Below are 71291 nucleotides of genomic sequence, written 5' to 3' on the forward strand. Positions count from 1 at the left end.
TATGCAAAGAAATGAATTTCACTGTGCTGAAATGTATATGTGATCAATGAAGACTCATTATCATATTAAACCATAATGAACTTTCCTTTACTTTTACACTATCCATTGTTACCCAGATGAGGTTGGGTTCCCTTCTGAGTCGGGTTCCTCTCAAGGTTTCTTCCTCTTAACATCTTAGGGAGTTTTTCCTTGCCACCGTCGCACCGGCTTGCTCAATTGGGATAAATTCACACATTTCAAATCTGTATCCAAATTTATATGTTTCTGTAAAGCTGCTTTGAGACAATGTCCGAAAGTAAAAATGTAAAAAGCCCTATACAAATAAAATTGAATTGTATAAAATTTCATTTGTCTTCCTCCGCCACTGAGGTCTCAGTCTCTTCTAGTTCTTGTAACCTTTGTCTAGTTAGCTCCAATAATTCCTTCTGATCTTCTATGAGTGGTTTATCTGTTGTTTGATTTCTTTATATAAATTTCATACTTTGTATTTGTGTGTGACCCGCATTGTGGATTTCCTCAGTGGCCTCACATGCCCTTTTGGCTAGCATGGTGGAATTCTTTCCTTCAGTTTTACTTTGTGTTCCTTAACTTCCTTCTCTTTAGCATCCTCATGTTATTTCTTTTCCTGCTGTTTCCTTGCCTGTTCTTTCCTTTTCCTATCCATCTTTCCTTCTAGTTCAAACCACCCCACTATTTCCTCCTTCTTCACTAGCCTGGTCTTGGCTTTCTTTCCTTTTTTCTTCTCATTTCAGCAAGCTAACCTCTGCTTCATCTTTTCACACATCTGTTCATTAAATGATTCCTCTGTTGGCCACTGAAACTTTCCAGCTGTCCTGTCATGCCATTTTTTGCAACAATGCCTTATATACGTTGAATATTTTTTATGTTTCTTTATTATTATCTCAATTGGAGACTCCATACTCTGTAAATCTAGTCTACTTCCGTGGTTACTCCTAGGCTACTTATTATGTGCTTTATCACCAAAATATATAAATTGGGTACTTTTCTGAGGCTGTACCTTGTGACGCACACCCCATTTGCCGATAACCTGATTGCTAGCTGATCAACTCCTGGCAATACTCCAGCATCAGAGCTCAACCCTGAGGTCCAAGTCAAGTCTCAAGTTCCTGATGTCACGTCCAAACCTGCTGATCCAGTTGACCAAGTTCCGCTAATATCTAAGCCTAACAACCAAGTTCTGCTCACGCCCGAGTCTACTGATACGGCCGACCAAGTTCTGCTCACGCCCGAGTCTACTGATACGGCCGACCACGTTCTGCTCACGCCCAAGTCTAACGACCCGGTCGCCCAGGTTCAGCCCACGCCCAAGTCTACCGACCCGGTCGCCCAGGTTCAGCCCACGCCCGAGTCTACCGACCCGGTTGCCCAAGTTCTGCTCACGCCCGAGTCTGCTGACACGCACAGCCAAGTTCTGCTCACGCCCGAGTCTGCTGACACGGACAGCCAAGTTCTGCTCACGCCCGAGTCTGCTGACACGGACAACCAAGCTCTGCTCACGTCCGTGTCTGCTGACACGGACAACCAAGCTCTGCTCACATCCCAGTCTGCTGACATAACCAGCCAAGTTCAGCTTGCAGGCTCCGCTGAGTATGTCGCTCCGCCTTCCTGCTCAGCCGAGGACGTCGCTCCACCTTCCAGTTCAGCTGGGGACCTCGCTCCGCCGTCCTGCTCCGCCGAAGACCTCGCTCAGCCTGTCTGCCCGGCTGGGGTCGTCGCTCTGCCTTCATGCTCCGCCGAGGACTTCACCCAGCCTGTCTGCCCGGCTGGGGTCGTTACTCTGCCTCCCTGTTCAGCCAGGGACGTCACTCCGCTTCCCTGCGGAATCCAAGAACACCGTGCGGTTTCCTGGCTCTGCTTGGGACATTCAGCACAGGGGGCCGGGGCCGCCAATGAAATGTCATGACTCATGGCACTCGGGGAGGAGTGCCTTTGGTCGGGGGGGGTTCTGTCATGATTTCCCTTTGAAGCAGCATACTCTAAGTGCAAATGCGCGAGCACCTGCTTTTCCATTGTTGACAGTAGTGACATCTGGACACGTGTGTGTTTTTTTTTTTTTTTTTTTTTTTTAATGTTTCTGTCATGTCTCCTTCTTGTTCTGTCATGGGCTGGGATTTCACGTATGTCTGTATTGCCCTCAGCTGCTAGCAGTTTAGACTCTGATCATGTCCACATATATACCGCATGCCTCCCAGCACACAACGTGGAAGATTATCGTAGAATTAGATTAGTTCGTATAGTAGTCATAGTTCATGTTTCTCGTTTTGTTTATTGACCCTGTTTTCCGTGACCACAACCTTGATTCATCTTTAACCCTGTGTATGCCTGTTTGCTGATCGCCTGACCTTCGCCTGTTTTGTATTACGTTTATGGATCACGTTTTGGATTTGTCTGCCTGTCTCTCTCTTAAAATAAACACTGTTCATACTGCACTTGCATCCGTCCTATCTCCGCTCTGTCACGATAGGTGACACTCAGAGCATGGCTTGAACCAGCGACGACCGGTATGGGAAGTGGACGCACTAAAGAAAACTCTGAAGTGTACAACCAGTAGCACACTGTAGATCACTAATGTGTCTCTTGAGGCCATGGGCATGATGTACTAGCTAGCCTCCCTTACTGTTCAATTATATTATTCAATTACTGTCACTATAACATTACCACTATAATAAAACAGTGGTCAAATATCAGAGCCTTAGCTTTGAAATAACATTGTCAATCAAGATGAGGTCATTTATTTAACTGTTCAATGTAATGTAATGTCATGTTCACTTCACTTTTAGAAATCAGTTTGCTTGCTCAAAGAATGTGACTCGACTGCAACATAACAGGCTTGTCTCATCAGCACTGACTGAGTAACACACAGCAGTAAGGACATATGCAGAGTAGAATGGAACTGAGTGGTGCATGGAACATAAGCATATGTGGGTTGGCTCTAGGGGTATGAGCCTTGTGTAGGATTTGAGAGGTGAAGGGTTCGAACTATGGATGAGCCAAGCTATTATGTTGAATAGTCTACCTCTGGGTGGAAAGTACTAATGAAATCCTGGCTGCCTGGTTCTTGCAAGGCTGCTTAGTTCATGAGATGTTCAAACACCAGATGAGCACAATCATTCCTGTATACTTGCCTTCTGTGACCAATTGGCATTTTGCATTTTCAGGAACTCCCCCTGGTTTAGGTTCAGGTTTAGTCTCCCTATTGTTTAGCAGCTTGGGGGGCCAACTTCAGCGATGAGAACTTGTAAACTATCTGTGTCACCACAGCTTTGTAATGAAACCAGTGTTCACCCATGTCACATTGATCTCTGAATACAAAAGCAAAAATAACTGTAGCAGGCATCTATACCAATAAATGTGTGTATTATTGTATTACAATTAATGTGAGTGATGGATTAAGCATGGAACCATATTGGAAAGGAAAGTAGAACTTTCCAGGATGTCTAGTCTTGTCTATGTTATGACGGTTGTGCAAGTGGAAATGAGCAAAAATAAAAGTACCTTGAGGTAAACAAGCCTGATAAGCAATTTGTCATGATGGTCTATGAGTATGATTCTAATTTCTAATTTTGGGTCAAAGTGGTCCTGGGTTGAAGTCCCTGATGAGCCCTTTCCTTGCTGTTAACTCATCGTTCTGCAATCATGGAAATTTTTGCTCGTCACCTCAACCGAGCTTCATGACATAGTTAATATCTCTCCAGCCAGGTTCAAATCCCATATGAGCCCTTTGCGTTTGTCTGAACATGCCCTTCTGAATCTGAGGGCCGTTTTGCTCAAAACACCATTTAGCAAAACCGATGTTCAGGGAATTCCCCTCTTTCACCATATCACCTTAGCACTCGCTTTCCTGGCAATCTGTCCTTCTGTAACCTATTGTCATTTTGCTCGGACACCTTTCAGGGAAGCCCATTTCAAATCCCCAGGTCCCGGGTTCAAATCCCGGATGAGCCCAAGCGTTATGTCGAATAGTCTACCTCAGGGTTTCTTGGCTGTTTAGTTCATGAGAGGTTCCATTTGGAAATAGGTGCATGTGTTTCTGTGGACTTGTTCTTCCGTACCCTGCTTCCTTTTTGCTCTGACACCTTTCAGGGAAGTCCAGCGTCAGGGAAAACCCCTTTCCGGTTTGGTCTCACTATTGGTTAGCATCGTGGAGGGCCAACTTAGGTGACGAGAACTTGTGAACTCTCTACGTCATCACAGCTTTGTAATAAAACCAGTGCTAACCTGTGCGTGTTTAAATGAACAAAAATAACAGTACGTTGAGGTAAAACAACCAGATAGGCTATTTCACTCGTTGGTCTAGGGGTATGATTCTAATGTTGGGAGAGATGTCTCGGGTTGAAATCCCTGATGAGCCCTTACCTTGCAGTTAACTCTTCCTTATGTAATCGAGGAAATTTTTGCTCGTCACCTCAACCGAGCTTCATGATGATCTGGCTGCTTGGCTCTCAAGAGGTTCTCTCCAGAAAGGTTCCAAACCAAGATGAGCCCTTGCTTTTTCCTCAACTTGTCCTTCTGTATCTGAGGGCTGTCGCGCTCGGACACCCACGCCGCAAGCAAGCTATCCATCATCGTTAGTCCAATGCCATCTTATGATGTCAACAGTCCAGCTCTGATTAAGGACTGTGTTGATGCTAGTCTGATGATCACAAAAGCCCCTTTTCAGGGTATCCACGCTTTCTACCTCTGGTTTGGTGTCTTGGTGTACCAACTTCGGCTGTAAGAACCAGCAAGCTCTCCGTGTCACAAAACAAGTTTCACAAGATAGTTAGTCCAACGCTGGCCGAGACCATCTTGTGATGTGAAGAATCCAGCTGTGAATAAGGAGCGCATTTATGCTTGACTGCTTATCACAGAGGCCCTTTTCAGGGAATGCAAATTCCAGAAGAAATCATTTTCAGCAACGTTCCAGTAGAGGATGAAAGGAGCATCTTGCACACTAACCATGAGGACAACGTAAGTTCCGAGTTCCTACCGCTTAATATTGGCTTCCTTTATGTTCTTTGGATTGTACCTGGAAGTGTCCATCTCTGAATAACAAAAATAACCTAATTCAGACAAAATCACTCTAAAGAGCACTGGTTGGGGATGTCCCCTAGCCAACAGAATGTAGTTGATGGAATTATTGCAGTGGTAATAAATCGTGGCTAAATAAACAACGTTTTTTTTTGTAGTTTTTTTTTTTTTTTTTTGCTGGTTATGATAAGGGATAGCCTGTTGCGACTTTCTGGGGAATCAAAAACCCTGCTTCGGGATATCTCCCATCTCCCAAAACAATTAGTTATAGCCCTGTTTGAATAGAGCGAAAGCAGCAAAGCCCTACATAATTCCTGAAAAAAGCATAGGTGACTTGAAAATTCTAAGAGAGTAATATCTTGTGCAACTACCTCAAAAGTTGAGCGTGAACCCGCCGAACGATAGGGACCTATATTAGCAAGGTATAGAGCCTCGTGGGCTTCGTATGGCTCGTTGGTCTAGGGGTATGATTCTCGCTTTGGGTGCGAGAGGTCCCGGGTTTTATTTTACTCCCGGACGAGCCCAAGCTTTCCAAGCTGGATGGTCTGTATTCGCTTCTTGCTTTGTTCGTGAGTGATCCAAGAAGGTTCAAATAAGCTTGTCCTTCTGCAGCCGAGCCCAGTTTTGCTCAGTACACCTTTCAGGGAAGCCCATATTTAGGGAACGCCCGTTTCACCACGCAACCCTAGCTGTGTAATAAAACCAGTGCTCAGCCATGTTACTTTGATCTCTAAAGACAAAAGCAAAAAATAACTGTAGCGGGCACCGATACCACTAAATTGAAATGGCTAGTGTGGTGACCTAAGCTTGGAGCCATATCGGAAAGGAAAGTAGAACTTTCTAGGATGTCTAGTCTTGTCTATGTTATGACGGTTGTGCAAGTGGAAATGAACCGAAACAAAAGTACCTTGAGGTAAACCAGCCTGATGAGGACTTTGGCTTGATGGTCTAGGGGTCTAATTCTAATTTTGGGTGAGAGTGGTCCCGGGTTGAAATCCCTAATGAGCCCTTTCCTTGCTGTTAACTCGTCGTTCTGTAATCAAGGAAATTTTTTGCTCGTCACCGCAACCGAGCTTCATGACACAGTGAATGTCAAGAGGTTCTCTCTAGCCAGGTTCAAATCCCATACGAGCCCTTGCTTTTGTCTGAACATGCCCTTCTGAATCTGAGGACCGTTTTGCGCAAAACACTATTCAGGGAAGCCCATTTGCAAGGACTCCCCTTTCAGGTTTAGTCTCCCTACTGGTTAGCGCCTTGGAGGACCAACTTCGGTGATGAGAACTTGCAAACTCTCTTCGTCATCACAGCTTTGAAATAAAACCAGTGCTCAACGATATCATATTGATCTCTGAAAAAAACAAAAATATGTGTAGCAGGCACCTATTCCACTACATTGAAACGGTTTGTGTCATGGACTAAGGTTGAAACAGCCAGATTGGCCGTTTAGCTGGTCGGGCGAGGGATTTGATTCTGACTTTGTGTGTGCGATGTCGCCGGTTGAATTCCTGAATGAGCTCTTACCTTCGTTTTAACTTGTCCCTCTGTAATCGAGGGAACTATAGCTCTTCAATTCAACCGCGATGTAGTTACTCGAACGCCAAGAGCTGTCTGCTTGGTTCTTGCTTGACTGCTTGGTTCTCACGAGTTCTAGCAAGGTGAGAGCTTGCTTGTTTCGCAACTTGCCCTTCTGTAACAGAGTTTCATTTTGGTCATACTAGTCACCACGAGCAAGCTATCCGTCATCGTTCACATCTTTCACAGTAATGTCTTGTGCAACCATCTCAAACTATTAGCATGAACCTGCAGAACTGTAAGGACATACATTTGTAGGGTACAGTGGAACACCAGTGGTCCATGGCGCAGCACCGGTGGGCAGTTTGGCTCGTTGGTCTAGTGGTATGATTCTCGCTTCGGGTGCGAGAGGTCCCGGGTTCAAATCCCGGATGAGCCCAAGCGTTATGTGGAATAGTCTACCTCAGGGTTGCTTGGCTGTTTAGTTCATGAGAGGTTCCATTTGCAAATAGGTGCATGTGTTTCTGTGGACTTGTTCTTCCATACCCTTCTCCCCTTTTGCTCTGACACCTTTCAGGGAAGTCCAGCGTCAGGGACAACCCCTTTCCGGTTTGGTCTCACTATTGGTTAGCATCGTGGAGGGCCAACTTAGGTGACGAGAACTTGTGAACTCTCTACGTCATCACAGCTTTGTAATAAAACCAGTGCTAACCTGTGCGTGTTTAAATGAACAAAAATAACAGTACGTTGAGGTAAAACAACCAGATAGGCTATTTCACTCGTTGGTCTAGGGGTATGATTCTAATGTTGGGTGAGAGATGTCTCGGGTTGAAATCCCTGATGAGCCCTTACCTTGCAGTTAACTCTTCCTTATGTAATCGAGGAAATTTTTGCTCGTCACCTCAACCGAGCTTCATGATGATCTGGCTGCTTGGCTCTCAAGAGGTTCTCTCCAGAAAGGTTCCAAACCAAGATGAGCCCTTGCTTTTTCCTCAACTTGTCCTTCTGTATCTGAGGGCTGTCGCGCTCGGACACCCACGCCGCAAGCAAGCTATCCATCATCGTTAGTCCAATGCCATCTTATGATGTCAACAGTCCAGCTCTGATTAAGGACTGTGTTGATGCTAGTCTGATGATCACAAAAGCCCCTTTTCAGGGTATCCACGCTTTCTACCTTTGGTTTGGTGTCTTGGTGTACCAACTTCGGCTGTAAGAACCAGCAAGCTCTCCGTGTCACAAAACAAGTTTCACAAGATAGTTAGTCCAACGCTGGCCGAGACCATCTTGTGATGTGAAGAATCCAGCTGTGAATAAGGAGCGCATTTATGCTTGACTGCTTATCACAGAGGCCCTTTTCAGGGAATGCAAATTCCAGAAGAAATCATTTTCAGCAACGTTCCAGTAGAGGATGAAAGGAGCATCTTGCACACTAACCACGAGGACAACGTAAGTTCCGAGTTCCTACCGCTTAATATTGGCTTCCTTTGTGTTCTTTGGATTGTACCTGGAAGTGTCCATCTCTGAATAACAAAAATAACCTAATTCAGACAAAATCACTCTAAAGAGCACTGGTTGGGGATGTGCCCTAGCCAACAGAATGTAGTTGATGGAATTATTGCAGTGGTAATAAATCGTGGCTAAATAAACAACGTTTTTTTTTTTGTTTTTTTTTTTTTTTGCTGGTTATGATAGGGGATAGCTTGTTGCGACTTTCTGGGGAATCAAAAACCCTGCTTCGGGATATCTCCCATCTCCCAAAACAATTAGTTATAGCCCTGTTTGAATAGAGCGAAAGCAGCAAAGCCCTACATAATTCCTGAAAAAAGCATAGGTGACTTGAAAATTCTAAGAGAGTAATATCTTGTGCAACTACCTCAAAAGTTGAGCGTGAACCCGCCGAACGATAGGGACCTATATTAGCAAGGTATAGTGCCTCGTGGGCTTCGTATGGCTTGTTGGTCTAGGGGTATGATTCTCGCTTTGGGTGCGAGAGGTCCCGGGTTTTATTTTACTCCCGGACGAGCCCAAGCTTTCCAAGCTGGACGGTCTGTATTCGCTTCTTGCTTTGTTCGTGAGTGATCCAAGAAGGTTCAAATAAGCTTGTCCTTCTGCAGCCGAGCCCAGTTTTGCTCAGTACACCTTTCAGGGAAGCCCATATTTAGGGAACGCCCGTTTCACCACGCAACCCTAGCTGTGTAATAAAACCAGTGCTCAGCCATGTTACTTTGATCTCTAGAGACAAAAGCAAAAAATAACTGTAGCGGGCACCGATACCACTAAATTGAAATGGCTAGTGTGGTGACCTAAGCTTGGAGCCATATCGGAAAGGAAAGTAGAACTTTCTAGGATGTCTAGTCTTGTCTATGTTATGACGGTTGTGCAAGTGGAAATGAACCGAAACAAAAGTACCTTGAGGTAAACCAGCCTGATGAGGACTTTGGCTTGATGGTCTAGGGGTCTAATTCTAATTTTGGGTGAGAGTGGTCCCGGGTTGAAATCCCTAATGAGCCCTTTCCTTGCTGTTAACTCGTCGTTCTGTAATCAAGGAAATTTTTTGCTCGTCACCGCAACCGAGCTTCATGACACAGTGAATGTCAAGAGGTTCTCTCTAGCCAGGTTCAAATCCCATACGAGCCCTTGCTTTTGTCTGAACATGCCCTTCTGAATCTGAGGACCGTTTTGCGCAAAACACTATTCAGGGAAGCCCATTTGCAAGGACTCCCCTTTCAGGTTTAGTCTCCCTACTGGTTAGCGCCTTGGAGGACCAACTTCGGTGATGAGAACTTGCAAACTCTCTTCGTCATCACAGCTTTGAAATAAAACCAGTGCTCAACGATATCATATTGATCTCTGAAAAAAACAAAAATATGTGTAGCAGGCACCTATTCCACTACATTGAAACGGTTTGTGTCATGGACTAAGGTTGAAACAGCCAGATTGGCCGTTTAGCTGGTCGGGCGAGGGATTTGATTCTGACTTTGTGTGTGCGATGTCGCCGGTTGAATTCCTGAATGAGCTCTTACCTTCGTTTTAACTTGTCCCTCTGTAATCGAGGGAACTATAGCTCTTCAATTCAACCGCGATGTAGTTACTCGAACGCCAAGAGCTGTCTGCTTGGTTCTTGCTTGACTGCTTGGTTCTCACGAGTTCTAGCAAGGTGAGAGCTTGCTTGTTTCGCAACTTGCCCTTCTGTAACAGAGTTTCATTTTGGTCATACTAGTCACCACGAGCAAGCTATCCGTCATCGTTCACATCTTTCACAGTAATGTCTTGTGCAACCATCTCAAACTATTAGCATGAACCTGCAGAACTGTAAGGACATACATTTGTAGGGTACAGTGGAACACCAGTGGTCCATGGCGCAGCACCAGTGGGCAGTTTGGCTCGTTGGTCTAGTGGTATGATTCTCGCTTAGGGTGCGAGAGGTCCCGGGTACAAATCCCGGATGAGCCCAAGCGTTATGTCGAATAGTCTACCTCAGGTTTGCCTGGCTGTTTAGTTCATGAGAGGTTCCATTTGCAAATAGGTGCATGTGTTTCTGTGGACTTGTTCTTCCATACCCTGCTTACCTTTTGCTCTGACACCTTTCAGGGAAGTCCAGCGTCAGGGAAAACCCCTTTCCGGTTTGGTCTCACTATTGGTTAGCATCGTGGAGGGCCAACTTAGGTGACGAGAACTTGTGAACTCTCTACGTCATCACAGCTTTGTAATAAAACCAGTGCTAACCTGTGCGTGTTTAAATGAACAAAAATAACAGTACGTTGAGGTAAAACAACCAGATAGGCTATTTCACTCGTTGGTCTAGGGGTATGATTCTAATGTTGGGTGAGAGATGTCTCGGGTTGAAATCCCTGATGAGCCCTTACCTTGCAGTTAACTCTTCCTTATGTAATCGAGGAAATTTTTGCTCGTCACCTCAACCGAGCTTCATGATGATCTGGCTGCTTGGCTCTCAAGAGGTTCTCTCCAGAAAGGTTCCAAACCAAGATGAGCCCTTGCTTTTTCCTCAACTTGTCCTTCTGTATCTGAGGGCTGTCGCGCTCGGACACCCACGCCGCAAGCAAGCTATCCATCATCGTTAGTCCAATGCCATCTTATGATGTCAACAGTCCAGCTCTGATTAAGGACTGTGTTGCTGCTAGTCTGATGATCACAAAAGCCCCTTTTCAGGGTATCCACGCTTTCTACCTTTGGTTTGGTGTCTTGGTGTACCAACTTCGGCTGTAAGAACCAGCAAGCTCTCCGTGTCACAAAACAAGTTTCACAAGATAGTTAGTCCAACGCTGGCCGAGACCATCTTGTGATGTGAAGAATCCAGCTGTGAATAAGGAGCGCATTTATGCTTGACTGCTTATCACAGAGGCCCTTTTCAGGGAATGCAAATTCCAGAAGAAATCATTTTCAGCAACGTTCCAGTAGAGGATGAAAGGAGCATCTTGCACACTAACCATGAGGACAACGTAAGTTCCGAGTTCCTACCGCTTAATATTGGCTTCCTTTGTGTTCTTTGGATTGTACCTGGAAGTGTCCATCTCTGAATAACAAAAATAACCTAATTCAGACAAAATCACTCTAAAGAGCACTGTTTGGGGATGTCCCCTAGCCAACAGAATGTAGTTGATGGAATTATTGCAGTGGTAATAAATCGTGGCTAAATAAACAACGTTTTTTTTGTTGTTTGTTTGTTTGTTTTTGCTGGTTATGATAGGGGATAGCTTGTGGCGACTTTCTGGGGAATCAAAAACCCTGCTTCGGGATATCTCCCATCTCCCAAAACAATTAGTTATAGCCCTGTTTGAATAGAGCGAAAGCAGCAAAGCCCTACATAATTCCTGAAAAAAGCATAGGTGACTTGAAAATTCTAAGAGAGTAATATCTTGTGCAACTACCTCAAAAGTTGAGCGCGAACCCGCCGAACGATAGGGACCTATATTAGCAAGGTATAGTGCCTCGTGGGCTTCGTATGGCTCGTTGGTCTAGGGGTATGATTCTCGCTTTGGGTGCGAGAGGTCCCGGGTTTTATTTTACTCCCGGACGAGCCCAAGCTTTCCAAGCTGGACGGTCTGTATTCGCTTCTTGCTTTGTTCGTGAGTGATCCAAGAAGGTTCAAATAAGCTTGTCCTTCTGCAGCCGAGCCCAGTTTTGCTCAGTACACCTTTCAGGGAAGCCCATATTTAGGGAACGCCCGTTTCACCACGCAACCCTAGCTGTGTAATAAAACCAGTGCTCAGCCATGTTACTTTGATCTCTAAAGACAAAAGCAAAAAATAACTGTAGCGGGCACCGATACCACTAAATTGAAATGGCTAGTGTGGTGACCTAAGCTTGGAGCCATATCGGAAAGGAAAGTAGAACTTTCTAGGATGTCTAGTCTTGTCTATGTTATGACGGTTGTGCAAGTGGAAATGAACCGAAACAAAAGTACCTTGAGGTAAACCAGCCTGATGAGGACTTTGGCTTGATGGTCTAGGGGTCTAATTCTAATTTTGGGTGAGAGTGGTCCCGGGTTGAAATCCCTAATGAGCCCTTTCCTTGCTGTTAACTCGTCGTTCTGTAATCAAGGAAATTTTTTGCTCGTCACCGCAACCGAGCTTCATGACACAGTGAATGTCAAGAGGTTCTCTCTAGCCAGGTTCAAATCCCATACGAGCCCTTGCTTTTGTCTGAACATGCCCTTCTGAATCTGAGGACCGTTTTGCGCAAAACACTATTCAGGGAAGCCCATTTGCAAGGACTCCCCTTTCAGGTTTAGTCTCCCTACTGGTTAGCGCCTTGGAGGACCAACTTCGGTGATGAGAACTTGCAAACTCTCTTCGTCATCACAGCTTTGAAATAAAACCAGTGCTCAACGATATCATATTGATCTCTGAAAAAAACAAAAATATGTGTAGCAGGCACCTATTCCACTACATTGAAACGGTTTGTGTCATGGACTAAGGTTGAAACAGCCAGATTGGCCGTTTAGCTGGTCGGGCGAGGGATTTGATTCTGACTTTGTGTGTGCGATGTCGCCGGTTGAATTCCTGAATGAGCTCTTACCTTCGTTTTAACTTGTCCCTCTGTAATCGAGGGAACTATAGCTCTTCAATTCAACCGCGATGTAGTTACTCGAACGCCAAGAGCTGTCTGCTTGGTTCTTGCTTGACTGCTTGGTTCTCACGAGTTCTAGCAAGGTGAGAGCTTGCTTGTTTCGCAACTTGCCCTTCTGTAACAGAGTTTCATTTTGGTCATACTAGTCACCACGAGCAAGCTATCCGTCATCGTTCACATCTTTCACTGTAATGTCTTGTGCAACCATCTCAAACTATTAGCATGAACCTGCAGAACTGTAAGGACATACATTTGTAGGGTACAGTGGAACACCAGTGGTCCATGGCGCAGCACCGGTGGGCAGTTTGGCTCGTTGGTCTAGTGGTATGATTCTCGCTTCGGGTGCGAGAGGTCCCGGGTTCAAATCCCGGATGAGCCCAAGCGTTATGTCGAATACTCTACCTCAGGGTTGCCTGGCTGTTTAGTTCATGAGAGGTTCCATTTGCAAATAGGTGCATGTGTTTCTGTGGACTTGTTCTTCCATACCCTGCTTACTTTTTGCTCTGACACCTTTCAGGGAAGTCCAGCGTCAGGGAAAACCCCTTTCCGGTTTGGTCTCACTATTGGTTAGCATCGTGGAGGGCCAACTTAGGTGACGAGAACTTGTGAACTCTCTACGTCATCACAGCTTTGTAATAAAACCAGTGCTAACCTGTGCGTGTTTAAATGAACAAAAATAACAGTACGTTGAGGTAAAACAACCAGATAGGCTATTTCACTCGTTGGTCTAGGGGTATGATTCTAATGTTGGGTGAGAGATGTCTCGGGTTGAAAACCCTGATGAGCCCTTACCTTGCAGTTAACTCTTCCTTATGTAATCGAGGAAATTTTTGCTCGTCACCTCAACCGAGCTTCATGATGATCTGGCTGCTTGGCTCTCAAGAGGTTCTCTCCAGAAAGGTTCCAAACCAAGATGAGCCCTTGCTTTTTCCTCAACTTGTCCTTCTGTATCTGAGGGCTGTCGCGCTCGGACACCCACGCCGCAAGCAAGCTATCCATCATCGTTAGTCCAATGCCATCTTATGATGTCAATAGTCCAGCTCTGATTAAGGACTGTGTTGCTGCTAGTCTGATGATCACAAAAGCCCCTTTTCAGGGTATCCACGCTTTCTACCTTTGGTTTGGTGTCTTGGTGTACCAACTTCGGCTGTAAGAACCAGCAAGCTCTCCGTGTCACAAAACAAGTTTCACAAGATAGTTAGTCCAACGCTGGCCGAGACCATCTTGTGATGTGAAGAATCCAGCTGTGAATAAGGAGCGCATTTATGCTTGACTGCTTATCACAGAGGCCCTTTTCAGGGAATGCAAATTCCAGAAGAAATCATTTTCAGCAACGTTTCAGTAGAGGATGAAAGGAGCATCTTGCACACTAACCATGAGGACAACGTAAGTTCCGAGTTCCTACCGCTTAATATTGGCTTCCTTTGTGTTCTTTGGATTGTACCTGGAAGTGTCCATCTCTGAATAACAAAAATAACCTAATTCAGAGAAAATCACTCTAAAGAGCACTGGTTGGGGATGTCCCCTAGCCAACAGAATGTAGTTGATGGAATTATTGCAGTGGTAATAAATCGTGGCTAAATAAACAACGTTTTTTTAGTTGTTTGTTTTTTTTTTTTTTGCTGGTTATGATAGGGGATAGCTTGTTGCGACTTTCTGGGGAATCAAAAACCCTGCTTCGGGATATCTCCCATCTCCCAAAACAATTAGTTATAGCCCTGTTTGAATAGAGCGAAAGCAGCAAAGCCCTACATATTTCCTGAAAAAAGCATAGGTGACTTGAAAATTCTAAGAGAGTAATATCTTGTGCAACTACTTCAAAAGTTGAGCGTGAACCCGCCGAACGATAGGGACCTATATTAGCAAGGTACAGTGCCTCGTGGGCTTCGTATGGCTCGTTGGTCTAGGGGTATGATTCTCGCTTTGGGTGTGAGAGGTCCCAGGTTTTATTTTACTCCCGGACGAGCCCAAGCTTTCCAAGCTGGACGGTCTGTATTCGCTTCTTGCTTTGTTCGTGAGTGATCCAAGAAGGTTCAAATAAGCTTGTCCTTCTGCAGCCGAGCCCAGTTTTGCTCAGTACACCTTTCAGGGAAGCCCATATTTAGGGAACGCCCGTTTCACCACGCAACCCTAGCTGTGTAATAAAACCAGTGCTCAGCCATGTTACTTTGATCTCTAAAGACAAAAGCAAAAAATAACTGTAGCGGGCACCGATACCACTAAATTGAAATGGCTAGTGTGGTGACCTAAGCTTGGAGCCATATCGGAAAGGAAAGTAGAACTTTCTAGGATGTCTAGTCTTGTCTATGTTATGACAGTTGTGCAAGTGGAAATGAGCCGAAACAAAAGTACCTTGAGGTAAAACAGCCTGATGAGGACTTTGGCTTGACGGTCTAGGGGTATAATTCTAATTTTGGGTGAGAGTGGTACCGGGTTGAAATCCCTAATGAGCCCTTTCCTTGCTGTTAACTCGTCGTTCTGTAATCAAGGAAATTTTTTGCTCGTCACCGCAACCGAGCTTCATGACACAGTGAATGTCAAGAGGTTCTCTCTAGCCAGGTTCAAATCCCATACGAGCCCTTGCTTTTGTCTGAACATGCCCTTCTGAATCTGAGGACCGTTTTGCGCAAAACACTATTCAGGGAAGCCCATTTGCAAGGACTCCCCTTTCAGGTTTAGTCTCCCTACTGGTTAGCGCCTTGGAGGACCAACTTCGGTGATGAGAACTTGCAAACTCTCTTCGTCATCACAGCTTTGAAATAAAACCAGTGCTCAACGATATCATATTGATCTCTGAAAAAAACAAAAATATGTGTAGCAGGCACCTATTCCACTACATTGAAACGGTTTGTGTCATGGACTAAGGTTGAAACAGCCAGATTGGCCGTTTAGCTGGTCGGGCGAGGGATTTGATTCTGACTTTGTGTGTGAGATGTCGCCGGTTGAAATCCTGAATGAGCTCTTACTGCTCTTCAATTCAACCGCGATGTAGTTACTCGAACGCCAAGAGCTGTCTGCTTGGTTCTTGCTTGACTGCTTGGTTCTCACGAGTTCTAGCAAGGTGAGAGCTTGCTTGTTTCGCAACTTGCCCTTCTGTAACAGAGTTTCATTTTGGTCATACTAGTCACCACGAGCAAGCTTTCCGGCATCGTTCACATCTTTCACAGTAATGTGTTGTGCAACCATCTCAAACTATTAGCATGAACCTGCAGAACTGTAAGGACATACATTTGTAGGGTACAGTGGAACACCAGTGGTCCATGGTCCATGGTGCAGCACCGGTGGGCAGTTTGGGCAGGTTCCATTTGCAAATAGGTGCATGTGTTTCTGTGGACTTGTTCTTCCATACCCTGCTTCCCTTTTGCTCTGACACCTTTCAGGGAAGTCCAGCGTCAGGGACAACCCCTTTCCGGTTTGGTCTCACTATTGGTTAGCATCGTGGAGGGCCAACTTAGGTGACGAGAACTTGTGAACTCTCTACGTCATCACAGCTTTGTAATAAAACCAGTGCTAACCTGTGCGTGTTTAAATGAACAAAAATAACAGTACGTTGAGGTAAAACAACCAGATAGGCTATTTCACTCGTTGGTCTAGGGGTATGATTCTAATGTTGGGTGAGAGATGTCTCGGGTTGAAATCCCTGATGAGCCCTTACCTTGCAGTTAACTCTTCCTTATGTAATCGAGGAAATTTTTGCTCGTCACCTCAACCGAGCTTCATGATGATCTGGCTGCTTGGCTCTCAAGAGGTTCTCTCCAGAAAGGTTCCAAACCAAGATGAGCCCTTGCTTTTTCCTCAACTTGTCCTTCTGTATCTGAGGGCTGTCGCGCTCGGACACCCACGCCGCAAGCAAGCTATCCATCATCGTTAGTCCAATGCCATCTTATGATGTCAACAGTCCAGCTCTGATTAAGGACTGTGTTGCTGCTAGTCTGATGATCACAAAAGCCCCTTTTCAGGGTATCCACGCTTTCTACCTCTGGTTTGGTGTCTTGGTGTACCAACTTCGGCTGTAAGAACCAGCAAGCTCTCCGTGTCACAAAACAAGTTTCACAAGATAGTTAGTCCAACGCTGGCCGAGACCATCTTGTGATGTGAAGAATCCAGCTGTGAATAAGGAGCGCATTTATGCTTGACTGCTTATCACAGAGGCCCTTTTCAGGGAATGCAAATTCCAGAAGAAATCATTTTCAGCAACGTTCCAGTAGAGGATGAAAGGAGCATCTTGCACACTAACCATGAGGACAACGTAAGTTCCGAGTTCCTACCGCTTAATATTGGCTTCCTTTGTGTTCTTTGGATTGTACCTGGAAGTGTCCATCTCTGAATAACAAAAATAACCTAATTCAGACAAAATCACTCTAAAGAGCACTGGTTGGGGATGTCCCCTAGCCAACAGAATGTAGTTGATGGAATTATTGCAGTGGTAATAAATCGTGGCTAAATAAACAACGTTTTTTTTGTTGTTTGTTTTTTTTTTTTTTGCTGGTTATGATAGGGGATAGCTTGTTGCGACTTTCTGGGGAATCAAAAACCCTGCTTCGGGATATCTCCCATCTCCCAAAACAATTAGTTATAGCCCTGTTTGAATAGAGCGAAAGCAGCAAAGCCCTACATAATTCCTGAAAAAAGCATAGGTGACTTGAAAATTCTAAGAGAGTAATATCTTGTGCAACTACCTCAAAAGTTGAGTGTGAACCCGCCGAACGATAGGGACCTATATTAGCAAGGTATAGTGCCTCGTGGGCTTCGTATGGCTCGTTGGTCTAGGGGTATGATTCTCGCTTTGGGTGCGAGAGGTCCCGGGTTCAACTCTCGGACGAGCCCAAGCTTTCCAAGCTGGACGGTCTGTATTCGCTTCTTGCTTTGCTCGTGAGTGATCCAAGAAGGTTCAAATAAGCTTGTCCTTCTGCAGCCGAGCCCAGTTTTGCTCAGTACACCTTTCAGGGAAGCCCATATTTAGGGAACGCCCGTTTCACCACGCAACCCTAGCTGTGTAATAAAACCAGTGCTCAGCCATGTTACTTTGATCTCTAAAGACAAAAGCAAAAAATAACTGTAGCGGGCACCGATACCACTAAATTGAAATGGCTAGTGTGGTGACCTAAGCTTGGAGCCATATCGGAAAGGAAAGTAGAACTTTCTAGGATGTCTAGTCTTGTCTATGTTATGACGGTTGTGCAAGTGGAAATGAACCGAAACAAAAGTACCTTGAGGTAAACCAGCCTGATGAGGACTTTGGCTTGATGGTCTAGGGGTCTAATTCTAATTTTGGGTGAGAGTGGTCCCGGGTTGAAATCCCTAATGAGCCCTTTCCTTGCTGTTAACTCGTCGTTCTGTAATCAAGGAAATTTTTTGCTCGTCACCGCAACCGAGCTTCATGACACAGTGAATGTCAAGAGGTTCTCTCTAGCCAGGTTCAAATCCCATACGAGCCCTTGCTTTTGTCTGAACATGCCCTTCTGAATCTGAGGACCGTTTTGCGCAAAACACTATTCAGGGAAGCCCATTTGCAAGGACTCCCCTTTCAGGTTTAGTCTCCCTACTGGTTAGCGCCTTGGAGGACCAACTTCGGTGATGAGAACTTGCAAACTCTCTTCGTCATCACAGCTTTGAAATAAAACCAGTGCTCAACGATATCATATTGATCTCTGAAAAAAACAAAAATATGTGTAGCAGGCACCTATTCCACTACATTGAAACGGTTTGTGTCATGGACTAAGGTTGAAACAGCCAGATTGGCCGTTTAGCTGGTCGGGCGAGGGATTTGATTCTGACTTTGTGTGTGAGATGTCGCCGGTTGAAATCCTGAATGAGCTCTTACTGCTCTTCAATTCAACCGCGATGTAGTTACTCGAACGCCAAGAGCTGTCTGCTGGGTTCTTGCTTGACTGCTTGGTTCTCACGAGTTCTAACAAGGTGAGAGCTTGCTTGTTTCGCAACTTGCCCTTCTGTAACAGAGTTTCATTTTGGTCATACTAGTCACCACGAGCAAGCTTTCCGTCATCGTTCACATCTTTCACAGTAATGTCTTGTGCAACCATCTCAAACTATTAGCATGAACCTGCAGAACTGTAAGGACATACATTTGTAGGGTACAGTGGAACACCAGTGGTCCATGGTCCATGGTGCAGCACCGGTAGGCAGTTTGGGCAGGTTCCATTTGCAAATAGGTGCATGTGTTTCTGTGGACTTGTTCTTCCATACCCTGCTTCCCTTTTGCTCTGACACCTTTCAGGGAAGTCCAGCGTCAGGGACAACCCCTTTCCGGTTTGGTCTCACTATTGGTTAGCATCGTGGAGGGCCAACTTAGGTGACGAGAACTTGTGAACTCTCTACGTCATCACAGCTTTGTAATAAAACCAGTGCTAACCTGTGCGTGTTTAAATGAACAAAAATAACAGTACGTTGAGGTAAAACAACCAGATAGGCTATTTCACTCGTTGGTCTAGGGGTATGATTCTAATGTTGGGTGAGAGATGTCTCGGGTTGAAATCCCTGATGAGCCCTTACCTTGCAGTTAACTCTTCCTTATGTAATCGAGGAAATTTTTGCTCGTCACCTCAACCGAGCTTCATGATGATCTGGCTGCTTGGCTCTCAAGAGGTTCTCTCCAGAAAGGTTCCAAACCAAGATGAGCCCTTGCTTTTTCCTCAACTTGTCCTTCTGTATCTGAGGGCTGTCGCGCTCGGACACCCACGCCGCAAGCAAGCTATCCATCATCGTTAGTCCAATGCCATCTTATGATGTCAACAGTCCAGCTCTGATTAAGGACTGTGTTGCTGCTAGTCTGATGATCACAAAAGCCCCTTTTCAGGGTATCCACGCTTTCTACCTTTGGTTTGGTGTCTTGGTGTACCAACTTCGGCTGTAAGAACCAGCAAGCTCTCCGTGTCACAAAACAAGTTTCACAAGATAGTTAGTCCAACGCTGGCCGAGACCATCTTGTGATGTGAAGAATCCAGCTGTGAATAAGGAGCGCATTTATGCTTGACTGCTTATCACAGAGGCCCTTTTCAGGGAATGCAAATTCCAGAAGAAATCATTTTCAGCAACGTTCCAGTAGAGGATGAAAGGAGCATCTTGCACACTAACCATGAGGACAACGTAAGTTCCGAGTTCCTACCGCTTAATATTGGCTTCCTTTGTGTTCTTTGGATTGTACCTGGAAGTGTCCATCTCTGAATAACAAAAATAACATAATTCAGACAAAATCACTCTAAAGAGCACTGGTTGGGGATGTCCCCTAGCCAACAGAATGTAGTTGATGGAATTATTGCAGTGGTAATAAATCGTGGCTAAATAAACAACGTTTTTTTTGTTGTTTGTGTTTTTTTTTTTTTGCTGGTTATGATAGGGGATAGCTTGTTGCGACTTTCTGGGGAATCAAAAACCCTGCTTCGGGATATCTCCCATCTCCCAAAACAATTAGTTATAGCCCTGTTTGAATAGAGCGAAAGCAGCAAAGCCCTACATAATTCCTGAAAAAAGCATAGGTGACTTGAAAATTCTAAGAGAGTAATATCTTGTGCAACTACCTCAAAAGTTGAGCGTGAACCCGCCGAACGATAGGGACCTATATTAGCAAGGTATAGTGCCTCGTGGGCTTCGTATGGCTCGTTGGTCTAGGGGTATGATTCTCGCTTTGGGTGCGAGAGGTCCCGGGTTCAACTCTCGGACGAGCCCAAGCTTTCCAAGCTGGACGGTCTGTATTCGCTTCTTGCTTTGCTCGTGAGTGATCCAAGAAGGTTCAAATAAGCTTGTCCTTCTGCAGCCGAGCCCAGTTTTGCTCAGTACACCTTTCAGGGAAGCCCATATTTAGGGAACGCCCGTTTCACCACGCAACCCTAGCTGTGTAATAAAACCAGTGCTCAGCCATGTTACTTTGATCTCTAAAGACAAAAGCAAAAAATAACTGTAGCGGGCACCGATACCACTAAATTGAAATGGCTAGTGTGGTGACCTAAGCTTGGAGCCATATCGGAAAGGAAAGTAGAACTTTCTAGGATGTCTAGTCTTGTCTATGTTATGACGGTTGTGCAAGTGGAAATGAACCGAAACAAAAGTACCTTGAGGTAAACCAGCCTGATGAGGACTTTGGCTTGATGGTCTAGGGGTCTAATTCTAATTTTGGGTGAGAGTGGTCCCGGGTTGAAATCCCTAATGAGCCCTTTCCTTGCTGTTAACTCGTCGTTCTGTAATCAAGGAAATTTTTTGCTCGTCACCGCAACCGAGCTTCATGACACAGTGAATGTCAAGAGGTTCTCTCTAGCCAGGTTCAAATCCCATACGAGCCCTTGCTTTTGTCTGAACATGCCCTTCTGAATCTGAGGACCGTTTTGCGCAAAACACTATTCAGGGAAGCCCATTTGCAAGGACTCCCCTTTCAGGTTTAGTCTCCCTACTGGTTAGCGCCTTGGAGGACCAACTTCGGTGATGAGAACTTGCAAACTCTCTTCGTCATCACAGCTTTGAAATAAAACCAGTGCTCAACGATATCATATTGATCTCTGAAAAAAACAAAAATATGTGTAGCAGGCACCTATTCCACTACATTGAAACGGTTTGTGTCATGGACTAAGGTTGAAACAGCCAGATTGGCCGTTTAGCTGGTCGGGCGAGGGATTTGATTCTGACTTTGTGTGTGAGATGTCGCCGGTTGAAATCCTGAATGAGCTCTTACTGCTCTTCAATTCAACCGCGATGTAGTTACTCGAACGCCAAGAGCTGTCTGCTGGGTTCTTGCTTGACTGCTTGGTTCTCACGAGTTCTAACAAGGTGAGAGCTTGCTTGTTTCGCAACTTGCCCTTCTGTAACAGAGTTTCATTTTGGTCATACTAGTCACCACGAGCAAGCTTTCCGTCATCGTTCACATCTTTCACAGTAATGTCTTGTGCAACCATCTCAAACTATTAGCATGAACCTGCAGAACTGTAAGGACATACATTTGTAGGGTACAGTGGAACACCAGTGGTCCATGGTCCATGGTGCAGCACCGGTGGGCAGTTTGGGCAGGTTCCATTTGCAAATAGGTGCATGTGTTTCTGTGGACTTGTTCTTCCATACCCTGCTTCCCTTTTGCTCTGACACCTTTCAGGGAAGTCCAGCGTCAGGGACAACCCCTTTCCGGTTTGGTCTCACTATTGGTTAGCATCGTGGAGGGCCAACTTAGGTGACGAGAACTTGTGAACTCTCTACGTCATCACAGCTTTGTAATAAAACCAGTGCTAACCTGTGCGTGTTTAAATGAACAAAAATAACAGTACGTTGAGGTAAAACAACCAGATAGGCTATTTCACTCGTTGGTCTAGGGGTATGATTCTAATGTTGGGTGAGAGATGTCTCGGGTTGAAATCCCTGATGAGCCCTTACCTTGCAGTTAACTCTTCCTTATGTAATCGAGGAAATTTTTGCTCGTCACCTCAACCGAGCTTCATGATGATCTGGCTGCTTGGCTCTCAAGAGGTTCTCTCCAGAAAGGTTCCAAACCAAGATGAGCCCTTGCTTTTTCCTCAACTTGTCCTTCTGTATCTGAGGGCTGTCGCGCTCGGACACCCACGCCGCAAGCAAGCTATCCATCATCGTTAGTCCAATGCCATCTTATGATGTCAACAGTCCAGCTCTGATTAAGGACTGTGTTGCTGCTAGTCTGATGATCACAAAAGCCCCTTTTCAGGGTATCCACGCTTTCTACCTTTGGTTTGGTGTCTTGGTGTACCAACTTCGGCTGTAAGAACCAGCAAGCTCTCCGTGTCACAAAACAAGTTTCACAAGATAGTTAGTCCAACGCTGGCCGAGACCATCTTGTGATGTGAAGAATCCAGCTGTGAATAAGGAGCGCATTTATGCTTGACTGCTTATCACAGAGGCCCTTTTCAGGGAATGCAAATTCCAGAAGAAATCATTTTCAGCAACGTTCCAGTAGAGGATGAAAGGAGCATCTTGCACACTAACCATGAGGACAACGTAAGTTCCGAGTTCCTACCGCTTAATATTGGCTTCCTTTGTGTTCTTTGGATTGTACCTGGAAGTGTCCATCTCTGAATAACAAAAATAACATAATTCAGACAAAATCACTCTAAAGAGCACTGGTTGGGGATGTCCCCTAGCCAACAGAATGTAGTTGATGGAATTATTGCAGTGGTAATAAATCGTGGCTAAATAAACAACGTTTTTTTTGTTGTTTGTGTTTTTTTTTTTTGCTGGTTATGATAGGGGATAGCTTGTTGCGACTTTCTGGGGAATCAAAAACCCTGCTTCGGGATATCTCCCATCTCCCAAAACAATTAGTTATAGCCCTGTTTGAATAGAGCGAAAGCAGCAAAGCCCTACATAATTCCTGAAAAAAGCATAGGTGACTTGAAAATTCTAAGAGAGTAATATCTTGTGCAACTACCTCAAAAGTTGAGCGTGAACCCGCCGAACGATAGGGACCTATATTAGCAAGGTATAGTGCCTCGTGGGCTTCGTATGGCTCGTTGGTCTAGGGGTATGATTCTCGCTTTGGGTGCGAGAGGTCCCGGGTTCAACTCTCGGACGAGCCCAAGCTTTCCAAGCTGGACGGTCTGTATTCGCTTCTTGCTTTGCTCGTGAGTGATCCAAGAAGGTTCAAATAAGCTTGTCCTTCTGCAGCCGAGCCCAGTTTTGCTCAGTACACCTTTCAGGGAAGCCCATATTTAGGGAACGCCCGTTTCACCACGCAACCCTAGCTGTGTAATAAAACCAGTGCTCAGCCATGTTACTTTGATCTCTAAAGACAAAAGCAAAAAATAACTGTAGCGGGCACCGATACCACTAAATTGAAATGGCTAGTGTGGTGACCTAAGCTTGGAGCCATATCGGAAAGGAAAGTAGAACTTTCTAGGATGTCTAGTCTTGTCTATGTTATGACGGTTGTGCAAGTGGAAATGAACCGAAACAAAAGTACCTTGAGGTAAACCAGCCTGATGAGGACTTTGGCTTGATGGTCTAGGGGTCTAATTCTAATTTTGGGTGAGAGTGGTCCCGGGTTGAAATCCCTAATGAGCCCTTTCCTTGCTGTTAACTCGTCGTTCTGTAATCAAGGAAATTTTTTGCTCGTCACCGCAACCGAGCTTCATGACACAGTGAATGTCAAGAGGTTCTCTCTAGCCAGGTTCAAATCCCATACGAGCCCTTGCTTTTGTCTGAACATGCCCTTCTGAATCTGAGGACCGTTTTGCGCAAAACACTATTCAGGGAAGCCCATTTGCAAGGACTCCCCTTTCAGGTTTAGTCTCCCTACTGGTTAGCGCCTTGGAGGACCAACTTCGGTGATGAGAACTTGCAAACTCTCTTCGTCATCACAGCTTTGAAATAAAACCAGTGCTCAACGATATCATATTGATCTCTGAAAAAAACAAAAATATGTGTAGCAGGCACCTATTCCACTACATTGAAACGGTTTGTGTCATGGACTAAGGTTGAAACAGCCAGATTGGCCGTTTAGCTGGTCGGGCGAGGGATTTGATTCTGACTTTGTGTGTGAGATGTCGCCGGTTGAAATCCTGAATGAGCTCTTACTGCTCTTCAATTCAACCGCGATGTAGTTACTCGAACGCCAAGAGCTGTCTGCTGGGTTCTTGCTTGACTGCTTGGTTCTCACGAGTTCTAACAAGGTGAGAGCTTGCTTGTTTCGCAACTTGCCCTTCTGTAACAGAGTTTCATTTTGGTCATACTAGTCACCACGAGCAAGCTTTCCGTCATCGTTCACATCTTTCACAGTAATGTCTTGTGCAACCATCTCAAACTATTAGCATGAACCTGCAGAACTGTAAGGACATACATTTGTAGGGTACAGTGGAACACCAGTGGTCCATGGTCCATGGTGCAGCACCGGTAGGCAGTTTGGGCAGGTTCCATTTGCAAATAGGTGCATGTGTTTCTGTGGACTTGTTCTTCCATACCCTGCTTCCCTTTTGCTCTGACACCTTTCAGGGAAGTCCAGCGTCAGGGACAACCCCTTTCCGGTTTGGTCTCACTATTGGTTAGCATCGTGGAGGGCCAACTTAGGTGACGAGAACTTGTGAACTCTCTACGTCATCACAGCTTTGTAATAAAACCAGTGCTAACCTGTGCGTGTTTAAATGAACAAAAATAACAGTACGTTGAGGTAAAACAACCAGATAGGCTATTTCACTCGTTGGTCTAGGGGTATGATTCTAATGTTGGGTGAGAGATGTCTCGGGTTGAAATCCCTGATGAGCCCTTACCTTGCAGTTAACTCTTCCTTATGTAATCGAGGAAATTTTTGCTCGTCACCTCAACCGAGCTTCATGATGATCTGGCTGCTTGGCTCTCAAGAGGTTCTCTCCAGAAAGGTTCCAAACCAAGATGAGCCCTTGCTTTTTCCTCAACTTGTCCTTCTGTATCTGAGGGCTGTCGCGCTCGGACACCCACGCCGCAAGCAAGCTATCCATCATCGTTAGTCCAATGCCATCTTATGATGTCAACAGTCCAGCTCTGATTAAGGACTGTGTTGCTGCTAGTCTGATGATCACAAAAGCCCCTTTTCAGGGTATCCACGCTTTCTACCTTTGGTTTGGTGTCTTGGTGTACCAACTTCGGCTGTAAGAACCAGCAAGCTCTCCGTGTCACAAAACAAGTTTCACAAGATAGTTAGTCCAACGCTGGCCGAGACCATCTTGTGATGTGAAGAATCCAGCTGTGAATAAGGAGCGCATTTATGCTTGACTGCTTATCACAGAGGCCCTTTTCAGGGAATGCAAATTCCAGAAGAAATCATTTTCAGCAACGTTCCAGTAGAGGATGAAAGGAGCATCTTGCACACTAACCATGAGGACAACGTAAGTTCCGAGTTCCTACCGCTTAATATTGGCTTCCTTTGTGTTCTTTGGATTGTACCTGGAAGTGTCCATCTCTGAATAACAAAAATAACATAATTCAGACAAAATCACTCTAAAGAGCACTGGTTGGGGATGTCCCCTAGCCAACAGAATGTAGTTGATGGAATTATTGCAGTGGTAATAAATCGTGGCTAAATAAACAACGTTTTTTTTGTTGTTTGTGTTTTTTTTTTTTTTGCTGGTTATGATAGGGGATAGCTTGTTGCGACTTTCTGGGGAATCAAAAACCCTGCTTCGGGATATCTCCCATCTCCCAAAACAATTAGTTATAGCCCTGTTTGAATAGAGCGAAAGCAGCAAAGCCCTACATAATTCCTGAAAAAAGCATAGGTGACTTGAAAATTCTAAGAGAGTAATATCTTGTGCAACTACCTCAAAAGTTGAGCGTGAACCCGCCGAACGATAGGGACCTATATTAGCAAGGTATAGTGCCTCGTGGGCTTCGTATGGCTCGTTGGTCTAGGGGTATGATTCTCGCTTTGGGTGCGAGAGGTCCCGGGTTCAACTCTCGGACGAGCCCAAGCTTTCCAAGCTGGACGGTCTGTATTCGCTTCTTGCTTTGCTCGTGAGTGATCCAAGAAGGTTCAAATAAGCTTGTCCTTCTGCAGCCGAGCCCAGTTTTGCTCAGTACACCTTTCAGGGAAGCCCATATTTAGGGAACGCCCGTTTCACCACGCAACCCTAGCTGTGTAATAAAACCAGTGCTCAGCCATGTTACTTTGATCTCTAAAGACAAAAGCAAAAAATAACTGTAGCGGGCACCGATACCACTAAATTGAAATGGCTAGTGTGGTGACCTAAGCTTGGAGCCATATCGGAAAGGAAAGTAGAACTTTCTAGGATGTCTAGTCTTGTCTATGTTATGACGGTTGTGCAAGTGGAAATGAACCGAAACAAAAGTACCTTGAGGTAAACCAGCCTGATGAGGACTTTGGCTTGATGGTCTAGGGGTCTAATTCTAATTTTGGGTGAGAGTGGTCCCGGGTTGAAATCCCTAATGAGCCCTTTCCTTGCTGTTAACTCGTCGTTCTGTAATCAAGGAAATTTTTTGCTCGTCACCGCAACCGAGCTTCATGACACAGTGAATGTCAAGAGGTTCTCTCTAGCCAGGTTCAAATCCCATACGAGCCCTTGCTTTTGTCTGAACATGCCCTTCTGAATCTGAGGACCGTTTTGCGCAAAACACTATTCAGGGAAGCCCATTTGCAAGGACTCCCCTTTCAGGTTTAGTCTCCCTACTGGTTAGCGCCTTGGAGGACCAACTTCGGTGATGAGAACTTGCAAACTCTCTTCGTCATCACAGCTTTGAAATAAAACCAGTGCTCAACGATATCATATTGATCTCTGAAAAAAACAAAAATATGTGTAGCAGGCACCTATTCCACTACATTGAAACGGTTTGTGTCATGGACTAAGGTTGAAACAGCCAGATTGGCCGTTTAGCTGGTCGGGCGAGGGATTTGATTCTGACTTTGTGTGTGAGATGTCGCCGGTTGAAATCCTGAATGAGCTCTTACTGCTCTTCAATTCAACCGCGATGTAGTTACTCGAACGCCAAGAGCTGTCTGCTGGGTTCTTGCTTGACTGCTTGGTTCTCACGAGTTCTAACAAGGTGAGAGCTTGCTTGTTTCGCAACTTGCCCTTCTGTAACAGAGTTTCATTTTGGTCATACTAGTCACCACGAGCAAGCTTTCCGTCATCGTTCACATCTTTCACAGTAATGTCTTGTGCAACCATCTCAAACTATTAGCATGAACCTGCAGAACTGTAAGGACATACATTTGTAGGGTACAGTGGAACACCAGTGGTCCATGGTCCATGGTGCAGCACCGGTGGGCAGTTTGGGCAGGTTCCATTTGCAAATAGGTGCATGTGTTTCTGTGGACTTGTTCTTCCATACCCTGCTTCCCTTTTGCTCTGACACCTTTCAGGGAAGTCCAGCGTCAGGGACAACCCCTTTCCGGTTTGGTCTCACTATTGGTTAGCATCGTGGAGGGCCAACTTAGGTGACGAGAACTTGTGAACTCTCTACGTCATCACAGCTTTGTAATAAAACCAGTGCTAACCTGTGCGTGTTTAAATGAACAAAAATAACAGTACGTTGAGGTAAAACAACCAGATAGGCTATTTCACTCGTTGGTCTAGGGGTATGATTCTAATGTTGGGTGAGAGATGTCTCGGGTTGAAATCCCTGATGAGCCCTTACCTTGCAGTTAACTCTTCCTTATGTAATCGAGGAAATTTTTGCTCGTCACCTCAACCGAGCTTCATGATGATCTGGCTGCTTGGCTCTCAAGAGGTTCTCTCCAGAAAGGTTCCAAACCAAGATGAGCCCTTGCTTTTTCCTCAACTTGTCCTTCTGTATCTGAGGGCTGTCGCGCTCGGACACCCACGCCGCAAGCAAGCTATCCATCATCGTTAGTCCAATGCCATCTTATGATGTCAACAGTCCAGCTCTGATTAAGGACTGTGTTGCTGCTAGTCTGATGATCACAAAAGCCCCTTTACAGGGTATCCACGCTTTCTACCTTTGGTTTGGTGTCTTGGTGTACCAACTTCGGCTGTAAGAACCAGCAAGCTCTCCGTGTCACAAAACAAGTTTCACAAGATAGTTAGTCCAACGCTGGCCGAGACCATCTTGTGATGTGAAGAATCCAGCTGTGAATAAGGAGCGCATTTATGCTTGACTGCTTATCACAGAGGCCCTTTTCAGGGAATGCAAATTCCAGAAGAAATCATTTTCAGCAACGTTCCAGTAGAGGATGAAAGGAGCATCTTGCACACTAACCATGAGGACAACGTAAGTTCCGAGTTCCTACCGCTTAATATTGGCTTCCTTTGTGTTCTTTGGATTGTACCTGGAAGTGTCCATCTCTGAATAACAAAAATAACATAATTCAGACAAAATCACTCTAAAGAGCACTGGTTGGGGATGTCCCCTAGCCAACAGAATGTAGTTGATGGAATTATTGCAGTGGTAATAAATCGTGGCTAAATAAACAACGTTTTTTTTGTTGTTTGTGTTTTTTTTTTTTGCTGGTTATGATAGGGGATAGCTTGTTGCGACTTTCTGGGGAATCAAAAACCCTGCTTCGGGATATCTCCCATCTCCCAAAACAATTAGTTATAGCCCTGTTTGAATAGAGCGAAAGCAGCAAAGCCCTACATAATTCCTGAAAAAAGCATAGGTGACTTGAAAATTCTAAGAGAGTAATATCTTGTGCAACTACCTCAAAAGTTGAGCGTGAACCCGCCGAACGATAGGGACCTATATTAGCAAGGTATAGTGCCTCGTGGGCTTCGTATGGCTCGTTGGTCTAGGGGTATGATTCTCGCTTTGGGTGCGAGAGGTCCCGGGTTCAACTCTCGGACGAGCCCAAGCTTTCCAAGCTGGACGGTCTGTATTCGCTTCTTGCTTTGCTCGTGAGTGATCCAAGAAGGTTCAAATAAGCTTGTCCTTCTGCAGCCGAGCCCAGTTTTGCTCAGTACACCTTTCAGGGAAGCCCATATTTAGGGAACGCCCGTTTCACCACGCAACCCTAGCTGTGTAATAAAACCAGTGCTCAGCCATGTTACTTTGATCTCTAAAGACAAAAGCAAAAAATAACTGTAGCGGGCACCGATACCACTAAATTGAAATGGCTAGTGTGGTGACCTAAGCTTGGAGCCATATCGGAAAGGAAAGTAGAACTTTCTAGGATGTCTAGTCTTGTCTATGTTATGACGGTTGTGCAAGTGGAAATGAACCGAAACAAAAGTACCTTGAGGTAAACCAGCCTGATGAGGACTTTGGCTTGATGGTCTAGGGGTCTAATTCTAATTTTGGGTGAGAGTGGTCCCGGGTTGAAATCCCTAATGAGCCCTTTCCTTGCTGTTAACTCGTCGTTCTGTAATCAAGGAAATTTTTTGCTCGTCACCGCAACCGAGCTTCATGACACAGTGAATGTCAAGAGGTTCTCTCTAGCCAGGTTCAAATCCCATACGAGCCCTTGCTTTTGTCTGAACATGCCCTTCTGAATCTGAGGACCGTTTTGCGCAAAACACTATTCAGGGAAGCCCATTTGCAAGGACTCCCCTTTCAGGTTTAGTCTCCCTACTGGTTAGCGCCTTGGAGGACCAACTTCGGTGATGAGAACTTGCAAACTCTCTTCGTCATCACAGCTTTGAAATAAAACCAGTGCTCAACGATATCATATTGATCTCTGAAAAAAACAAAAATATGTGTAGCAGGCACCTATTCCACTACATTGAAACGGTTTGTGTCATGGACTAAGGTTGAAACAGCCAGATTGGCCGTTTAGCTGGTCGGGCGAGGGATTTGATTCTGACTTTGTGTGTGAGATGTCGCCGGTTGAAATCCTGAATGAGCTCTTACTGCTCTTCAATTCAACCGCGATGTAGTTACTCGAACGCCAAGAGCTGTCTGCTGGGTTCTTGCTTGACTGCTTGGTTCTCACGAGTTCTAACAAGGTGAGAGCTTGCTTGTTTCGCAACTTGCCCTTCTGTAACAGAGTTTCATTTTGGTCATACTAGTCACCACGAGCAAGCTTTCCGTCATCGTTCACATCTTTCACAGTAATGTCTTGTGCAACCATCTCAAACTATTAGCATAAACCTGCAGAACTGTAAGGACATACATTTGTAGGGTACAGTGGAACACCAGTGGTCCATGGCGCAGCACCGGTGGGCAGTTTGGCTCGTTGGTCTAGTGGTATGATTCTCGCTTCGGGTGCGAGAGGTCCCGGGTTCAAATCCCGGATGAGCCCAAGCGTTATGTGGAATAGTCTACCTCAGGGTTGCTTGGCTGTTTAGTTCATGAGAGGTTCCATTTGCAAATAGGTGCATGTGTTTCTGTGGACTTGTTCTTCCATACCCTGCTTACTTTTTGCTCAGTACACCTTTCAGGGAAGCCCATATTTAGGGAACGCCCGTTTCACCACGCAACCCTAGCTGTGTAATAAAACCAGTGCTCAGCCATGTTACTTTGATCTCTAAAGACAAAAGCAAAAAATAACTGTAGCGGGCACCGATACCACTAAATTGAAATGGCTAGTGTGGTGACCTAAGCTTGGAGCCATATCGGAAAGGAAAGTAGAACTTTCTAGGATGTCTAGTCTTGTCTATGTTATGACGGTTGTGCAAGTGGAAATGAACCGAAACAAAAGTACCTTGAGGTAAACCAGCCTGATGAGGACTTTGGCTTGATGGTCTAGGGGTCTAATTCTAATTTTGGGTGAGAGTGGTCCCGGGTTGAAATCCCTAATGAGCCCTTTCCTTGCTGTTAACTCGTCGTTCTGTAATCAAGGAAATTTTTTGCTCGTCACCGCAACCGAGCTTCATGACACAGTGAATGTCAAGAGGTTCTCTCTAGCCAGGTTCAAATCCCATACGAGCCCTTGCTTTTGTCTGAACATGCCCTTCTGAATCTGAGGACCGTTTTGCGCAAAACACTATTCAGGGAAGCCCATTTGCAAGGACTCCCCTTTCAGGTTTAGTCTCCCTACTGGTTAGCGCCTTGGAGGACCAACTTCGGTGATGAGAACTTGCAAACTCTCTTCGTCATCACAGCTTTGAAATAAAACCAGTGCTCAACGATATCATATTGATCTCTGAAAAAAACAAAAATATGTGTAGCAGGCACCTATTCCACTACATTGAAACGGTTTGTGTCATGGACTAAGGTTGAAACAGCCAGATTGGCCGTTTAGCTGGTCGGGCGAGGGATTTGATTCTGACTTTGTGTGTGAGATGTCGCCGGTTGAAATCCTGAATGAGCTCTTACTGCTCTTCAATTCAACCGCGATGTAGTTACTCGAACGCCAAGAGCTGTCTGCTGGGTTCTTGCTTGACTGCTTGGTTCTCACGAGTTCTAACAAGGTGAGAGCTTGCTTGTTTCGCAACTTGCCCTTCTGTAACAGAGTTTCATTTTGGTCATACTAGTCACCACGAGCAAGCTTTCCGTCATCGTTCACATCTTTCACAGTAATGTCTTGTGCAACCATCTCAAACTATTAGCATGAACCTGCAGAACTGTAAGGACATACATTTGTAGGGTACAGTGGAACACCAGTGGTCCATGGTCCATGGTGCAGCACCGGTGGGCAGTTTGGGCAGGTTCCATTTGCAAATAGGTGCATGTGTTTCTGTGGCTCTTGTTCTTCCATACCCTGCTTCCCTTTTGCTCTGACACCTTTCAGGGAAGTCCAGCGTCAGGGACAACCCCTTTCCGGTTTGGTCTCACTATTGGTTAGCATCGTGGAGGGCCAACTTAGGTGACGAGAACTTGTGAACTCTCTACGTCATCACAGCTTTGTAATAAAACCAGTGCTAACCTGTGCGTGTTTAAATGAACAAAAATAACAGTACGTTGAGGTAAAACAACCAGATAGGCTATTTCACTCGTTGGTCTAGGGGTATGATTCTAATGTTGGGTGAGAGATGTCTCGGGTTGAAATCCTGATGAGCCCTTACCTTGCAGTTAACTCTTCCTTATGTAATCGAGGAAATTTTTGCTCGTCACCTCAACCGAGCTTCATGATGATCTGGCTGCTTGGCTCTCAAGAGGTTCTCTCCAGAAAGGTTCCAAACCAAGATGAGCCCTTGCTTTTTCCTCAACTTGTCCTTCTGTATCTGAGGGCTGTCGCGCTCGGACACCCACGCCGCAAGCAAGCTATCCATCATCGTTAGTCCAATGCCATCTTATGATGTCAACAGTCCAGCTCTGATTAAGGACTGTGTTGCTGCTAGTCTGATGATCACAAAAGCCCCTTTTCAGGGTATCCACGCTTTCTACCTTTGGTTTGGTGTCTTGGTGTACCAACTTCGGCTGTAAGAACCCAGCAAGCTCTCCGTGTCACAAAAACAAGTTTCACAAGATAGTTTAGTCCAACGCTGGCCGAGACCATCTTGTGATGTGAAGAATCCAGCTGTGAATAAGGAGCCGCATTTATGCTTGACTGCTTATCACAGAGGCCCTTTTCAGGGAATGCAAATTCCAGAAGAAATCATTTCAGCAACGTTCCAGTAGAGGATGAAAGGAGCATCTTGCACACTAACCATGAGGACAACGTAAGTTCCGAGATCCTACCGCTTAATATTGGCTTCCTTTGTGTTCTTTGGATTGTACTGGAAGTGTCCATCTCTGAATAACAAAAATAACCTAATTCAGACAAAATCACTCTAAAGAGCACTGGTTGGGGATGTCCCCTAGCCAACAGAATGTAGTTGATGGAATTATTGCAGTGGTAATAAATCGTGGCTAAATAAACAACGTTTTTTTTTTGTTGTTTGTGTTTTTTTTTTTGCTGGTTATGATAGGGGATAGCTTGTTGCGACTTTCTGGGGAATCAAAAACCCTGCTTCGGGATATCTCCCATCTCCCAAAACAATTAGTTATAGCCCTGTTTGAATAGAGCGAAAGCAGCAAAGCCCTACATAATTCCTGAAAAAAAGCATAGGTGACTTGAAAATTCTAAGAGAGTAATATCTTGTGCAACTACCTCAAAAGTTGAGCGTGAACCCGCCGAACGATAGGGACCTATATTAGCAAGGTATAGTGCCTCGTGGGCTTTCGTATGGCTCGTTGGTCTAGGGGTATGATTCTCGCTTTGGGTGCGAGAGGTCCCGGGTTCAACTCTCGGACGAGCCCAAGCTTTCCAAGCTGGACGGTCTGTATTCGCTTCTTGCTTTGCTCGTGAGTGATCCAAGAAGGTTCAAATAAGCTTGTCCTTCTGCAGCCGAGCCCAGTTTTGCTCAGTACACCTTTCAGGGAAGCCCATATTTAGGGAACGCCCGTTTCACCACGCAACCCTAGCTGTGTAATAAAACCAGTGCTCAGCCATGTTACTTTGATCTCTAAAGACAAAAGCAAAAAATAACTGTAGCGGGCACCGATACCACTAATTGAAATGGCTAGTGTGGTGACCTAAGCTTGGAGCCATATCGAAAGGAAAAGTAGAACTTTCTAGGATGTCTAGTCTTGTCTATGTTATGACGGTCTGTGCAAGTGGAATGAACCGAAACAAAAGTACCTTGAGGTAAAACCAGCCTGATGAGGACTTTGGCTTGATGGTCTAGGGTCTAATTCTAATTTTGGGTGAGAGTGGTCCGGGTTGAAATCCTAATGAGCCCTTTTCCTTGCTGTTAACTCGTCGTTCTGTAATCAAGGAAATTTTTTGCTCGTCACCGCAACCGAGCTTCATGACACAGTGAATGTCAAGAGGTTCTCTCTAGCCAGGTTCAAATCCCATACGAGCCCTTGCTTTTGTCTGAACATGCCCTTCTGAATCTGAGGACCGTTTTGCGCAAAACACTATTCAGGGAAGCCCATTTGCAAGGACTCCCCTTTCAGGTTTAGTCTCCCTACTGGTTAGCGCCTTGGAGGACCAACTTCGGTGATGAGAACTTGCAAACTCTCTTCGTCATCACAGCTTTGAAATAAAACCAGTGCTCAACGATATCATATTGATCTCTGAAAAAAAACAAAAATATGTGTAGCAGGCACCTATTCCACTACATTGAAAACGGTTTGTGTCATGGACTAAGGTTTGAAACAGCCAGATTGGCCGTTTAGCTGGTCGGGCGAGGGATTTGATTCTGACTTTGTGTGTGAGATGTCGCCGGTTGAAATCCTGAATGAGCTCTTACTGCTCTTCAATTCAACCGCGATGTAGTTACTCGAACGCCAAGAGCTGTCTGCTGGGTTCTTGCTTGACTGCTTGGTTCTCACGAGTTCTAACAAGGTGAGAGCTTGCTTGTTTCGCAACTTGCCCTTCTGTAACAGAGTTTCATTTTGGTCATACTAGTCACCACGAGCAAGCTTTCCGTCATCGTTCACATCTTTCACAGTAATGTCTTGTGCAAACCATCTCAAACTATTAGCATGAACCTGCAGAACTGTAAGGACATACATTTGTAGGGTACAGTGGAACACCAGTGGTCCATGGTCCATGGTGCAGCACCGGTGGGCAGTTTGGGCAGGTTCCATTTGCAAATAGGTGCATGTGTTTCTGTGGACTTGTTCTTCCATACCCTGCTTCCCTTTTGCTCTGACACCTTTCAGGGAAGTCCAGCGTCAGGGAAAACCCCTTTCCGGTTTGGTCTCACTATTGGTTAGCATCGTGGAGGGCCAACTTAGGTGACGAGAACTTGTGAACTCTCTACGTCATCACAGCTTTGTAATAAAACCAGTGCTAACCTGTGCGTGTTTAAATGAACAAAAATAACAGTACGTTGAGGTAAAACAACCAGATAGGCTATTTCACTCGTTGGTCTAGGGGTATGATTCTAATGTTGGGTGAGAGATGTCGCGGGTTGAAATCCCTGATGAGCCCTTACCTTGCAGTTAACTCTTCCTTATGTAATCGAGGAAATTTTTGCTCGTCACCTCAACCGAGCTTCATGATGATCTGGCTGCTTGGCTCTCAAGAGGTTCTCTCCAGAAAGGTTCCAAACCAAGATGAGCCCTTGCTTTTTCCTCAACTTGTCCTTCTGTATCTGAGGGCTGTCGCGCTCGGACACCCACGCCGCAAGCAAGCTATCCATCATCGTTAGTCCAATGCCATCTTATGATGTCAACAGTCCAGCTCTGATTAAGGACTGTGTTGATGCTAGTCTGATGATCACAAAAGCCCCTTTTCAGGGTATCCACGCTTTCTACCTTTGGTTTGGTGTCTTGGTGTACCAACTTCGGCTGTAAGAACCAGCAAGCTCTCCGTGTCACAAAACAAGTTTCACAAGATAGTTAGTCCAACGCTGGCCGAGACCATCTTGTGATGTGAAGAATCCAGCTGTGAATAAGGAGCGCATTTATGCTTGACTGCTTATCACAGAGGCCCTTTTCAGGGAATGCAAATTCCAGAAGAAATCATTTTCAGCAACGTTCCAGTAGATGATGAAAGGAGCATCTTGCACACTAACCACGAGGACAACGTAAGTTCCGAGTTCCTACCGCTTAATATTGGCTTCCTTTGTGTTCTTTGGATTGTACCTGGAAGTGTCCATCTCTGAATAACAAAAATAACCTAATTCAGACAAAATCACTCTAAAGAGCACTGTTTGGGGATGTCCCCTAGCCAACAGAATGTAGTTGATGGAATTATTGCAGTGGTAATAAATCGTGGCTAAATAAACAACGTTTTTTTTGTTGTTTGTTTTTTTTTTTTTGCTGCTTATGATAGGGGATAGCTTGTTGCGACTTTCTGGGGAATCAAAAACCCTGCTTCGGGATATCTCCCATCTCCCAAAACAATTAGTTATAGCCCTGTTTGAATAGAGCGAAAGCAGCAAAGCCCTACATATTTCCTGAAAAAAGCATAGGTGACTTGAAAATTCTAAGAGAGTAATATCTTGTGCAACTACTTCAAAAGTTGAGCGTGAACCCGCCGAACGATAGGGACCTATATTAGCAAGTTACAGTGCCTCGTGGGCTTCGTATGGCTCGTTGGTCTAGGGGTATGATTCTCGCTTTGGGTGTGAGATCCCGGGTTTTATTTTACTCCCGGACGAGCCCAAGCTTTCCAAGCTTGACGGTCTGTATTCGCTTCTTGCTTTGTTCGTGAGTGATCCAAGAAGGTTCAAATAAGCTTGTCCTTCTGCAGCCGAGCCCAGTTTTGCTCAGTACACCTTTCAGGGAAGCCCATATTTAGGGAACGCCCCTTTCACCACGCAACCCTAGCTGTGTAATAAAACCAGTGCTCAGCCATGTTACTTTGATCTCTAAAGACAAAAGCAAAAAATAACTGTAGCGGGCACCGATACCACTAAATTGAAATGGCTAGTGTGGTGACCTAAGCTTGGAGCCATATCGGAAAGGAAAGTAGAACGTTCTAGGATGTCTAGTCTTGTCTATGTTATGACGGTTGTGCAAGTGGAAATGAACCGAAACAAAAGTACCTTGAGGTAAACCAGCCTGATGAGGACTTTGGCTTGATGGTCTAGGGGTATAATTCTAATTTTGGGTGAGAGTGGTACTGGGTTGAAATCCCTAATGAGCCCTTTCCTTGCTGTTAACTCGTCGTTCTGTAATCAAGGAAATTTTTTGCTCGTCACCGCAACCGAGCTTCATGACACAGTGAATGTCAAGAGGTTCTCTCTAGCCAGGTTCAAATCCCATACGAGCCCTTGCTTTTGTCTGAACATGCCCTTCTGAATCTGAGGACCGTTTTGCGCAAAACACTATTCAGGGAAGCCCATTTGCAAGGACTCCCCTTTCAGGTTTAGTCTCCCTACTGGTTAGCGCCTTGGAGGACCAACTTCGGTGATGAGAACTTGCAAACTCTCTTCGTCATCACAGCTTTGAAATAAAACCAGTGCTCAACGATATCATATTGATGATTCTAATGTTGGGTGAGAGATGTCTCGGGTTGAAATCCCTGATGAGCCCTTACCTTGCAGTTAACTCTTCCTTATGTAATCGAGGAAATTTTTGCTCGTCACCTCAACCGAGCTTCATGATGATCTGGCTGCTTGGCAAACTCTCTTCGTCATCACAGCTTTGAAATAAAACCAGGTGAAGAGTACAAAGACAAGTGTGTCTTGACTACAGTCAAGCATGGTGGTGGGAGTGTCATGGTCTGGTTCTGCATGAGTGCTGCCGGCACTGGGGAGCTACAGTTCATTGAGGGAACCATGAATGCCAACATGTACTGTAACATACTGAAGCAGAGCATGATCAGTATGCAGTATTCCAGCATGATAATGACCCCAAACACACCTCCAAGATGACCACTGCTTTGCTAAAGAAGCTGAGGGTGAAGGTGATGGACTGGCCAAGCATGTCTCCAGACCTAAACCCTATTGAGCATCTGTGGGGCACATGATGATCTGGCTGCTTGGCTCTCAAGAGATTCTTTCCAGAAAGGTTCAAAACCAATCTGAGCCCTTGCTTTTTCTCAACTATGGAGGACGAGTACAGAGCCGTAATGGAGAGCTTTGTCAGATGGTCTGAGCATAACCATCTTCAGCTCAATATCGGCAAGATCAAAGAACTGATAGTGGACTACCCTCCGAAACAGAAAGCCCCCAACACCTATTACAATCCAGGGGGAGAAAATAGGGTGTGGACTCATACAAGTTCCTGGGAGTGCACATCAACAGCAAGCTGGGCTGGTCAGAAAACACTGAAGCTCTCTACCAGAAGGGACAGAGCAGACTGTTCTTTCTAAGGAGGCTCAAGTTGTTTGACGTGAGCAGCAAGCTACTGCAGATGTTCTATCAGTCTGTAGTAGCCAGTGCCCTGTTCTTTGCTGTAACATGCTGGGGAGGAGGAATTAAGGCTGGGGAGGCTGACAATCTCAACAAGTTAGCGAAGAAGTCCAGCTCTGTTGTTGGTCACAAACTGGACAATCTGGATGCAGTGGTGGAGAAGAGAATAAGAATCAAAATCAGGTCCATTTTGGGAAATCCTCTTCATCCACTGTATGATGAGCTACGGTAGATGGAAGGCACCTTCAGCCACAGGCTCTTCTCCCCAGGAGTGAGACGGAACACTTCAGATGTTCCTTTGTGCTGACAGCCATCAGGCTGTACAACACTTAGCCACCCCCTCCCTTGACCTTACTTTTGACTTTTGACTACACTACAAGTACACTGTTACATTGTTTTCATATGGGTACCATACTGTACTTTTTGCACTGCTCACAAATCACATCACTGCTTGAAAGCTTTTCTTATATGTCCATACCATACAGCTGCAAAATGTATATAGTATTCTACATATGCGATAAGTACATGGGCTACTTGCATAGTTGGATTGTACATTGTTGCTTGCTGTATGTACTGCTCATATGTATGTGTGTGTGTGTGTGTGTGTGTGTGTGTGTGTGTGTGTGTGTGTGTGTGTGTGTATATATATATATATATATATATATATAAAAAGTGAAGTGCTTTGAATACTTTCCGGATGCACTGTATGTATAGACATAAGTACAAATTATATATATATATATATATATATATATATATATATATATATATATATATATATATATATATATATATATATATATATAATTTGTACTTATGTCTATACATACAGTGCATCCGGAAAGTATTCAAAGCACTTCACTTTTTCCACATTTTGTTATGTTACAGCCTTATTCCAAAATGGATTAAATTCATTATTTTCCTCAAAATTCTACAAACAATACCCCATAATGACAACATGAAAGAAGTTTGTTTGAAATCTGTGTAAATGTATTAAAAATAAAAAACAAAAAAAGCACATGTACATAAGTATTCACAGCCTTTGCCATGACACTCAAATTGAGCTCAGGTGCATCCTGTTTCCACTGACCATCCTTGAGATGTTTCTACAACTTGATTGGAGTCCACCTATGGTCAATTCAGTTAATTGGACATGATTTGGAAAGGCACACACCTGTCTATATAAGGTCCCACAGTTAACAATGCATGTCAGAGCACAAACCAAGCCATGAAGTCCAAGGAATTGTCTGGAGAGCTCCGAGACAGGATTGTATCAAGGTACAGATCTGGGGAAGGGTACAGAAACATTTCTGCAGCATTGAAGGTCCCAATGAGCACAGTGGCCTCCATTATCCATAAATGGAAGAAGTTTGGAACCACCAGAACTCTTCCTAGAGCTGGCCGCCCGGCCAAACTGAGCGATCGGGGGAGAAGGGCCTTAGTTGGGGAGGTGACCAAAAACCCGATGGTCACTCTAACAGAGCTCCAGCATGTCTCTGTGGAGAGAGGAGAACCTTCCAGAAGAACAACCATCTCTGCAGCACTCCACCAATCAGGCCTGTATGGTAGAGTGGCCAGATGGAAGCCACTCCTCAGTAAAAGGCACATGACAGCCTGCATGGAGTTTGCCAAAAGGCACCTGAAGGACTCTCAGACCATGATGAAAGATTGAACTCTTTGGCCTGAATGGCAAACGTCATGTCTGGAGGAAACCAGGCACCACTCATCACCTTGCCAATACCATCCCTACAGTGAAGCATGGTGGTGGCAGCATCATGCTGTGGAGATGTTTTCCAGCGGCATGAACTGGGAGACTAGTCAGGATCGAGGCAAAGATGAATGCAGCAACGTACAGAGACATCCTTGATGAAAACCTGCTCCAGAGCGCTCTGGACCTCAGACTGGGGTGAAGGTTTATCTTCCAACAGGGCAACGACCCTAAGCACACAGCCAAGCTAATGAAGGAGTGGCTACAGGACAACTCTGTGATTGTCCTTGAGTGGCCCAGCCACAGCCCAGACTTGAACCCGATTGAACATCTCTGGAGAGATCTGAAAATGGCTGTGCACCGAGGCTCCCCATCCAACCTGATGGAGCTTGAGAGGTCCTGCAAAGAAGAATGGGAGAAACTGCCCAAAAATAGGTGTGCCAAGCTTGTAGCATCATACTCAAAACGATTTGAGGCTGTAATTGGTGCCAAAGGTGCTTCAACAAAGTATTGTGCAAAGGCTGTGAATACTTATGTACATGTGCTTTTTTTTGTTTTATATTTTTAATAAATTCGCAAAGATTTCAAACAAACTTCTTTCATGTTGTCATTATGAGGTATTATTTGTAGAATTTTGAGGAAAATAATGAATTTAATCCGTTTTGGAATAAGGCTGTAACATAACAAAATGTGGAAAAAGTGAAGCGCTGTGAATACTTTCTGGATGCACTGTATTTATACACCCTGTATATACTTTTTATATATCCCTGTATTGTTCTCCTTACTATCTCTTTTAACTCTTCTTTCTTTTCTTTTTGTCTTTTTTTGGCTACTGCTATGAGACCCTAATTTCTCCATCTGGGGATTAATAAAGTATTATCTTATCTTATTATCTTATCTTACTAGCCATTTAAATTTTTTCCTTTCAGAGATCAAAGTGACATTGACGAGCACTGATTTTATTACAAAGCTGTGATGACGTAGAGAGTTTCCAAGTTTGCACGTTCTCATCAGGTACCCCGTTACCTCTCGCACCCAAAAGCAAGAATCATACCCCATACCAACCAGCCAATCTGCCCATGCACAGCTGGAATTTCACTGTACCTTGCTAACATATGTCCTTATAGCTTGGTTTGTGATGTAGACAGCTTGGTGGTTTTTACAGCCGAAGTTAGTACACCAAGACACTAAACCAAAAGTCGAAAATGTGGGTGCCCTGAAAAGGAGCTTTTGTGATCAACATACTAGCATCAACACAGCCCTTAATCAAAGCTGGACTGTTGACATCACAAGATGGCATTCGACTAATGATGACAGAAAGCTTGCTTGTGGTGACTGGTGTCTGAGCAAAATGGCCCTCAAATACAGAAGGACAAGTTGAGAAGAAAGCAAGGGTTCATCTGGGTTTTGAACTTTGCTGGAGAGAACCTCTCGAGAACCCAGCAGCCAAATAATTGCAATCGAGTAACTATGTCATGAATCTCAGTTGAGGTGATGAGCAAAAATTTCCTCGATTACAGAAGGACAAGTTAACAGCAAGGTATGGGCTCATCAGGGATTTCAACCAGGGACCGTTCTCACCCAAAATTAGAAGCATAGTTTCAAGCTTAGTCTATCACACTAGCCATTTCTATGTAGTGATATAATTCATTGCCTTCTTAACTGTATACAAATTCACAATGAACTAAACAAATAATAATAATTTATTATTATAGTCCTATACATACCTCATAATCAGCAAGTGCTATTAGCTCTTTGCATGTGAATTTGAGAGGGTGGATAATTTGTACATAGTGCATCTATATTTTTGTAATTTGTATCTTGTACAACAAACAAGTTCATCACAGGCTGAAGAAAAAAATAAATACATCAGGTCAGTTATCTCTCTGCTATCAAAGATTCTCAGACCAACTGTCAAATAAAATTCCTTGTTTAATCCTGTTGCATTTTTTTTTTGTCTCTGTATACATTACTTGACTTCTGAATGAAAGTTACCATGTCTTTTTCTTGTGGAAAATCTTTTTGATGCTGTTTTTCAGGATGTGTACACACACACACACACACACACACACACACACACACACACACACACACACACACACACACACACACACACACACACACACACACACACACACACACACACACACACACACACACACACACACACACACACACACACACACACGATTCAGAAGGGTGGGAATGTTTTCACTTTGTTGTTGTGGTTTCCCAAAGGGTGTGTTTGGTTTTTAATAAAATTAATCAGTTACGTTTTAAATGGAAATACTTTGAAATGGAGGAAAACATATTCCCTCATGTTGTAATAAAGTAACAACATAAGTTGTTTCCATGGTAGGTGTATTTTAATGTTGTGGCTAGACAGCCTAATTGCATTACTAATATGGAATGGGATGTAATTGCCTTTGTATTTCATAAACATTGACAACATTGGCCTTATGAATTATGCCTAACAAGCCATAGCACTGCACTTGAAGGATTTTAAGAAGTAGCAATACCTAACCAATCCACAACCAGGAGTAAGTTTCCCAAAATCCCATGTTATGATCATTAGATAAAATGTGATATCCCTGCTAACATCATGTAAATATGGCATTGTTATTCTGAAACAGGTTTGGGCCCCTTAGTGCTACAGTTCTAATGCTACAGTCTTAATGCCACAGTATACAAAAACATCCTATACAATTGTGTGTTTCCCACTTTGTGCCAACAGTTTAGGGAAATCTACATACAGTATATGGTGTAGTGGCCAGGTGTCTGCATACTTTTGGTTATATAGTGTATTTCAGTATATGTTCATACTTCACTGGAGCTAATAAAACAAACAACTAAGTAATCTCATTTCACAAAAAAAAAAAAAAAAAAACATCTAGGCCATTGAGGCTGTAGGTAATTTACTTTCTTCTATCCATTTTAAACCTGATAAGAATGAACCACTGTGCGCATTGCTCATAATGCTGTACTCATTACTATATCAGAAAGTCTTATTCCTGGTTTGCAGGTTTACATTGTGACATTTACAGTTTTTTAATTGGTTTAATGCACTTTTCACAAGCAAGTGTTAAATTTTCAAAACTCTTAATACTAATCTCACAACAGATCATTAAAAATCACCTTTTTCCCCCAAAACATTTCGGCATATTTTCAATTGTGTTAGTATACAACACAAAATCACAATGTATTCCTTTCACTACAAATAGTAAGTGTTTCCTCTATATAAACATTTTATTCACAGTAACTGTCTTTCATAATTCTATTACTATCAAACTGTTTGTTTACATCTTTCTCGCTCAGTTTAACACATTTGTCTGTCATTTAATCCAACTGAGCTTAATGGTTCATCAGTTAATCATTCGGTATGTCTATAGATTTTCAAGTGGTTGTAAGGTATAACTACAAATTGCTGTAAAAGTTTTCAATCAGGATAGACCAATCATAATAAATCCCAATTACAGTTTTTTTTTTATTTGCTTTGGTATTATTTTCACAAGTAAGTGGTAATTTAAAAACAAAACAAACAAAACAAAAACCCTTAGTACAGCTAGTCATTCTTTCAAAACCTGCTCTCATGCTTTCATTACAGTAATGCATATTTTCTTTCCACAAAATTATTGTTTCAAAACACATGTAATGAGAACATTTATTGTAATCACCAAATCACAACAGTATGATCTTTTTTCAATTTAGTACTTTTAACAATCAGTTAATTCAACAGAAAACAATGCAAGATACACATTTCAAATCAACCTTGGCTCTGAATGAAGGTTACTATACTATACAGTGTACACAGGCATCACAATAGATGTTACACTTATAACCAAAACTGACAAAGGCTATAATAACATTTATATTATTTTATTTATTCAACAAGTAAAATATGATTAAAGAACACATCAAAAGTTACTTATACAGGAAAAAATATTTTATTTTACAGTATCTTTTCAACAATACTTTGGTTGCATTGTGAAACAAAAAAATGTAAACAATTTACTGTAAATGGAGATATTCTCAAATTAATTAAAATCAAACCTGTCTTCATTTGAACAAAAAAACTGTAAATGTCCTACAATAGTAGATCTGAACACCAGTCATGCAGAGACCCTGCCAAACATGAAGGAATTACCAACTGGCCATTTGAGTCAGTTGCGTTGAGAGTACAGAAATTCAGAAATTCATACTGTTTATGGGAGGGGGTTCCCCAGAACTGGAGTTTAGCACTTCTTTCCTAAAGCAATGTATGGGTCTAGAATTAGGTTCACTTTGTCCATGACAAAGAAATATTACAGATTTTTATGGACACGTTAACATCTTAAAGGTTTTGAATTGTCTCTGTAGTACAGAGCAGGTAAATAACCAATTTTTGTGAAATGTCTTCAAGCACAGTCAAGTACAAAATCTTCTGTAGCAGACAGGCACTCAAAGCAGTGTTAGATGTATTACACTTGTTGGTGTGCAGTGTTTTCTGGGGGACTACCTGCACCATGGACTTTTTATGCTTTAGCATTTGTACATTTGCATACAATTGTAATTTAATTATCACTCAGCTACTTACTGTAATTATCCAGATGTGAACACATCAGGTTTGGAATAACATGAAGGTCATCCTTTCCATGAATCCGATGTGCCTTCTGTATCATAATCAGGGTTTGGTCATGGTCAAACAGTTGCTCCTTATGATATTAGTGATTCAAACGTAAGTGTTTTTTCAGATGTGAGTATTGGCAAACAATCATACATATTCTCTGTACAGCGGTACCTTAGGAGAGAAATCAGGCTTAGCCAACATGGCAAATATTGGTTCCACATTTTAGGTGAGACCTTTCATAACTCTTCGTATTTGTTTTGGTTTTGTGCTTATGCTGTAGTGTCCTGCTGCACAGTGATATCCTGGCTGTGGATCACTGTCCTCATCTATAGCTGCTGGTCAGAAGGATGCTGGACACACAGGGGCCTGTTATACAAAAACCAGAGACTGAGGGTTTAGGCCTGTTATGATGCTAACATGTTGTGCATGGAGGCATGGGAAGCAGAAAACCTTCAACTGATACACAGTTTACGGGGCTCCTGAGTGGCGCAAAAGAAAAGCATTTGCCCTATCACCCAGAAGGAGTAGGAGGAGGGCAAGAAGTCCAAGACAGCAAAATAGGCCATGCTCTCTAAGTGGGAGGGGTGGCCTACTCTCTCTCCCCTGTCAATAGTCCCCTGTCATAGTGACACTGGCCAATCTTGGGCTTCTGTGAGCTTATGTATGGGGAAGAGGGAGAGTAATGCTTTCACCCTCCCCGCTATGTTAGTATGGTAGGGTGCAGCTTGCTGGTGAATGGGAACTGGCCGTTAACAAAATTAGGATGAAAATGGGAAAAAGATACACAATTTACATTGAGTTGGTTGTCTATAGGTCCAGAAAGTATGATTTCACACTCAAATGTGCTGTGTATCCTCCATTGACAGGTTGTTTTCCCAGCAGAAGTGAACTGAGAATAGACAGTGGAGACAACAGCTCTGCTGCTTAGCTCTCAGGCCAATTATATCGGCTGCTAGAATATCAGCCAGCTCAAAACCACAGTATACACACAAGCACACAAGACATTGTAATGAGTGAGAGCCTGTGGCATTCAGTCCAACACTATAATTACAAATGAGGAAAAACACCATTTTATGCAGTAACTCCACATCATAGCATTAGATCGCTAATAATATGTGACTCCTTGGTACCACAGGGTTGTTGCGAGATGAACTGCTCGAGTGTTATGAGCTCCAGAACTCTCTCCAGGTCCATCGGATCCAGCCACAGCCATCTTTTGATGGTTAAAAACCAACAAGAAAGCTGGCAGGTTAGCTGCTTATGCACTAGGTCCAGACATGGAAGGGGGAGACTCAGGGTTCAGGAGATGTTGAATGGTGGCTTGATCCACAGCCTGGTTTTTCACGACTTGAGGCAGGAGTGATTGTTGATTTTCCTGTACACTGAGGAGAGTCTGGTGTTGCTGCTGCTGCAGGGTGGCTGACAACTGTAGGATCCGCACTAGAGGATTTTGATCCATGGCAGACAAACCACACATGGATTTGGCCATGAAGATGGGTTCCCTTTTGAGTCAAGGTTTCTTCCTCATGTAATTTCTAGGAGTTTTTCCTTGTCATTTCCTTTCCTTGTTTACCACATGCCCTTCCTCTAGCTGGGAAAATATTATTTGCTGTATGTTTTACCAGAAAATACACACAATAAATAAATATATATATATATATATATATATATATATATATATATATATATATATATATATATATACAAAACTCACTTCAACCGAGACCCCAGGGAAAATTACTCCAGCCTAATGTTGAAACATAGCCTGATGATAAAACTACTTTTGGTCACAATTCTAAATGTCTGTGTTGATGCAAACAATATATTGCCTATTCAGAGTATGCAGAACCAGGTGCTTCAAATGGTTAAAACTTTCTTGGGCTTGCAGGAGATCAATGATGATTCTCAGCTTTACATGCTACTAAAGAGTCTCATGTCCTCCTTCTGGGATGTGGATGAGTTGATAGGTTACAAAATTAGGGTTTTCATTTTGACTATGAATAAATATTATGTGTTCCCCCCATATATCTATGTAGAGGTTTATAGCCATCACAGGCAGTCCTGTCTACGCCTTGTCCCTTGGCAGACACTGGTTCAGACATTCCAGTGCATTTAATCTGAACATGAGAAATTTGATTCATCAGTTGTTCCACCTGTCTAGTGAAATAGAGCTGGAAGGTCACAAGAGAAATATGTCCAAGAATGTGAAAACCCTCATAGAACAGATTTTATGCAACCTTCATGCAGATGTTTACAAAGCTACACATATGCATCCTTATTTTCCCCAAAAAATATTCCTGCCTAAGACTTATCTTAATATTTCAGTGGATAACCACACATAAATGGTATGCACCTGTAGGCTTCCACCAAGATTGTTATACTAATTAGCATGTTTGCAATTGTTAATATGTGTGAATAGTTGTTATATACAGGTGTAGCTCAAAAAATTTGAAAATTGTGGAAAAAATTTTTTTCCGTAATTTAACTGAAAAAGTGGAACTTTCATATATTCTAGATTTATTACACATAAAGTGAAATATTTCAAGCCTTTTTTTGTTTTAATCTAGATTACGGCTTACAGCTCATGGGAATCAAAAACCCAGTACCTCAAAATATTAGACTAAAGAATTTATAATACAGAAATGTTGACCTTCTGAAAAGTATGTTAATTTATGCACTCAATACTTCGGGACTCCTTTTGCACAAATTACAGCATCAATGTGGCGTGACATGGAGGCAATCAGCCTGTGGCACCGCTGAAGTGTTATGGAAGCCCAGGTTGCCCAGGTTGTGGGCAGGTGCCAAGTCCTGCTGGAAAAGGAAATCAGCATCTCCATAAAGCTTGTCAGCAGATGGAACCATGAAGTGCTCTAAAATCTCCTGGTAGACGCAGCATTGACTCTCAACTAGAGAAAACACAGTTTACCAACACCAGCAGATGACATGGCCCCCCAAATCATCACTGACTGTGGAAACTTCAGACAGGACCTCAAGCAACTTGGATTCTGTGCCTCTCCACTCTTCCTCCAGACTCTGGGACCTCGATTTCCTGAAATGCAAAATTTACTTTCATCTGAAAATTGTTTGTGGTTGTGTGTACAGAACCAGACTGAGAGATTAAAGGCTCTTTAAAACTTTGTAGGTGTTTTGAGTTAATTAGCTGATTAGAACTCTTCTCTGGTCAACATTTCTGTATTATTAATTCTTTATTCTAATATCTTGAGATACTGGATTTTTGATTTCCATGAGCTGAAAGCCGTAATCATCAAGATTAAAACAAAAAAAGGCCTGAAATATTTCACATTATGTGTAATGAATCTACAATATATGGAAGTTCCAATTTTTTGAATTAAATCATGGATATTCTCATTTTTTTTACATGCTCCTGTATATATCGCCACCATGCCCCCACCTCAAGAACATTCTGTAATTAAATGTATTAATTTATTCATAGATTAAATAAATATTATTCAGTACAGGTATTAGTGAGTACTTTACAGTACTATGGGGCCAAAAGTGTGTTTACACCTGACCATCACACCCAAATTTGGGCCTTCCCCAAACTGTTGTCACAAAGTTAGAAGCACACAATTGTGTAGGATGTCTTTGTGTGTTGTAGTATTACAATTTCCCTTCACTGAAAGTCAGAGGCCCAAATCTGTTCCAATATGACTATGTCCCTGTGCACAAAGTGAGGTCCATGAAGACATGGTTTGCCATGGTTGGAGTGGAAGAACTCAAGAGACCTGCACAGAGACATGATTCAGCCCCCACTGAACACCTTTGATATGAACTGGAATGCCTACTGCACCTAAGGCCTCCTTGCTGCTTACTGAGCAGATCCATACACTCCCAGCCACACTCCCAAAAGCCTTCCCAGAAGAGTGGAGGTTATTATAATAATCTGGAATAGGATGTTCAAAAAGCACATATGTGTGTGATGGTCATACATTAGTACAAATGCTAACTTATTTTGGTACTTAAAAAAATTACTTAACTTTGGTACTTGTTAACATTACTTATGATAAATAAAAGTAAAATAATAAATAGTTAATAAATGCATTACCGCTGTTAAAGACTATCCCATGCTCATCCTAGCACTCTTTTTCACAAAATGTTTATAACCAACACTTCATAACCTTCAACAATGTTAGTATTGTTTGCCTTCACTCTTCTATCACTGCATACAGTAATGATTTATAGTCCCATTATACAGTATAACTCAGTAGAGGATGTGTTCCTTTTTGAGTTCTTTTTTCATATTTTCCGTGCCACTATTGCTCACGGCTTGCTCATAAGTAATCTTCAGATTAAAGATAAATTAATTGGGGAAAACAACATAAAGTGTCTTATTAAGGTTTTGGACCACCACTGGAACAGCTTCAATGCATCCTTCAATGCCTGGTGCCTGTGAAGCCCACTGCATAAATTTGCATTATTTCATTCTCATCAAACAATTTAGTAAGCCCTTGTGCCCTGTGGAAGGGGATATTATCATGCTGGAAGAGACCACACCCATCAGGATAGTAATGTTTTATCATAGGACAAATGTTATCAGTCAGAATAACCTTGCATTAATCTGTAGTGAGTCTACAAATGAGACAAGTGGACCCAAAGTATGCCAGCAGAATGTTCCACACAGCATAACAGCCACATTTTCCAAATTGTTAAAAGCTTAAGAATAAGCATGAACTGAATTAAATGGTACAATTCTTGCAAACCTGCTTTCTTTAAACAAGAAGAATGAATGAATCCGAGCATGAGCTTAGAATTGTCAAATATACTTCTCTGCAATCTTATGATCTTATTTGTTGACCAAAATCATAAACACATCCAGTGCTGACTAGAAATCATCTCTTAGACGTATCTTAGGCCACTCCACCCATAGAAATTCCTATATTACTTTGACTCATTTTAATCCTTGGCAATCTGTCAGAAATGAGTTCACGCCACAGTAGTAACAGAGGGTGTTACCCAAACACACATTCTCCACTTAACATCTGGAAACATCAACAAAATAAACAGCTACAGTGGCCATGATGCATTTTTATAAGAAGACATTGTTTTTTTTCTTTAAAACCTACAATTTAAGAAACACTGAAAACCTGTGTTTTTCAGTGGTTAAATATATAGTACTTAAGTTAGTCTTTCCTGTCTTGAGCCCTGTGTGCCTTGGTGTTTTTCTCTTAGAAACATGACAGAAACTATTCTTTTAAATGAAACAGGACCTCAGAAATTTCATTGCAGCACCCTTCACCCTTCTCTCCTACCCACACACACACACACACACACACACACACACACACACACACACACACAAAATATGTTCAAAAATATCATGGAAGGAGCAACACAGATGCACGCTGGGAAATGCTTTCTGCGTTTCCCACCCAGTTCTCCAGAATTCTGTTAAAATGCCACATTAAGCTCTTCCTCTCCAGCCAGTGCTTAAATCAGAGGAGAAACAGAACACTATTCTCATCATTTCACAAGTAAAACATGAGGATCACACATCTGCTTTTTTCTGCTGCCTCTTATGCATGTTTGGATGCTTCCTCTTTCTCCGTGTCTGTCATTTACACACAGTCTGTGACCGCATGTGTCTTTGACCAGAGACTCCGTCTACATGGGAAATGGGAAGGTGCAGCTGGAGCTTTGCCAAGAAGCAAGAGTAGCATGCTGCTCCTGTGCTCCAGTCAGAAGAGAGCAGAAGGGCATGGTCTTAGTCAGCCACTAAACAGAGATACACACACACACACACACGCACACACACACAAACATGTGTTGGCTCTATCTCCGTCGACCTGAGCCCAAAACCACAGGGGAACAATTCTGTGTATGTATGCTGGAGGGGCCGCATTAAAGGACAAAGCAACAGATGTATCTGAAAGACTGGAAGAATTAGAAGTCCTATAAATTCATATAACTCAGCATGCTGGAGAACTACAAGACCTTCTCAACAACTGTGACCATCTCGATCAAGTGAGGCTGTTCTGAGCTCATCTTCCCCACTAATGGCAAGAATGAAGAGGGACCGGTTCCTGTTGGCCATCACCTTCATCATCATTCTGACAGTTGATGTCTACTTTGTTCTGCTTCCCAGGCTGAGAGCCTGGTATGACTATTCCAGGGGTGGCTGTAACTGCATTGGGGTTAATGGTAGTGTTGGCTATACTGAACAGGTCCCTCACAAAAAGACATTGAGTTCCTACCTTGTCTCTCAAAAAGGATCCAAGCTGAAGCGGCTCTTTAGCCATCCACTGTATAATATTCATCTGCCAGAGCTAACTCCGGATGAGATATTGCTTGAAGAAGAGGAGCTCATGGAATATTACAGGAGGAAAGTGACCCGCTGGGAGAGGTGAGTGCAAATTAAGAATTTACCCAGTGTTAACAAAGTGAAAATTTAACTTTTGGCCCCAAACATGCTGCATTGTTTTTGACCGTACAATATTATGAAGACTGTAGATTATTAACTATTATAGATAAGGAGCATTAATAGAGACATGCATATTGCAAATATAAGCATATGTTACTTGGGTTCATTCTTTCAGACATCAGTTGCCACAGCACCACAATACATATATAATAGACAATTATATCATTTAGTTATGCTTCATTTGACTTGTATAATGATGTTATACTTTTGTCTGTCCTCTGAAAGAAAATGAATATAATTGGCAGTTCCGGGTGGGGGATGAATGTTGCAAGGTAAAGTAAGGTGACTGCTAAACCAACAACTCTGGCTGCAATCTAAATAAACACACCATAGTGCCTGGAACATGATCCTCAAAAGAGTAACACTGAAGGCATGATGCCTTTTTAAAATGCTAAAATATGTATTACATCCAGTTACACCTTAACATAAAGGACCATCTTTCAGGGTACGGCGGATATATTAATAAATTTCATTTCAAAATGCAATTAAAATATATGTTCAAACATTGAAATATTTACGTATTGAAATATTTAATACCCAAAGCATTTTACTTAAAAATCCAAATTTTTCCAAATTTGTATATGTTAAATGTGTGAAATGAGCCAAATAAGTCCATAGGAGCATTTTGCAGATTCTATTTCAAAAGTGAAGGAAGTCCAACATACTCTGACAATGGGAAAATTATTTAAATGATATTTGATGGAAGTTCATATGGTTAGCTGTCAAAAGTTTTCTTATGTTTTGGTTGTTTAGCTTTGCCAACCAATGAAAAACTAATTTAGATTGTTTTGAGCAAACTGTAGCCTGTGATTTGTGGATTGAGGTCAGCTGTACTGATTGCAAGAGTTCCCTGAAGCACCCAAAAAGCAACTTGTTGAGAACTCATGGCCAGTCACAGAATTATTTGTAAATTTTTGTGTTCACTGTTTGGTGAGGAAGTCAACATCTTAGCTAAATTCAACTAGCTCACCATATCCAGGTCTCATCTGGAAAAAGAGTGAATGTATACCTAGAATGTATACCTAGCTTGTAAATGTGCTAAAGTAGGTTTGATAATTGATGATCCTGACTGTTTACGGTGGTTTGATGCATGCACACTTATGACTCTCAGCTTGTGTGTAGAAAAAAAAGGCAACATATTTAGAGATGTCACGTTGACAGATTTTTGGGCCAGTTAGCAAATATTTGTAGCCAGATGGATCAATAATTTGAGGCAATGGTGCAAGGTCTGCCAGAAAACAGCTTGATTATATACCCTCCATGTTGTAAATCACCAAAGAACCAAGACATTACTATGGTCATGGACATCCAAATGTGTGTAAAACAAAAAGGTGAAAAAATAACTTTTTTATGAGCATAGCATCCAGAATGTCCCTGAAAACAATCGTTAATAAATGCTTAATAAAAACTTCTAAATAAAAACTATTCTGCCAGGGAAGATTTACTTGCATCAGATAATCTACGATATTATCCTGACAATTTCCAATATTGTCTTGGAAAATTGCAGATTAAAATAAATTCCTGTAGTAGTAATGCCCTTCCTGATATCTTTCAAATATTGGGTTTACACCAACAAAGATTTACACCAACACAAACATTGCAAAAACTATATACATTGGTATTTTTTAAAAGTTAGCATATATAAGCTAAAATATCTTCTCCACAGACAGCAGAAGTTCTACATTGAGGCCGCAGCAGCATCGAACATCTCATTGCCAGAGCAACCTGTAAACTTTGATCCTGATTCTAGCTGGCTGCAATTCCATTTGGGGATCAACCGTTATGCACTGTATTCCAGAGATGACCAAAACATTGATAAGCTACTGCAAGATATGCATAGTGCCACTATCATTGGAGCAGGTGGTTATTTGTCCATTGCTAAAATATTGATGATTGATAACCCATAATGGACATTTGAGTACACTACCAGTCAAAAGTTCTGAATCACTTGTCATATATCATGACAAAAATCATGTCATGATACTATTCACTATGCATTTATACATATATCATGACATTATTCTATTCACAAATCTTATACAATCTAGTAGAAGGTATATATATACATATGTGTATATATAACATAAACCAGACACAACAATGCTTTTGTTTAGTATTTATTTCTTTTTACCTTTATATAATAATTTGTCCTTAATGTCCACACCTCGAGTTGATTACTGCCCTTCAAAAAAAAGAAGAAGATTAAGTTTCATATTGACATATTTATTCACATAATGCTTTATGGCTTTTTACAAATGATGGGAAATGTACAGTACTGTAAAAAAGTATTTGCCCCATCCTGATTTCTTCTGTTTTTGTGTATATCTCATAATTAACTGTTTCAGAAATTAAAACAAAATCTAAGATAAAACAAAGGCAACCTGAGTAAAAACAAAATACAGTTTTTAAAATGATAATGTTATTTATTGATGCAACAAAAATGTTATCCAATACCAGCTGGGCCTGTGTGAAAATGTATTCCCCCCCCATAGTTACTAATTCCCCAAATCTATGAAACTGCATTCATAATGGGGTTCAGCTGGACTAGACACAACCAGGCCTGATTACTGCCAATCCTGTTCAATCAAATCAATGGTTAAATAGAGCTTTTTCAACAGCATGAAGTTGGTTAAAAGGTCTTACCCAGTTACACATTATGCCAAAGTTGAAACAAATTCCAGAAATGATGAAGAAGAAGGTGAAATACATCAGTCTGGAAAGAGTTATAAAGCTACGCCTCAAAGGACCTACAGGCCTCTCTTGCATCAATAAAGGTCACTGTTCATGACTCCACTATCAGAAAGACACTGGGCAAAAATGGCATCCATGGAAGAATGGCGTGGTGATGCTAACACAGAAGAACATTAATTCTCATATGAATTTTGCCAAAACACACCTTGATGATCCTCAAGCCTTTTGGGAGAATGTTCTGTGGACTGATGAGTTGAAAGTGGAACTGTTTGGAAGACAGGGGTTCCTTTACGTCTGGCATAAACCAAACCTAGAATTCCACAAAAAGAACATCATGCCTATGGTCAAGTATGGTGGAGGTATTGTGATGGTGTGGGGATGCTTTGCTGATTCATGGCCTGGGCAACTTGCAATAATTGAAGGAAACATGAATTCTGCTCTATACCAGATAATCCTAAAGGAGAATTTCCAATCGTCAGTCCGTAAATTGAAACTCAAGCACAAATAGATTATGCAGCAAGACAATGATCCAAAGCATAGGAGTAAATTCTAGTACTAGAAGTAAGTGAAAGACTGATCTCCAGTTATCGGAAGTGTTTGGTTGCAGTTATTGCTGCTAAAGTTGGCTCAAACTGATTTTAAGTTTAAGGGGGCAATTAGTTTTTCACATTGGTGCTAGGTGATAGCTAACTTTTTTGCTTAAATAAAACATAAATAAATTAAAACTGTATTGTGTGTTTACTCAGGTTGCCTTTGTTGTATGTTGTATTTTGTTTGAAGATCTAAAACAATTTAATATGAGATATACATAAAAACAAAAGAAATCGGGATTGGGCAAATACTTATTGCGATCATTTTATTACAATACTTATTAAAATCAAGCTGTATTTGAAACAAAATGGAGTTCATATTAACTTTGATTCCAAACTTTTCCAACAATTCTGAACTTTTGAATGGTAGTGTCAACATAATTACTAATTACCATGAAATAATGTAGTACTCTGAGCAAATATAAATTATAGATCTAGTGTACCTGAAAATAATGGTCCTTAAAATAACACGATGGGTTTCTGAAAACCTACAAAAATTCAGACAAGATTCCAGTGCATTTAATCTCTGTATGATATCTAAAATTATTAAGACTTAAAAGTCTAATTGATGTCTTCAAATATTTTAGATTACACTCAAGATGAAAAAGCTTTAAAGGGAGCATGTGACTGCTCGCAAGGTAAGTTTTTAGCTCTTTCTGTTCAGCTATAACCTGACAGGGAGACTTCAATAATATTTGGCAGCAGAAATCAGCTAACCTGCTCTAACTAGCAGTGCTTTTGTCTTCTCAGTTTTGCCTTAAGAGACTCTAATGTTACAAAAATCAACAGCTCATCTTGCAACAAGAAATTACTCTTTCCTTTGTTTAGTCTAAAAATAAGAATTTGTAACCCAGAGGCAAATAAAAGAAACAGAAAATAAAATCCTTTAAAGGTGATGGTGTAGAGCAAATAGCTGCTGAGTTTCGAAAGAATGAGATTATGGCACTGTGTCCTTTTATCGCAGCTACTGGCTGGGGCACAGTAACCTAAAAGTTACAAACAACCGCCAAGTGAAAAACACTTGCCCTAGAGAAAGGACTTATTCAGCCCTGGAATTGTAGATAGTGTAGCTTCACAAACACATTCTACCAAATTAAAATCACACACACACCTACAGTGGGATAAAATTTAAATGTCTAATCATTTACAAAAATGAGCTAACATGACTAACAACAGAGACACATTGATTTTACACATTAACACATTAACAGTTTTATACATTAATATTTTTGCCTGGGGCATTCATTGCCTTTATACTATTTCTCTTGGGATTCAACATGTTGTACTTGACTTTGAACTCCTGATTTGCACCAGTTCCTGAGTTTCTTGATGTGAAGCATGGTTGTAAACTGTTGATATGATATGATATGATATGATATGATATGATATGATATGATATGATATAAAATACTAAAAGGAGGTTAAAAACAGTGCAGTTTCATTTGGAGACAAGGAATGCTACAACCTCAGACAAAAGCAAAGAACAGGGCATACCAACCACCAGTTTAAATAAAACCCAGCCCTATGTAATTAAGCTATCACTCCCAGGCCATAAAGAGAAATTTAAACCTCTAACATTTGTTCTGTTATGCATTATGCCAATGCAGTCAGCTATGTGCAGAAAGGAAAAATAAGTATGTATGCGACTCACTATGTGAATATGCTTAGATAGGACACTTTGCATAGAACAAAAATACCTTATACTGGATAACAATAAACGACCTTAATATATAATAAAGGTGTGACAAAAAATAATGATCTCCTTTACTCATCCCCACAGTGGTTAAGCCAAGTGGCCATCACCTGAAACTTGCACTGAAATTGCAAGACTTTGGGAAAGCTATGTTCAAACCTATGAGGTAAGCCTAAAAGTAAAAAGATCAAATAATGTATACTTGATGTGTGATTTTATAATGTAAGAAACTGTAAATGACTGGTTTTCAGACAGGAACGACATGAAGAGACACCCAAGGACTTCTTTTATTTTGTTGACTTCCAGAGACACAATGCAGAAATTGCCTCTTTCCACCTGGACAGGTTTGATACTTGTTTTTTGTTGTTGCTTTGAAAGATCATTCAAATTAACAATCAAGCATAATATTTGACTCTATACATAAATACAACCGTACTTATCTATCCCTTCTGAGCTCCAGTTAATTAAAAACAAAAAGATACTAATTTGGCTGGCAAAGTCCCTAAGACACTAAAATAAGTGTTTATTAAAAAGAGTCTAATCTATAATGAATGTTTACCTGTCTCACTGTGTAATCTATGCCTCAGATCCTCCTCAGGGTGTGGCAGTCTTAAATACTAAAGCTGCATAATTGCTGTGTCACCCACGCACACTTAAAATTACCAAAGAGGGAGGAATTGTTTCTTAAAGCTGCAAGTAAATAAATACATTTTCAATTCAATTCATTTCAATTTTATTTGTATAGCTCTTTTAACAATGGACATTGTCAAAAGGCAGCTTTACAGAAATATATAAATTCAGGATATAAATTTTAAATGTGTATATTTATCCCTAATGAGCAAGAAAGAGGAAACGGTGGCAAGGAAATACTCCCTCAGACAATATGAGGAGAAAACTTTTAGAAGAACCAGACCTAGAAGGGAACCCATCCTCATCTGGGTGACACCGGATAGTGCAATTATAAATAATTTCCTTCTATAACTGTGTACTACATGGTCAAAAAGTGCAATTGTGTAACCAGGGAATTCATTATAGTTTTAACACGAAGTCTACTTTGTTGAAGTTATCAGCTGTTCACTGATGGAGACTTGAGTGCAAAACTGTTTATGGCAACTACAGTCCTAAAGCTATCATAGCATTTGTAGTGCTAAGAGAGAAAGCTCTGCCCCCTGCTGTAGCCTTCACTATTTGAGGTACTGTAGAAAAAATTGCGAGCAACTTTTGATCAAAGTAGGCGTGGCGGATCATCACCAAAAGTTTGTACACTTACTTCGGGTGTGAGACCATTCAGTGCTTTATAGGTCAAATGTAGTATTTTATAATCAGTTGCAAAATTTGATTGAGAGCCAATGCGGTGTAGATAAATAGTGATGTGGTCATATCTTCTGATTCTAGTTAGGACTCTTGCAGCTGCATTCTTGACTAACTGAAGCTTGTTTATGCACCTACAGGAACAGCCGGCATTACAATAATTCGACCTAGAGGTGGCAAAAGCATGAAGTAGTTGTTCTGCATTGCGTAGTGACATTATATTTCTTATCTTAGCAATATTTCTGCACCAGAGTTTCACAGTGAAGGGAAAATATGAAGATGAAACATACACATTACATTGAATATAAGAGTGCTTTTATTATAAAATGTAGTCATTACTGAATAAAAAATATATATCTCAGGTGAAAGAAAATATGCATGTGATGTGGCATATAGAATTCATGCCAAATTAGTTCATTGAGTCACTAGTTACTGTTCAAGGGAACAAGCATGTTAGTCGTTTAGCCATATGAAATGTGATAGAATTAGATAATAAGTAATTGTCAGATTGTTTTTTGAAAATGATTTCCAATGACTTAGCTTTCATTTTTAACTACCCTCTTTTTAATACCTTTATTATACTGCATGCAAGTAGATAAATTCACATCTTATAATTCCACTGCTTTAAAAAAAAATTCAGCCAAAATTTTATTTGTCTTTTTTCATCCACTAAAATATTGTTGTGTAATCTGTCCTGCTCAGAGTCCTTGATTTCCGGAGAGTTCCACCTGTCGTTGGGAGACTCATTAATGTCACAGGTGAGGTATTGTACACCACCTACAACGAGGAGCTCCGTAGTGTCTTCTTCACCTCGCCAGGCAAGTTCTTGCATTCGCACAGAAATGATAAATACGCATTTGCTATTTCTCTTATACTTTTAGCCAAAGATACCTAATCTGTGAAACAATATAGACAGCAACCCTGTTGTTGACAAGAATCTTGTATCTTGTATATAAAAATGTATATTCTATTTTAGTTTAATTTAGAATTTACTTCTTTCTTTCCTCGTCAGCTAACAACACATGCTTCTTTGCCAAGTGTTTGTACGTGTGTAAGACTGAATATGCAGTGTGTGGGCATCCAGACCTTCTGGAAGGATCCATGTCAGCCTACCTACCTGGATTGAGTGTAGCACCCCGCATTTCCATCCCCAGCCCCTGGATCCGCTCTTATACCTTTACTGGAAAAGAGGAGTATGCTTAATTCTGATGATTAATAAAGAAATAAATCAAGGACTGCTAATGTGGGATATAAAACGTGGAGTGACATATTTGGGAGTGATAGCTTACCTAATAGTTTATGGTTTTAATGGATTGAACCCTAAGTAATTAAGCTGAAGATGCAAGACTTTGGGAAAACCCGTCACTATGCTTAATCCTGACATTAATATAAAGAAATTATTCAAGGACTGCAAACATAGTAATCAGTGGATGAAAATAGTGAATTCACATATTTGAAAGTGAAAGCTGGGTTTGATGGGTTGACCTATTTATATTATTTATTATACCTATTTATTAATTCTAACTTGGCTCCCGAGTGATACAAAAGAAAAGATCTCAGATGAAGCACATGTTAGCCTTCACCCTACCTGATTGGTTGGTGGGTGGGAATTGACAAATGATCAAACTGGGTAGAGGGGGATTCTAAATTTGTTTGTGGACACCTGACCATCACAATCATATGTATGCCTTCCCCAAACTGTTGCCACAAATTTGACATCTGTCTTATTATTTTAGATGGGAAGTAAATCCATCATACTGTGACACCATCAAAAGACTATACCCCTACAGCTCTGGAAATAGACTACTGAATATCATTGACATGGCCATATTTGACTTCCTTACAGGTATGTAAACACAACTTGTTCAGTGCTACCCAAGATTTAGATGCATGACTAACTACAGCTAGTATTCGACTGCACTGTACCTAATGTCTTATCATTAGCTATTACTACTACAAGACATTCATAACAATATACAGTATGTTGGGTTATCCAACTTTTTTCAAGACATAGTGTGCAAATAATAGTCTGTGAAGCATGTAAAGGACATAATGTTGTTTTCTATTTTGCTTTTTTATTTTAGGAAACATGGACCGGCACCACTATGAAATTTTTACCAAATTTGGTGATGAAGGTTTTCTGCTTCACCTTGACAATGCGAGAGGGTATGCTTTTATTCACAGTAAATTTATTGGTGCGTTTTTTTTTTTCTTTTTCTTTCAATCCAACCACTTATATTTGCTTGTGTCACAGGTTTGGAAGGCACTCCTACGATGAAATGTCAATTCTGGCACCACTGACCCAGTGCTGCATGTATGTATTTCCTGTACAGTTACAGCATATACACTTCATAAATAATTACTGAGAAAAGGGAGTGAAGGAAAACCCATTGGAGGGCTCTATGGCAGAATTCTGGCAAACAGCAAAAAAATAAAAAATTTTAAAAAATAAACAATTTTTTGGTTTTGGCCAAAATATTTTTTACACCTCAACTTCAAACCTCAACTTTTGACACCTTATCTTTAAAAACACAAATATAAAGTGTCTAATTGAATACAACTATTTTCATTACAAATATATTAACAACTTGAGAGAAAAGTAAAATCTTGAAAATATTTACATGAATTGCAGAGAATTTTATTGGTCCCCCCACTTGAGCTAGCATAGACTCCACAAGTTTGTGCAATCCAAATAATAGTTATGTTAATGGTCACACAAGGATATTTGTGGAGCTTCTTTATGCCAGGTGCAGAGGTGTGAGTAACAAAATGACAGTGACTACAATCACCTTTGTGTTTTATGTTTGTTTTCAAATGGTCTTTTTTTTTTTTATCACTGATATCATATTTATCATATTTTACCAAAAAATTATTTAAACAAATCATCAATAGCCAAACTTGCACAATAAAACAAAAAATAATAATTAAAAAAAAGTGTACATTTTTTGTTTCGAAGGTTTTGACCTGAACAAAAATATTATTCATCCAGAAAGAAAATAAATGAAGGATAGCAACACTTGAAAACATTTCAGTGAATGAACATAATATCTCTCATGTTATTAACTGCTTTAACCTTCCTTTGATTATTCTTGTGGTATCTATTCTCTTTCAGAATCAAGCGCTCAACGTTGCTGCGGCTGCAGCTGTTGATGCAACCAGAGTATCGTCTCAGTGATTTGATGAGAGAGTCTTTGGATCGAGATCCACTTAGACCCATTTTGACTGAGCACCATCTACAGGCTCTTGATCGGAGACTGGAACGTGTGGTCAAGTCTGTGAGTAGATGTGTGAAGAAGCTTGGGGAAGCCAAGGTGGTGGTCACAGACTTCATGGAGGCCTCCAGTGCAGCTACAGAGCGAAACCACAAAATAGCAGGTGATGGATGATGACAAGAGAAAAAAAAGGAAACATGTATATATATTTAAAAAAAAAAAAAAAAAAAAAAGGATCATAGACTTTATGGAATAATCTGGTAGATGTAAACAGAGAGGCCAGGGCAAATACAGGAGATGGATTAAGACATGTGTGATAAAGAACAGAGGGATCAAGCCAAGGAATTATGGAGAAAAAAAAAACACTGGATCACTGACTCATGGATGTTCCTCGTGATTCTGGTCTGTCTGAGCAAAACCTTTTATATTTAATTTCATCACAGTCACCTATGGTGGGGAAATGGGTAAGTGAACAAACACTATTTGTAGATGTGCACATATTGTACCAAATTGTTGCACAATGGACACTTTACTGTGGGGGAAGCTGTTTTCAGAATCGTAAAATTGACAGACGACATCATGTTCCTGAGAAACGGCTGTGGGATTTGTGATGTACTTTTCAGGGAAACACATGTTTGCATGGAACTTTCAAACATTCCCCTGATTATCTGCTTTTTTTCTGCAACATTTTAAACAAATACTCATTAGGGAGAGAGAAAGACAGGACAGAGAGCAGTGAAGAGGTTGATTTCCCCAGAGAAAAATATATGCCATTAAAATGTCTAAAAGAGATTGGATTTGTGGCTTTCGGTCCAGACGGCAAGCAAGCATATAATCCTTGGCTGTCTCTTCGCTTCTTGTCGGCTTTCGAGTGAAATCTCAAACCTGCCAGAAAAAACTATTTACAGGCAACCCTTCCTTTGCCAAAACTTTGTTCCAACTTGTGGTATGCATTTTTATTGCAACATAAATGTCAAAGGTAGAAGGTAGAAAGCAGTTTTTGGAACAGGCAGCAGCATGTTCCTAGTGACAACAAAAAATGCCTCTTTTTTCAAATATGTAAAACTAATTTATAAAAAGCTGTTCATAAATCTATTAGTGAAAAGTAAGTGAGTTGAATCAGTTCTTAAACCCTAGTTTTAATGAAGTCCCACATGAAGCATTTTACCCATTTGGACTGCAAAATTTCAAAACAATCAAAAAGATTGTGGTCTGTATTTCCTTGTTAAGAAATACTATACTGCTTCAATTCTTTCTTGTTAAGAAATACTATACTGCTTTATTACTTCCTTGTTAAGAAATAATATACTGCTTCATTGTAAGATACATAAAAATGTGTTCGTCAAGGTTTCCCTGTCCTTATGCGCTCTTGGAATGCTTACATGAGATTTCTACACATTAGCAAGCTTTCCTTTATTCCACACATTAATCAAAGCAGTTCAGTTCCAGTGGAGACCAGTTTTATCCATGTTTACTTTCCACTTCAAAACATACCCAGGTTCAGTACTCTAAACCAGTGTCAAAACCCGGATATGAAGCACTTCGTTGTTTTTCCTGATTTAACAGACAATAAGAAAGGCAAAAACCAAAGACTGCCCCCTTGTGGTTGGTATACATTATGACTCACTTTTAATGATGCATCCATTTGCCCTGCACAGGATTAAACACTGGATGATTAAGTATTTTTGATCTAAAGTTAGAATTGAGTATGTGCTGGCTATTAGGACAACAAAGAAAAGATTAATACAAACATGTCTCAGCAATGTTTTATTGCTTAAACTGCCATATTGACAAGCAATACCAAAAAAAACAAAAAAAACAACAACAAAAAAAACACCATTTCATTGATGGTACACTGGAAATCAAAGCAAAAGTGAAATAATTTTTTTTTTTTTTTTTTTAAAGAAATAGAACATATGGTCCACTGTTTATGATACCTGATAAGTTCTAATGACTACAAGTATCATGATACCAGCTCATGGTTTGGGCTAGCAAGAGTATAGCATCTTTAGTAACAAAAGCCAGGCAAAGCTAGATTAATATACATTGTCATACATAGAAAGATAGATGAATCATATGGACGGTGAGTGAGAAACTCTGGGTACCTTAGGGCATAAAATACTATTTAATAAATATATAATGTGAAGGAATAAAGTGTAACAATGATGACAGAGGGCACTGGGCATTCTCTATGGCTGAACCTTCCTTTTATGCACTTTAAAAACAGCTATCCTGTAAATACAAGGGTGAGTCAAATGAAAACCTTAACTTGTTTAATTATTATTATTTTTTTAGTTATCGCAAATAGGGGTCACAAAAGTGAGATTTTTTCTATATAATCTCCATTCAGTTCAAGAGTACCTGGATTCTTTTAGAAACAAATTTGCTTCCATTCTAATTTATGTCTCAATTTTAAGGTTCTCATTTGACTCAACATCATATCATTTTCATCCTTTATGCATTGAAATTGTGAAATTTATCTACATTACAAACACAAAACCACAAAAAATATTTTGCTCAAAACAATGTGTTGTTGCATGAAGTTCAGAAAAAAGCAAGTATACATTAATTAATATGGCCCAAAGCTCCTAAAGTAAACTTGAAAATAAGATGCAGTGAAATTAAAAATGACAGTATGGAACAACTTACTGAAAATGGCTTTGCTAATACTGGAGTTTTACAGTTTATTAAATCTTGCCATTTTGCTTAATTGCTCATGTGATAACTGGAAATATTCTTGGCTGGAATTAGGACTGTAATATTTTAAACAAGACTTCTTGTTGTTACCTGCATTTTGGCACTGGCTCTGAACCCCACTGAAACTATCACTTTCATTCAAATAAAGCTCTGGTGCAAGTAACCGATCATTCCTAGAAAGATCAGTGAAATAATGGTTAGAAATTCTCTAACATACTACTAAAATTGTGATTATATATATATATATATATATATATATATATATATATATATATATATATATATATATATATATATATATATATATATATATATATATATATATATATATATATATATATATTTACTTACACACACACACACACACACACACACACACACACACACACACACACACAAAATCCAGTTTAATAGGAGCACCGGTATACTCATTCACACATGCTCATTCATGCTGTTATCTAATCATGTAGAAGCAGCACAATGCATAAAATCAAGCAGATACACTTCAAGAGTGTCAGTTAATTTTCACATTAAACATCAGAATGGGGAAAAGTGTGATTTCCGTGACTTTATCCATGGTATGTTTGTTGGTGCCGGTTTGAGTATTTCAGAAACTGCTGATCTCCTGGGATTTTTAACATGTAACAGTTTACACAGACTGTAACTAAAGCTCTTGACCTCTAACTGCATGATTTTATGCATTATGCTGCTGCCACATGATTGAATGATTGGTTTAACTACATAACTGAGCAGGTGTATAGGTATTCCTATTTAAATGGATGGTGAGTGTATACATGTATATAATTCCTTCACTTCAGGGGATGCAACATACAAAGGAAATCTTATTGATGTGTATATCTTCAAGAAATAGTTACTTCGGTAGGGGTAAGACACAAAGCTTTATAAAGCATGCTTACAGTTTCTGTGTATGAATTTGATAGGGAAAGTTCTCACTATGTATTTTTAATATACCTACTAATTCAGTTAGTATTTTACAAAACTACTCTTAAAAAAATGACTTCAACTACAGCAAAGCAAACTAAAATGAAAACGTGTCTTTTGAATAGACTTTTTAAAAATATAATCTCACCCCTCCATTTGTCTTAAATAGTTAAATGTAAAAACGATGCCCAGTAAAGGCTTTGTGTGGATTTATCTTCAGTAAGTTTTGATTGTCTGCTCACTAGTATGTCAATGCTGAGACAGAACAGATGCCATTTTGCTGTTTTTAGCAAGTGCAATGTTCAAGTGCAGATGAAGTATGCTTACATTGGTGAGCAATAAACGAAGAGTAGAAAGGAAATAAAAGCCAACTGCATGAGTGGAACCCTGCTATTAAAGAGTTTTGTATGTGTTCAGACAGACAGTGACACAAAGCTGTTGTACTGCTGGATGTTGCGTTTAAGGATGTCTGAGCAGGGGCCAAGCACTCGTTCAAAACGTGGTCGGTCCAGCTTAACGCACTTCAGAGGGCCTCGGGCTACTACAGTGGCGGCTCGTGGTCGATTCATTAGCAATGCAATCTCCCCTAGAATACACAAAGAAGTGCACATGATTACAGATAATATCGAATAGATGATCATTCTGGGTAAAGCACAATAAATTTGGATAAAATAAAAATGTAAAAAAAAAAAAAAAAGACCAAAATTAAATATGGTCCACTGTGTATAGTTTATCTCTGAAAGAGATGTTGCTTAAACTGCCATGAGGAGATAATTACAGATTCCCAGAGTTGAAAAACGTCTGACTCTGTCCGATAACTATCATGTATGGAGCTTTGGCAAAACTGTAATTTCATAAATGATAAACTGTAATTTCTGAGAAACAATAACACCTTTAAACAGCTGAGCCTTACTATGGAGAACCCAAGCTATAATTACAGAGAAACGTAATACCTCCAAAGACGTACTGTAATTGATCTTGCAGAGGATTTTTAAAAAAAGTACTCACCAAAGTAGTCTGAAGGTCCCAAGCGACCCACTTCTACAAACTCCTCATTCTCAGATCGTCTCTGCAGTACAGCTGCACATCCCTGGCAAAACATACACAAGCTTCAGAGATGTAACATGTAAATGTGGTGGAAATCACTGCAAGTTTACGAATGGAAACACCCAGGCACCTCTAGTATGATGAAGAACTCATCCCCAGGTTCTCCCTGTACTACAATCTTCTGGCTGTCCTCGAACTGCACCGGCTCCAGAGCGTCAGCCACCGTCAGACGCTCCCATTTATCCAGTGACTCTGGGAACCAACAGCATTCAAACATGTTAAAGCTGCAATTAAAGTTTTCAAATGACAATAACTACGTAACCATTTATGATTTAAGGATCTGTATTTAAAAAAAAAATACTGTTTACCTTTACCTGTCTCAGAAAAAGTAATTCTCAATGCTCAACAGATGTATGGAATCCTTTTCTGAGAAGCATGCACATAATGCTGCCTTCAAATCCGGCTTGGCATTTTATCAGACTGTGTTTAAATGTGGTTGTTTTTTTTTTTTTTTTTTTTTTTTTTTTTTAAAAATGGGACATACTTTATCACTTGGGCACAAAATGTTTTATATGTTTTGTCTTCGCAAAAACCATTCAGGAGAGTTTACAATATTTTAAAACTTCCAAAATATCCACACAATCAAATATTGGCAAATGCATAACATTTACACATGTAGCATGTTTTTTTTTTGTGTGTGTGTGTGTGCGTTTTTTTTTTTTTATTGCAGCTGGCCAGAGCCCACCACTGCCTTTAAATTTTTTTAAAAACCTTGCACTGATTTTTGGTTTCTGGGCCTCTGTAAAACTATGAAGAGACCAAGGGTAACGCTCAACATGCTACCACCACCATGTTTTACTGTAGGAATGATGGCAAACAAAACAGTAAGGAAGGATCATGCTCAAATTAAACATACAAGCTCTACATTCTGACCATTAAAGCCAGAAACTTCAAGAATTGTAAAATATTTAAATAAAAAATAAATATTGATCAGAAAGTATTCCACAGTGAAAAATGGGCATTAATAAACAATGATTATATTAAACTCCATTATGTGAAACACATAACAGCAGAAATGTATTTTTTTTTAAAAAAATGCAGTTTTAAACCAAACAAAGCCCTCTGCTGTTACTATTGTTTCGTCCCTGTCGAAAGGTAGGCAACACTTACCGAGAATAGATACTTTACTAAGGAACTCTTCATACATCTTCCTCTTTCTCAGAGTACTTCCCTAAAAATACACATACATGTTAATTTGCAATTTACAAACTGAGCACTAAATTGAAAAGCACTTCATCAGTTATAGCTTGTATTTCATTACCATCAGTATTCTCCTGTAGCTGTCTCTGTCGATGCCCCACAGTTTGACGTTGGTCTTCGCTCGGACAGTGGCTGCGCGGGGAGTACCATAGATCAGTGCCAATTCACCAAAACTGCCACCTTCGCCGATGCTGGTTGCCCACTCATTGTTCACATAAACCTATTCCAATCCACAACCCAAACCGAAAGAACATTTACTACATACTAGGCATTGTTCAAAATTAAACGTTCATGCACAACAGTCATGTATAACCTTATATAACAGTTTATTAGATTATTTAATAGTCAGGAAAATAGTCAATGTTATTACGAGGTGGCAACTGTAACACTACTTTGTGGGCCATTGTTAATTATTTTATTTTATTGTGGTCTATCTGTGAGGAAATCTTTGACCCAATGCACCAAAGCGGAATTTATATTCACATTATACAGACGTGATCGAAGCAAATGAACCTGCATTGTATTAAAAGCTGAGGTGGAATCAATAAAAAGTGCCTGTGCATAAGATTTATAGTCCTGGACATGCTTTACAATAAAATCAATTAAAGTAATTGTGGAACCTTTTGTACCCCTGTATGCTCTATAGGCAAACCGCAATGGATCTAAAATCTTACTCACTGAAGACATAACATGTTTATTTACAATTCTTTCCATACAATTTGCCAGGAGAGAAGTCAATACGACTGGTCTAAAATTTTCATGTCGTGTTTCCCCTGATGTTTTAGGGATAGGTATTATCATAGATATTATCCACATATGTGGTACTGTGTGCTCATTAAGTAATATCTGAAATAATTGTGTAAGGGGCCCTTTGAGTTGAGGGCTTTATTAACATTAATATGAGCTAAACATGCAGCCACGTCCCGTTCGAACAACAGGGGTGCTGAACCTATTGGAATTTGCTTCAGAACTTCTTCACTTGTTTTACATTTCCTAAGTAAAATTTCTGTTCAACTCTATTTTTATATGCACACAACATTAAATAATATTTAGGTCACGTGACCCAAAGACAGGCTTACGTCCATTTCGCCCTGGTCGATTACGTAGAAGTTGTCGCCTTCATCACCTGCGGAAGTGAGATTTAAAAAATTGCATTCAGGATCATACACAAAAACAAACGAATACATTTTATTAAATTTGATTTAACTGTAAATTTCAAACCCTGCTGAATAACAGTCTCTCCAGCTATGTAAGTGACAGGAAACATGGCATCAAATATATCACTGTGGAGAGGTGGGGGGGGGTGTGGAAAGAGAAACAGTTAATGGCTTACGTCCACAAAATCTTAATGTTGCTTCTAAAAAATTTTATTAAAAAAAAATAATAATTAATTCCTACCTTCTTTCATTGTCATCCAAGTGTGAGAAAAGCACATTCTTTTCAATAGCTTTGGCTAGGGCTGCCATGGTTTTGTAGTCTTTAGGAATAACCTTTAAAAGCAGAAATTGAGTAGTGAAATATCAGAAAATAATAATGTTTTTAAGGGTGCTTTTGAAGATTACTAGTGTTCTGGTGTGCCAATAATAGTCTTTAGGGCTGCTGACCTTTCTCACATAAGAGGCAGCATCCTCCTCAGTGTAGACCTCAGCACTGATGGCCCCTCTTCTCCTACGGCCCTTTACCACCGGATTCATGGGAGGAGAAACCTCATCCTCACGTGAGTCTGAACGTGAGCTTGCCTTCTGTTGGTTAATCAACTGCTTAGCCTCCTCCTACAAAGATCATGTGGTAAGAACCATCAAATGATCATTAAATGACTGTACATTTGTATATATTAAGTTTTCTTATATTAGGTATGGTAATTGTTAACTACAGTGCAAAAAGTTTCCAGAGAAACAGCATGTTTGGGACAAAAGCCCTTCATCAGCTGTACAAGTACAAGTTTCTGAGGCTGTAGGAGGTAAAGCCAGTAGATTACAGCCAGTAGATTACAGCCATAAATCCACAAGTCGTTCTACCAAAGAATGGTTAAAGAAGAATAAAATAATGTTTTGGAATGGCCAAGTCAAAGTCCTGACCTTAATCCAATAGAAATGTTGTGGAAGAACCTGAAGCAAGCAGTTCATTGAGGAAACCCACCAACATCTCAGAGTTGAAGCTGTTCTATACTGAGGAACGGGCTAAAATTCCTCCAAGCCGGTGTGCAGGACTGAGCAACAGTTACTGGAAATGTTTAGTTACAGTTATTGCTGCACAAGTCTCACCAGATACTTCACATACACATTCACAGAGAGTTCACAGACTTTTGCCACTCACAGATATGCAATATTGGATCATTTTCTTCAAGTAAATAAATGACCAAGTACAATGTCTTTGTCTCATTTGTTTATCTGGGTTCTCTTGATTTACTTTTAGGACTTGAGTGAAAATCTGAAGATGTTTTAGATTATATTTATGCAGAAATATATACTGCAGACAAAGTGTTTGGTTAAATCTATAACATTGGCCATACTAATCACTGGTTTGAATAGGTAATCAACATTAGAGTTATCACTAAGGTTGTCCGGCTAGATTGTTGCTAATGATACTTGCTATTGTCTGCTGGTTATCTTGTTGCTAATGCTATACACTATTGTCTGCTGTTGTTTTTGTGTTGCAATTTCAGTCCAAACTGTTGCATGAATGTTTAAAGTTCACTATAGTACAGCAGTACCGATAGCCACTTAAGCCTGTAACAGAGCAAACAAAACACATGCTTTCATGGATGTGTCCATGTTTTGGTTCCCCCCCTCGCCACACACGTCAAACATCCTGCGGCGGGAAATGACATTACTATAACTTGCAAATTACCACAAACATAGAATAACAATCCACATGACAAAGGTTAGAAAACAAGTACACAATTTTCCAGTAGCAGTGTGTGAATAAATGTGGGGGAAGCGTTGGTCCTTCAATTAGCTTGTATATAATGAATATAAAAAATTAAATAAATAAATACAACGTTCAGTTCAATAAAATAAAGCAGTTTTATAGATTCAATTGTAGTGTAACAGTTAACTACATTATTAAATACCTAGCCCACTAAAAAAAAGTTTAGACACTGCCCCTTTGACAGAATCTCCATCACAGGCAATAATCTTAAAAATGATTGCGGATTGTTTGCGCTTTTATTCTTAGGATAAATTTTATAAGCATTTACAAGATTTTATAGACCTGAACATATATAACTTTATTTTACTGAATTCTATTTTTACTATAACAAAACACTGTTTGCTGTGAATTTGTTTGCACATGAAAGATTGCAATGTTTGACATGTATATAAATTGGTTTTAAATTTTTTTAAAAATCATCCAGCAACACTTCCTTAAAACCCATTACTTCACCCGCCATTCATATCACATCATCAACTAGTCAATTTAAAAAATAAAAAAAAAAACTTTCAGAGCGAGTATGTCCCAGTCTGGACTTGCCTTTGTGAACATTATACTGTAATGTCAAAATGCTTAATACTGTAAAATGTAAACGAAAACAATACAAGCAAGCAGACCTTTTCAAGTCTCTCAAAGTACTCTCGGAGGAAAGCCATGGGCCTCTCAGGCCGCGCCGTGCACAGCTGCACGATGCAGTCTTTCAGCAGCTGCTGGATATTATGCTTCTGTACATAGAGCTCACACTCGCGCAGGCTCCTCTCCTCTTCACTGCTTGATGCCATGTTGACCTGTGTCTTTTTAGACCTCTGGATCTAGGGGCAAAAAGGAGGGGAGATAAGTACGGGTTAATGCTGACGGAAGAAAATAGAGCAAGAAAATACTAAATGTAACAATAAAATAAAGCAAGTGAATGCATTATAAAGTGATAAAATGCCAGCTTACATTGAGATACAGCTAATAAAGAGCTCACCAATAGTCACAAACATCCTACAAACCATATTACACAGTTATAATACTGCACATGTATCATTGTAAAGAAACCTGTGGGAGCGTTTAGCACCGCAATAAATATTTTATAAATAAGATACTTTCACCACTTGAATAAAACATCTGTAACTTTTATGGATATAATATGGTATCGCCTCATTGCCAGACTGTGTTCTACTTTCTAACACAGTGTGCTGCCAGTGAAATATTTTCCTTAAAACATCCAGATGGTTTTATCTACTGATCACATTCAGCTGGCTACGTCAACCTTACTGAACCTGGAACAAACTCATCAAGATGGTCATCAAGGACAGGCCTGTCATGACAAATACTTTTGCTGGATGATATATTGTCTCAGAAATGACTGCGATAAACGATATTATTGTCATTTTAAGACCATTTTATGCCACAGACAGTTTTTGTCATCTGATGAAAATGTCCTATTAATTTAATCGATATTGTGTCATGTCATATTTAATTTTACTCTGACTAAAATGGCGAGTATTAGTCAACAGCATTTTAATCATCACACATTTCATATATTAACTAAAACAAAAACACGTGAGAACTGTCCTTGTTGTGAAAACCTGATCTCCTGAAATAACAACACTACAGTGAGTTCACTTCTGTAATACAATATTGTGAACTCTATGATTCAGTTATTCATTGTGCGTGTTTTAGTGCGTTGTTACAGAAAGCGTATTCACGACATGACTTACCGTTCTACCTAGCGCATTACGTTCAAGTTCACGTCATTTTGTGCAGAAGCAGGTAGTACTACGAAGTTTATGTTGTATAAATGTCTGATTAATCTCATGTGTGTATGGGATGCGTTTGGGTGAGTTAATTAACCTGCTAGTAAAGTTCTTCAGTTTAGCGCTGTTCATTCGCTGTTCACCCCGACGTTATTGACTAGGACTGGATTATTTCAAACACTAGGACTATTCTTTCTAGATTTTTCTTCTTCAAAAAACATTCTTAAAGCATTTATTAATATCTTGCGTGTCATTTTTTTTAAACACTATTTTTAATTAAAATCCATGTTAAATGCACAAATGTGCATTTGAACTTAAATTCAACAAATATTTGAAGTTCGAAGTTTAATTTGACAGCCCTAGAGCAAACGAGAGGAGAGAAGCAGAGCGCATGGCTAAAATGTTGGTGACATTCTCTTATTTAAACAAACACGCATGCAAGCACAATGGGCGATATTGAGGTCATGTCCACATATCATACGATAAGTCAATAACGTAATTATCATTACAGGCCTAATCAAACACGCATGAGAACATTGGTAGTTTTGGAGTGCTATGAAAATGAATCAATGTTCAGTTGCTGTTATCTGTTTTAGATGCGCCATTGAAGGCAAAAATAAATGTCAATGTTAGGTGTAACCTGAAATGTTTCGTACTGCTCCAGGCTTCCTACCATGCTCCAGCTGCATACATTACAGAGA

General features: G+C 41.2%; 2 protein-coding genes and 10 non-coding genes across 12 annotated transcripts in view; 11 read left to right on the forward strand and 1 right to left on the reverse strand.

Annotated features, from left to right (window-relative positions):
• Positions 1–6910: 6910 nt before the first annotated feature.
• trnap-cgg (transfer RNA proline (anticodon CGG)) lies at positions 6911–6982 on the forward strand. The gene has a single exon. It is a non-coding gene; the product is annotated as a tRNA-Pro (tRNA).
• Positions 6983–9924: 2942 nt separating this feature from the next.
• trnap-agg (transfer RNA proline (anticodon AGG)) lies at positions 9925–9996 on the forward strand. The gene has a single exon. It is a non-coding gene; the product is annotated as a tRNA-Pro (tRNA).
• Positions 9997–12940: 2944 nt separating this feature from the next.
• trnap-cgg (transfer RNA proline (anticodon CGG)) lies at positions 12941–13012 on the forward strand. Its single transcript has one exon. It is a non-coding gene; the product is annotated as a tRNA-Pro (tRNA).
• Positions 13013–17388: 4376 nt separating this feature from the next.
• On the forward strand, positions 17389–17460 carry trnap-ugg (transfer RNA proline (anticodon UGG)). Its single transcript has one exon. It is a non-coding gene; the product is annotated as a tRNA-Pro (tRNA).
• A 2787-nt stretch (positions 17461–20247) lies between these two features.
• Positions 20248–20319, forward strand: trnap-ugg (transfer RNA proline (anticodon UGG)). The gene has a single exon. It is a non-coding gene; the product is annotated as a tRNA-Pro (tRNA).
• A 2786-nt stretch (positions 20320–23105) lies between these two features.
• On the forward strand, positions 23106–23177 carry trnap-ugg (transfer RNA proline (anticodon UGG)). The gene has a single exon. It is a non-coding gene; the product is annotated as a tRNA-Pro (tRNA).
• A 2788-nt stretch (positions 23178–25965) lies between these two features.
• trnap-ugg (transfer RNA proline (anticodon UGG)) lies at positions 25966–26037 on the forward strand. The gene has a single exon. It is a non-coding gene; the product is annotated as a tRNA-Pro (tRNA).
• A 2786-nt stretch (positions 26038–28823) lies between these two features.
• trnap-ugg (transfer RNA proline (anticodon UGG)) lies at positions 28824–28895 on the forward strand. The gene has a single exon. It is a non-coding gene; the product is annotated as a tRNA-Pro (tRNA).
• Positions 28896–30211: 1316 nt separating this feature from the next.
• Positions 30212–30283, forward strand: trnap-cgg (transfer RNA proline (anticodon CGG)). Its single transcript has one exon. It is a non-coding gene; the product is annotated as a tRNA-Pro (tRNA).
• Positions 30284–33093: 2810 nt separating this feature from the next.
• Positions 33094–33165, forward strand: trnap-ugg (transfer RNA proline (anticodon UGG)). The gene has a single exon. It is a non-coding gene; the product is annotated as a tRNA-Pro (tRNA).
• Positions 33166–49553: 16388 nt separating this feature from the next.
• On the forward strand, positions 49554–61869 carry fam20a (FAM20A golgi associated secretory pathway pseudokinase). Its single transcript, XM_017483821.3, has 11 exons — positions 49554–50396; positions 52141–52334; positions 54343–54393; positions 55536–55614; positions 55700–55792; positions 57462–57577; positions 57772–57952; positions 58496–58605; positions 58844–58925; positions 59014–59073; positions 59872–61869. Exons 1-11 carry the CDS (start codon positions 50050–50052, stop codon positions 60143–60145), a joined length of 1587 nt encoding a protein of 528 aa, XP_017339310.1. The 5' UTR covers positions 49554–50049; the 3' UTR covers positions 60146–61869.
• Positions 61870–63865: 1996 nt separating this feature from the next.
• Positions 63866–71291, reverse strand: part of prkar1ab (protein kinase, cAMP-dependent, regulatory, type I, alpha (tissue specific extinguisher 1) b) — a 9943-nt gene continuing 2517 nt past the window's right edge. The window contains exons 2-11 of the mRNA XM_017483822.3: positions 69466–69660; positions 67522–67689; positions 67316–67407; positions 67139–67200; positions 66997–67043; positions 65979–66137; positions 65828–65888; positions 64788–64909; positions 64619–64700; positions 63866–64196 (exon numbers count right to left, since the gene is read on the reverse strand). Coding sequence (XP_017339311.1) covers positions 64024–64196; positions 64619–64700; positions 64788–64909; positions 65828–65888; positions 65979–66137; positions 66997–67043; positions 67139–67200; positions 67316–67407; positions 67522–67689; positions 69466–69630 — 1131 coding nt within the window. The 5' untranslated portion in view covers positions 69631–69660 and the 3' untranslated portion in view covers positions 63866–64023. The remainder of the gene's footprint in view (positions 64197–64618; positions 64701–64787; positions 64910–65827; positions 65889–65978; positions 66138–66996; positions 67044–67138; positions 67201–67315; positions 67408–67521; positions 67690–69465; positions 69661–71291) is intronic.

The sequence above is a fragment of the Ictalurus punctatus genome, chromosome 13, assembly GCF_001660625.3.
Source record: "Ictalurus punctatus breed USDA103 chromosome 13, Coco_2.0, whole genome shotgun sequence".
Taxonomy (NCBI): domain Eukaryota; kingdom Metazoa; phylum Chordata; class Actinopteri; order Siluriformes; family Ictaluridae; genus Ictalurus; species Ictalurus punctatus.

Excerpts from the sequence above, each read along its gene's own strand:
- fam20a (XM_017483821.3), top strand. The coding sequence starts at position 50,050 with ATGGCAAGAATGAAGAGGGACCGGTTCCTGTTGGCCATCACCTTCATC. Across the intron at positions 55,615-55,699 it reads GCTATGTTCAAACCTATGAG|ACAGGAACGACATGAAGAGA; the intron begins GTAAGCCTAAAA and ends ACTGGTTTTCAG. Across the intron at positions 58,606-58,843 it reads CATATTTGACTTCCTTACAG|GAAACATGGACCGGCACCAC; the intron begins GTATGTAAACAC and ends TTTTTATTTTAG.